Raw genomic sequence first — 67,588 nt, forward strand, 5'->3', positions numbered from 1 at the left:
TTTTTTTTGGGTACAGTTCGGTTTTGATATCATAGTTCAAAATTTCATTTTCAGTTTCTTTCTAATTTCTTTATTACTTCTGCTGCGGTTTAGTTTTTGTTTTATTATAATGCCGAAATTTTCTTATTATTTCCGTTTTTATTAAGTTTTTGTGTTATATGTATTTATATTTTCTTTAAATGTCTTTCACATAAATTTTCCACTAGCCACTGCCATAAGCCACCGCCACTGCCATGTACCATTTTTGGTAATTTCAAAAAGGATTTTTTTTTTTTTAAATGTGTTAATATTTTTTTTTTGTTGATTTTCTGATTCTAAAAATTTTTTTGTAGATTTTTCTTAGTTTTACAGATTTATGTAATGGTTTTAAATTTTGAATTTTTTTTGTATCTTCTTTAAAAAAATTTTGTAAATGTTTTTTTTTTTTTTAAATTTCTGTATTTTTTCCGTAGATTTTTAATGTTTTTAAATTTTTTGTCGATTTTAAATATAATTTTTTTTTCTATAGTGTTTTTGTAAGTTTTGTATTTTTTTGTATCTTTTTCCAAATTTTTTAAAATCTTTTTTGTAATGGTTTTTATTATTTTGTTTGTAAGAATTTTTAAATGTTTTGTATTTTTTTTTGTAAATTGTTTTTATTTTTATAACTTTTTTTTTTTGTAGATTTTTGTATATTTTGTACTTTTTTTGTAGATTTTTCAAATTTTTATATTTTTTTGTAATAGTTTTTAATGTTTTATGCTTTTTTTGTAAATTTTTTTTTGGTTTTAAACTTTTTTTTTGTGAATTTTTGATTTTGTAACTTTGGATGTATTGGTTTTTTTTTTGTTAATTATAAAAAAAATTTTTTTTTCTTATTTCAAATTTTTAATTTTAAGTGGGTTTTTCCCACACCTGTTGGGAGGCTTGCCTCCTTCCGGCCACTCGTCGCCTTTACAGGGCTTCGTCCTGTCACGGTCGCCATATAAAAGACCCATATTTGGGATCCTGCGGGAACGTTCCGCACACACACACTGCCACTAGTTTTCTTTTATTTAAAAGTTTCCTTTCTTTCCGTTTAGTTTTAATAATGAGAGGTTTATTTAATTTTTACAATATAGTTTTTATTCAACTTATAATTCTTTACACTTTGTTCTTTCTTCCCGTTAGGTCACTTAGATTTTTTTGTTTTATTTGTAAGACTAACTCGTGCAGTCAATTTGCCGGTTCACTTGAAACTGAAAACTGCCGCTAACGCCAACCTGTAGCTCGGCAGTTTTTTCTCTTCGTTGCTTAGCAACGAAATTAATGATGGCATCCAAAATAAAATCATGGCGTCGAACAACGGCAGTTTCAACCAATCAGAAACTCTCCAAATTGCTCGACTCTAACAATTTTAGTGATGCCAAGTGCATCTGATGTATGTTGCATCTTGCACATTTCTAAAGAGGGTTGCCATCTACAATTTATTTTAATGCATTTATTTTGGCACTACAGTGTAGCTGCTTGAATATCACAAAATTTACATTTAGCACCACGTTCGTTATATTTAAATTGTAAATGTTCTGGTTTCTCTACACGATGCATAAAGTTTAGATGCTTTTTCCAACAATGTGCTGAATTTAATTGAAATACATACATTGGGCATTGTCTCATGATAAATTTTCCATAAATATACTGAGCCTCTTTATGTAGGCTCTTTTCTTAACATCTAATTCTGGTCGTACCGGATATGACAGTTTTGCTTCAGGTTATAATCCACACTCATACTATTTTCAGATTCTGTTTCATAATTTTCATCATTTTCAACATTGGATTTTGCATCAACATCATTATCATCATCGTCATTTTTTGATAACTCTGTTTTAAGCTTCATATTTATCAAAGGTTCATCTTCCTTAGTATTAGAATTAGAAACATTGTCATCTTCGGTTAAGTTTTTATCAAGTTTAGCTTTTTTCCTAGGTTTAAATTCTTTACTATCCGTACTAGAATTAATACCATCATCTACATTTTTCGTGGTCTGTTTGAGTTTTTAAATTTGCCAATAGTTCGCCTTTATCAGTATTAGAATCAGAATGGCATTGGCCATCTTCACCGTGTTGCAAAGTAGGCGACATATCTTGGTGTTGATGTTTGCGCATATTGCGGATATGTTGGTTGTTCACTAGTCATTAATTGTTTAGAAGTTTCAACTTGTTGCGATTGTTGTTGTTGTTGCTGGCTGATGATGTGGTGTTAACGCTTGTTGTACAATTTATTCGGGTGATTGCACGTATTGTTGGTGTTGTTATGGTACTGGAAAACCTTCCGATATTGAAAGTCCTTGATTAGTGTAATCCCCACGTAGTGAACTACTCCTGTGAACGCGTCCGCGGTAACTATTACATCTGAAGGCGCTTAAGTTACAGGCATAGCTGACATCGCTTATATAACAGGTTGACTCTAAAGTAAAAACCAAAACAAAATATTAGAATCAGTGTTTATGAATAACATATTTAAAATAAGCTCTTACAACAACGTGATCGGTGGCTACATCCCCGTGAAAGTAGTGTGGTGTTCCTCCTTGTATAAACGTAGGTACTGGATGTGCTCAACCGTGCAGTTTTCTTCTATTTTGAGCAAATGTATGTTCTTACAGCCACAGCTGGAATATTTGGGATATTTCTATCCTCACATCGTCAAAATCAAATTACCTAGAATGAAAAAGAAACTCATATCAGTAAGAATAGATTAAACGTTTTTAATATAAGCCGAAAAGTGTTCCATAAATAGGGCTCCACACATAGCTCTTTTCCAAAGGCACAAGAGAATTTTCAGATAACTAGAATCAGGACCTGGTAAAGTAACTTCAAATGAACCTCCACCATGCCTATTCATCTTCCGTTGGCAGGGGTACCCAAAGATACTTTGCTGTTGCATTCATAGAGAACATAAAATTGTTGTTGTTGTTGTAGCAGTGCTTCGCCCCACCTAACAGACGCGACCGATCACAAACTGTCATCAATATCCTCTAACGGGAGTCCAAGGAAACTTGCTGTTTCAACAGGGGTGGACCATAGGGAAAGGGGTGTTAGAGGCGTTGGTTCCACATTACAATTAAAGAGATGGTTGGTGTCATGTGGGGACACATTGCAAGCGGGGCATACATTTTGTATGTCGGGGTTGATTCTGGATAGGTAAGAGTTTAACCTGTTACAGTATCCAGAACGAAGTTGAGCCAGAGTGACACGCGTTTCCCTGGGGAGTATGCGTTCCTCTTCCGCAAGTTTTGGGTACTTTACTTTGAGTACTGGGTTCACCGGGCAATTCCCGGCATAAAGGTCCGACGCCTGTTTGTGGAGTTCACCAAGGACCTGCTTGTGTTTTTTCGCTTCATACGGCTGTGTTCTCAGATGCCGTATTTCCTCAAAATGCTTACGGAGATGACTCCTTAAGCCCCTAGGCGGTGCTGGCTCGTCAATCAGATGTCTGTTGGGATGCCCAGGTTTCTGGGTATTCAACAGGAACTGTTTGGTCAGCATCTCGTTTCTTTCCCTGATGGGGAGTATTCTCGCCTCGTTATGTAGATGGTGTTCTGGGGACATAAGAAGACAGCCCGTGGCAATTCTGAGAGCAGTATTTTGGCAGGCCTGTAGCTTCTTCCAGTGGGTAATTTTTAGGCTTGGCGACCATATGGGTGACGCGTAGCACGTAATCGGCTGGCTAATTGCTTTGTATGTAGTCATGAGCGTTTCTTTATCTTTTCCCCAGGTACTGCCAGCAAGGGATTTGAGGATTTTGTTACGGCTCTGAATTCTCGGAACAATTGTGGCTGCGTGCTCACCAAAATGTAGATCCTGATCAAACGTCACACCCAAGATTTTGGGGTGTAGGAAAGTCGGCAGCGTAGAGCCATCGACGTGGATGTTCAAAATGGTCGACATTTGGGACGTCCATGTTGTAAATAAGGTCGCGGAAGATTTAGTCGGTGATAATGCCAGGTTTCGCGAGGCGAAAAAACTGGAGAGATCAGGGAGGTAGCCGTTTATTTTATTGCATAGCTCATCGATCTGTGGGCCTGGGCCTGTGGCCATTACTGTGCAGTCATCGGCGTAGGAAACGATTGTGACTCCTTCCGGTGGTGAAGGTAGCTTAGATATGTAGAAATTAAACAAAAGTGGGGATAGGACACCACCCTGTGGCACCCCTTGTTTAATTCTCCTTGGCTTTGATGTTTCGTTTCTAAATAGCACCGATGCCTGCCGACCACCCAGATAATTTGCGGTCCACCTTTTAAGACATGGGGGAAGGGTAGACCCTTCCAGGTCTTGCAGTAACGAGCCATGGTTGACCGTATCAAAAGCTTTTGATAGGTCTAGCGCTACGAGTACTGTTCTATGGTGGGGGTTTTGATTTAAACCGCAATTTATCTGGGTGCTAATGGCATTTAGCGCGGAGGTAGTGCTATGGAGTTTTCTGAAGCCATGCTGATGGGAGGCTAGTTGCACATTTGCTTGGAAATTTTAACATAAAATTGTAACAAGGGACAATTGATTGATGTTACGAAGTAAATTAATTAGACGTGCTACAATGACAAATAAATACAGATGACTGTTTAATCTATTATGCGAAGTTCTTGAATGGATGTTCAAATTGAAAAGGACAAATTAATGCTAAAATTGTTTCCCCGACTAACCCGGGAACGAATTGATATGACTACGCCTATCCTTCTTTAGCAGCAGTGCCGTGCACCAGTTCTGTTTTGGACAGGAAAATAAACGTTTGGTTGTCTCCAAGTTGATCATATGATACAGAATATACTCGTTTGCTACATCTTATTTTCCCCTGAAAAGTGCATTTGTTGCACCCTGCTGTCTGGCCGCTCACCCAACAACACCAGGCACGACGGAACTTGTCTTTTTTTATTGGACGTTGTAGTAGCGCACTACCCTCAAGTGGTCAAATGAAACCAGGCTAATCACGTGTCCGCACCCCGTGGGACCGCCGTTAGGCATAACGTCACGGGGGGGAAAGGCGATTTAGTCGCCACTACTTCGTATGCGCATTTCTCTGCGCTCCCTTTCGGCATTCATCATCAATTTCGTCATTACTACAAAGGCCATCTTGCTCACAGCAATCCAACAATCTATTTGTCCGCAAATTGGTGGAACTAAATTCTTAATGGAAGGTTCCTCTCCAAAAACTCTGTTTACAGACAGTCTTTCGCCGTGAAAACGAGGGCAGTGAAATATTACATGTTCTGCGCTTTCCAATTCGGACGGACAGCTTGGACAGAAAGGATCCTCCTCTATCCCACGTTTATGTAGATATTACTTGAAGCCACCGTGCCCGCTCAATATCTGTGTGAGATGGTAATTTAGTTTGCCGTGTTTTCGCTCGTACCATTCCGCTATATTCCGGACTAGCATGAAGGTCCAGCGCTCTTTTCTCGAATCTTCCCACCGTTCTTGCCACCTAACTATTGTTCGTGACCTTGCGCTTTTCTTAGCATCTTCAGATGGTCGGCTGAATCCAATGGCATACAGATCGGCCATTTCACCTGAGAGTAGATCTACTGGGATTTTCCTGGATAAAACATCGATCGCGTCGTCGGAACAGGACATGCTATTCGTATAGCAGTAATGCGGTAGGCTGCTAGTATATCTTTTTGGTGGACCATTTTAGATCTGTTCCATACTGGTGCTGCATATAATATTATAGAGCTGGTTACGTTGGATAATAGCTGACGGGTAGCTTCGCTTGGGCCGCCAATGTTGGGCATTATTCGCGTTAGGGTTCCACTAACTCTAGAAACTTTGTCCCACACCGCCCTGAAGTGCTCCCTAAAAGTTAGTTTTGAGTCAATGATTACTCCTAGATATTTCAAGGAGGGCTTTGAATTTATTTGATAATCTCCTATGGTTAGGACCAACTCATCCACAGTCCGCTTTGAGCTCATCAGAACCACTTCTGTCTTATTGCTAACCATCTCCAGCCCCGTGTTCGTCAACCATTCCTTTATTCTTCCCACGTCGTCATTACATAATGCTTGGAGCAGATCAAGTTTCTTGGCCACTGCTCCTACGACAATATCATCTGCATAGCCGACAATTTTCGTGCCTCCGGGAAGGTCGATTTGTAGCACCCCGCCATACATCGCATTCCAAAGAGTTGGACCTAAAACAGATCCCTGAGGACACCGCCCGTGCTGTTGTGCTTTCTTAGTCCCTCATCTGTATCAAAAGGGAGTACTTTGTCGCTTAGATAGCTACAAATTATTCGGAGCAGGTACGGAACTTGTCTTGCGACACCCAAAGTGCACTCACGCTTCTCATGGCTCCAGCGGGTTAGCGGCTTCCTAGAACTTAAGCCACTTGCTGCTTCTAGATCTGACAGCTGTCAGCTGGAGTCTTAGCCCGGCAAGCGCAGAGCACGAGCACAGAACGTAATCGATCATTTCCTCCTCCAACCCACACTTCCTACATCTGCTATCACTGACCAAGCCTAATTTAAAGGCATGTGACGCCAGAAAGCAGTGTCCAGTAAGAATACCCTTCATGAGTCTAGTCTACAGTTTAATGATAATGAAAATATAAGAATCAGTGTTTATGAATAACATATTTTAATTAATCTCTTACAACAACCTGATCGGTGGCTACATCGCCATGTAGGTAGTGTGGTGTTCCACCTTGTATAAACGTAGGTACTGTATGTGCTCAACCGTGCAAATTGACATTAGCAGTAATATTATTTACATAAACATAGCTTGGTATTTGTGCAGGCCTCAATATAGCATACATTGGTTCAGTTCGGTGTGCACCAGCCACTGGTACAAACACTTTTGAGAGCATAGCTTTCATATAGGATGGATGTCCAGCAGTGCTCCGGTTGTGCCAATATGTAATGGGCTGCTCCGTCTCTTGGTACGGCTGTATAGGTATAGGCGGGTGCAATGTATTACTAGTCTGCTCAAGATCGTATGGTACATAGATGGCTCGAAGACGCCAGAGGGGATTGGAGCCAGAGTTTTCGGACCCAGAACCAAAATATCAGTAACTCTAAAAGCACATCCGAGCATTTTCGAGCGGAAGTATTCGCCATAAGTTAGTGCGCTAAGCTGAACCTTCAGCGCTGATACCCCAATGAAACAATTGCCATACTCAGTCAGGCAGTCAGGTTCCACTAAAGGCATTTGCGGCGTTCGAAATAAAGTCAGCACTGGTCCTTCAGTGCGTAGAAAAGCTGAATCAATTAGGAGCACACAACGTAACAGGTTAAACTCTTACCTATCCAGAATCAACCCCGACATACAAAACATTGTCCTGCTTGTAATGTGTCCCCACATGTCACCAACCATCTCTTTAACTGTATTGTGGAACCAACGCCTCTAACACTCCTCTCATTATGGTCCACCTCTGTTGAAACAGAAAGTTTCTTTGGACTCCCGTTAGAGGACATTGATGACAATTTGTGATCGGTCGCACCTATTGGATGGGGCGAAGCACTGCTTCTACAACAACAGCAGGCGGACAACACGGAAAGAGAGGCAGCAACTGCATGACCCATCGATCCCCAGCCGTTCCTGCCAGTTGGCCCACAGGGGCATTTATTAGCAGAAGGGAGGGAAAATAGAGAACACTGGCGCAATATGCCAGGCTTGAGTCAATCTAAGTTACTGTTAGGGGGTTACAGCACAACTCGAATTAGGGCATTAATAGGCCTCTCAAACAGATAACCTAAGAACCCTAACGGCTATTCTTACAAGACACTGTAGACTGAACAGTCATATGCAAAAGCTGGGTATAATATCGAACAACACATACCGATTTTGTGATGGATCAGCAGACGGTGGACCATATCCTTCTATATTGCGGCGCAATTTCAAGACGTAGGGCTAAGTTTATGGGCTCACCATGGCCAGAGCATTCCCACATTTAATCACTCAAGCAAAGAACACTGCTGGGGTTCATCAAGGAAGTCGGCTAGGATGAGGTGCTGTGAAGGAGATGTGCAAGTCACTGTGCAATCCTCAATAAATTATCTATCTATCTACGTTCCGGTAACAAGCACCATTGTGGTACTAGCCCCACCATCTCGGGAACTATTGATATGACTACATTAAACCTTCTAGGGATTGAATATTAATAATGCCGGCAATGCGAAAGTCTGCTAAAATGTACCATTCTCCATGGAATGCTCGATATATAACTATCCACGTTTTGAAACAGTGATGAAAAGAGCAAAATTTACAAAAATTTTAACTGGCTGTGGGTAGTAAGGTGTTGATGTCCTCTCTTAACGCAATGTCATGACAACTGCGATGCAGGGAAAATGACAAAAATCTTGCAAATCTAGTGATAATAATTAATTAATGCCTCCCCTTCTATGCAGTTCTATGCATACATACATATGTATTTTTCTCTCCAACCGCTAATTAAAAAAATTAATTGGATTTCTCATGAACTTCGAACTCTGTCGTATTTGCATTCTTCAACATGCTTCAACAAAAGCATGACAAATTATTTAATATGGTACCCAATTTACTTACCCTTTCTGGTGCGATAATTCCTGGACAATCGGGCCTGACTAGACGCGATTTTTTTTGCCTTAAGAGAGCGTGCTTAACGCGAACCATATCATGTTATGGCACACCTTTGGTGATGCAAAAAATCAAAGCCATTTCTGCTTCTAATGCTTCTGGGATAGCAGCAGCAGCTCCCGTGGCGCCACATAAATAACAGTTACATTCCGATCAGTTGCCTTTTTTGCTCCGGCTACCTATTCAATTTTAATTCACATTACATTATCTACTAATGCAATTTTTAATCACTACAAATCAATATAAATTACCGAAGCAAATACTGGCAAACCAAGATGCGTAGTTCCACCCTTTTTTAGGGAAATACATCCAACCAGTTTGGTACCGTATTCCAAAGCATGTTGCTTGTATCCTTGGCAAATGACACGTGAATCTGCATTTAGTTTTAGATTTCGGTAGTAGTGCAGTTTACGGTACCCACCCTAAAGTTGGGCCTCTCTGTCCGGAGATATTTGCAGTTGAAGTTGGCGATTTTAATGTGGATGTTGTTGTGTTTATACCCACAAAAAAAATTGTGCATCACCGTGGCGGTAGCCACGTCTATACCACACACCCGGACTTGGCATGGCGTAGCCCAGGGTTATTTCTTATAAGCGCGGCCGAAGGCCTCCAACGCAGAAAGGTGTTCTGCGCAAAAATACTATGGATCCCACCTCTGGTTTCGGAGGGACCCGGGGTCTTTTTCCTTTTTCGGATTCTTGATATAGACGTGAATACGCGTCTTCTGATACCTCACTTGAAAATTTTGGCCCAAATTTCGGTGGGTACCGTAAACTGCACTATTACCTAGATTTCCTCTGATTTTGGCATATTCTGAGCTGAATCGCAACCCGGCGGAGATGCTATATATTAGAATATAACGTTTTTTTTATTATTTAAAAATGCACATATGTACGTATGAATTAAAATCAGAAGGTAAATAATGTTGCTTTGGTTGTAGCGATAAGGACACTCCCCGGGAGCGATTTAGTATGACCACCTGAAACCTTGTAGGCCATCCCGTCGATTCTATACAACTTAATATGGTAACGATTTAAAAGACGGTGCACCACCTAATTTTTATCAAAAATTATCAAACGTGGAATCAAAAGGCGCGCCTCGATCTCCGTTTTTATTATTATTTGATATTTTTAAATTAGGTGGTGTACCGTCTTGTAAAACGTTACCCTTAATATTATTTTGGGCGAATGCCGCCAACGCAAAAAGATGGTCTCTGCAGCAAAATTTTTAATTTCCGTCACGTCACAACTAAAATTAACTTAATGTTATTTTGGGCGAAGGCCGCCAACGCAAAAAGGCGTTCTCTGGAACAAAATTTTTAATTTCCGTCACAACTAAAAGCACAAGATATTTTTCGTTGTAAACAAATATATTTTTTTTGCGGTTCAATGTTTTCCGGAATAATTAATGAACTGTCATTTCGATGACAGCATGAAACGTCGATGTGTTAGTGGAGACCCTACCCTGCAAAAACGCTCCACGTCATTTTACTAGTCATTTTACGGTCATTGTGACTTTCAGCAGCGGTTATATTCATTGTCATTTTTGCATGGGCGGATTAGGGTTTGTGACCAAATTTTCCGTTTCGTTCCTATTAATGTGATCGTGCATTCCGCTCCCACCTATAGGATGTGAGCATAGTACTGTGCTGCTCACACACGTCACAATGCTCGTCAAATGGCGGTCATTTTTCCGTCATTTCACTCTACATTTTCGAGTCATTTGACAGTCAATTTTACTGCGGTTTTACCATTTATATAACCGCCATATAATGTGAATTTTACCTGCAGATTTACTTTACCTGGAGCAGCCAGATGAATAAAATAAACCAAAAAAAATTAATTTTCAATATTTATTATTTTCAATATTATTATATATATACATGAAATTGGAACTTATATTAATCCAGTTCATATAAAACAGAAGAACTTTAATAATAAGTAAACTCGCTTAATTGGTTTTTGTTTTCCAATTGAAATCTCTTCTAAGCGAGCAAAAAAATAATATTAAGTTTTAGAAAAAACTCCAATTATTTGAATAATCTACAACTTAAAGCTTAGTAGAATTTCAGATCAAGAATATTCAAAGGTGTTGTGGATCCGATTGCTGTCGTAATTGAAGAACTTAAAAATGTACGACTATTGAGTCAGACTTATTATTGTTCTAAATCTAATCATTCAAGCAATAATTGTGCAACCCTTAGCAGGAGTATTGGTTGGTTTCAAATCTAATTCCGACAGCAATCGTATCACGACATCCCTTATTATATATGCACATGAAATTGTAACATAAATTAATACAGTTCATATAAAGAAAAGTAAGTATTTTAATAATAAACAAACTCGCTTAATTGGTTTTCGTTTTCCAATTGAAATCTTTTCCAAGCGAACAGAAAATAATTTTAAGCTTTAGAAAAAACTCCAATTATTTGAATCAATTTAAATCTACAACTTAAAGCTAATTAGAAATTCAGATTAGATTTACTCTTTTTTTTTTCAAATCAAGAATATTCAAAGGTGTCGTGGAATCCCATTGCTGTCGTAATTGATGAACTTAAAAATGTACGACTAGTAATTGAGTCAGACTTATTATTGTTCTAAATCGAATCATTCAAGCAATAATTCTGCAACCCATAGCAGGAGTATTGATTGGTTTCAAATCTAATTCCAACAGCAATCGTATCACGAAATCCCTTATTATATATGCACATGAAATTGTAACTTAAATTAATACAGTTCATATAAAGAAAAGTAAGTATTTTAATAATAAATAAACTCGCTTAATTGGTTTTCGTTTTCCAATTGAAATCTTTTCTAAGCGAGCAGAAAATAATTTTAAGCTTTAGAAAAAACTCCAATTATTTGAATAATCTACAACTTAAAGCTTAGTAGAAATTCAGATTAGGTTTACTCTTTTTTCAGATCAAGAATATTCAAAGGTGTCGTGGAATCCGATTGCTGTCGTAATTGATGAACTTAAAAATGTACGACTTGTAATTGCTATTGAAGAAACGCTCGACCAAGATAATATGTGAGATTTACACGCATAGATTTCTTCCACCTTTTCACAGTTATGGATGGAGAAAATGCGAAAGCCATATTTACCATCCAATACCGAAATAGAACTGTAGAGGAAGAAACATTTTATAAAATTTAATAAAATCAAAAAATGATAGTTGTGCTAAAATGGGGTAACGTATTGTATGTTAAAGTATAGCGAAGTCTCAGCGGCTTTGTCCTGGTGAAAACTGAGTTTGAATAGGTTTTATTCTTCACTCTTAGAAACATGTACGAAGGTACCTGGTAAGATATTAAAAATCCTCAACGCTTTTTTGCTATAACTTAAAAAAACTCATATTCAAACTTCTGCTTAACTTCTACATATCAATAGCTACCTTTACCACCAGGAGTCACTATTGCTTCTACGCCTATGCTATTGTTTCCTACATCGATGAGCTTTGTAATAAAATAAACAGCTATTTCCCCAATCTCTCCAGTTTTGTCGCCTCGCGAAACCTGATATTTTCACCAACCAAATCATCGGTGACCTTATTTAAAACATGACCGCGCCAAATGTCGACCATATGGCATTACCCTACCGACTGTCTTACACCCTAAAATTTTGGGTGTGACTTTCGATCAGGATCTGCATCTTGGAGAGCATGCACTAGCAATTGTAACGAAAATCGTCGTTGGTGTGAGGGCTTAGCCGATCTCCATAGCGCCCGACTATGAGGAGGAGCTGTTTAGGACTGGCATCTACGCCGTTTCACCTCATAGGAGGGCGGCGGGATGTCGGTGACCAAGAACTGCCAACCCCCTAATCCAGGGTGTTTTGCGGACCGTGCCTGTTGGACGATTTGTAGCCAGGGGATAATTCGGCTGTATTCGAACGGAGCCTTCCCGATACCGGACCACCTCGGGAAGTATTGATGGCCTTACCACAGTAAGGGGCGCTGCTGTGGCTGACGGTTCTTTCCCCGTATATAATACTGGACCGCTGAGCCCGCCTTGTCGGGCTGGTGGTCGTACGACCAAGGTGAACGACTCATTACCTAATTTTCATAAGGACGATGATAAGAAGAGGACTGAGCCGCAAGCCAAGGACGACAAATACGCATTAAGCGATGCGTCGGACTCGGGGAGCGAGAGTAGTGCTAATTCAATGAACTCCCTGTTGGGGAAGCACACAAATGAAAAAGGAGTAGAAGAGTGGAGAAGGGTACGGAGCAAAGAGCTCTCTCGAAGTACCGTTCAGTACTAAGAATTGTACAACGCTTGGGAGCAGTGGTGGACCCAACAGACGAGGAGATCGAGCGCTTGGCATGGGCTCATGAGGCGGTAGAAGTAGTTCGAAGGCAGTTCAAAAGGTTTTCTGCGAGAAACCCTCGGTTCTGCAATCGGTATGAGGAGGAAGAAGCGTCGAATGGCAGAATGAAAAGGCAACGTTCGGCGGAAGGCGACAAGCCTGCTTTCAAGAGGCAGAAAGGGCCCAGTCCCAGAGCCGCGACGCAGGGCAGTCCCATAGACAAGACAAGTAGGCCCAAAGCTGTAAGACAGATGGGCCCCAATAGCGAGGTAGCAACTACCTCGAAGGCTGCGAGTCAGAGGGAAGTTCCAACTATGGAAGTGGAGATAAGCCAAAGGGAGATAACGCTAAGAATCCGACTTTCTCGGAGGTGTTAGAGGGAGCTAAGACTCCGGCTTTTTCGGAGGTGCCAAAGGGAAATAACACTAAGACGCCGGCTTTTCCCGAGAAGATGAGTGATGTGGCAAAGCAGTCACTGACTGTGGCGCTGTTTGATCGTAGCAGTCCTTTCGAACAGATGACTAGTGAAAGGCGGAGATCTGTAGAAAAGGAGCTTATTAGCTTAATGCTTAAGATGATGCGGGAATAACCAAGTAAGCTCCTTCCAACCTTTGATTCGGGGGATGGTATAATGGTATGAAGATGATAGCGTGCGATAACATCGCGAGCTTGCGGTGGCTGGGGGAAGTGGTTTCAAACCTCTAAAGGCAGGGCATGAACGCGCGTTTTGAGATGGTGGATAAATCGCAAATCCGCAAGGTACCAAAAGTTAAGGTATGGATACCATGCGTGATGAAGTCGGAGGATACACTGCAATTTTTGCAGAATCAGAATCCGAACATACCGACACAGGATTGGAAGGTACTTACTGTATCTCGGCCTACGGAGGAAGGTCAGTTATACATCTTCCAAATAAACAAGCAGGTGGAGGATGTATTGTACGCGCAGCTTGGAAAAATGTCCTTAGGTACAGGCAAAATTTATATGCGACTCAGGAAAAGAAGTCGCGGGTATTAAAGTCCTAACACGCTGGACGTGGGCGAAGTCGAAAAGGACCTCATAAGCCAAAGGGAAAAAATACAGGTGGAGGTAGCCCACGTCACCCCGAATGTGTTAGAAGGGGACCAACAGCCAGATGGTGCTGTGAGTCTTACAGAGGAACACCCCGCATAACAGGTACAAGAGGCTGAAGGGGGCTTCGAACACTCTAAACCAAAAGGGCTAGGGGAGGACGACGACGTCACGATGAAGGTGCTGGAGGGGGACAAGCAGCCCATTGGTGCTGCGAGTCCTACAGATAAACCTCCAACACAGTAAAGTGGCGTCGAGCGAACTCCTCCTCCTAACGCGCTGATCCAGGTGCCGTGGCTTCCATCGGGAGGAAAGATTTCTGGACTTAGCGCGCGCGGATTTGGCGTTTACTATGCGCAAACGGAAGGACGGGTACGAGCTGTAGTAATGGTAAGGAAACAGCTGCATTCATATATGCTGCCTAATTACCCTACTGAGGATCTCGTAGTGGTGGTGAAATCGCCGGGCTCAGATGGTACATGTCCGGCCATGCTACAAGTTTCAAGTAGGGCGGTCGTGGGATGGCTTAAAATAATATTCGATGGGTGCATAAACTGAATCATGTACCGCACTCTTGGAGAACTGCTCGTGTAGCTTTCCTACCAAAGGCGGGGAAGATCGGTCACGTGTATCCCAAAGATTATAGACCCAATAGCTTAACATCATTTCTGTTCAAAACCTTTGAGAGGCTGATAGATGTGTACATAAAGTCCAACGTGGATGAAAAGCTGCTCTCCACAACACAACAGGCGTACACCAAAGGCAAGTCAGTAGACACCGCATTGCATAGGGTGGTAATAAGCATAGAAAAAGCCCTGGAATATAAGGAATATGCTCTAGAAGTCTTCTTAAGCATTGTCGGGGCTTTCTAAATGGGCGATTATTGATGGTCTTAATTACGTTAAAGTACATCCAGCCTTACCCAGATGGATCGACTGCATGTTAAACTGCAGTAAGATTACATCGCAATGGGGATTGTACGCGGCTACGAAATTAGTGGACAGGGGCACTCCGCAGGGAGGGGTGCTATCACCTCTGCTGTGGACGCTGGTCATTATCCAACTGCTTAGGAGATCCTACGAGGGACCAGAAAAACTTACGGTTTACGCAGATGACGTTGCATATGGTCTTGTTTACAAAGAGGTACAAGGTCCCTAATTGGACCAGGCCTAAGTTAGGAGGGGCGACTCTACGGGAGAAACCTTGCACAAAATATCTAGGAATGATCCTAGACAGTAAGCTGTCATGGCAGCTCAACGTGGAGGATAGGGTGAGGAAGGCTTCAACGGCACTTTATGCATGTAAAAGAATGCAAAAGAACCGCCATATACGATCAGAAGGAACTCGATGACGATGCCTCAAAACTAACAACCAAAAGCAATAATTATCATTTCACTGACACAAATTTTATAGTTTTTTTTCGGGATTTGGACACAATGTTGTTGTTGTTTTTGTAGAGATAAGATTGCTCCCCGAAGACTTTGGGGAGTGTTATCGATGTGATGGTCCTTTAGCCGGATACAGATCTGGTACGCTCCGGTAACACAGCACCATTAAAGTGCCAGCCCGTCCATCTCGGGAACGATTTATGTGGCCAGTGGAGTTCGGGGTAAAACTTGGTATCAAATGAAAGAGGGAGTTCTCCCGATCACAAATATATATATTTTAAAGTGCGCAAACTTATAATTTAAAAGTTATTTGTTGTTAAAATTTGCAAATTTAGCAAATTTCTATAGCACTTTAAATTACAATTTACACATCTTTCAAAACCTTAATCCACATACATTTCTATATAAATTGGCAACGATAAACTTAAATTGCATTTTTGTATATTTCACATTTCATTTTTGCATTGTTTTCACTTTTTATACCTTTCATGAAAATGAAATGGTATATTAATTTCGTCACGAAACCGAAAATTGTAAGTCCTTAAAGGAAAATAGATAGACCCACCATTAAGTATACCGAAATAATCAGGTTGAAGAGCTGAGTTGTTTTAGCCATGTCCGTCTGTCCGTCTGTCTGTTTGTATGCAAACTAGTCCCTCAATTTTTGAGATATCTTGATAAAATTTGGTGAGCAGGTGTATTTGGGTGTCCGATTAGACATTTGTCGGAACCGACCGGATCGGACCACTATAGCATATATCCTCCATACAACCGATTTTTCAGAAAAAGAGGATTTTTGTAATATCTTACCCAATTTAACAGATTGAAGCTTCAAACTTCACCATATACTTTCGTATATTGAACATATTGTTGCCTGAAAAAATTTGTGAGATCGGTCGTATATATAGTATATATCCCCCACAACCGATTGTTCAGATAAGGAACTTTTCGTAATTACTGCCCTATTTTAAGAGCTAGAGGCTTCAAATTTCAGCGAATGCTTACGTATATAGCATATATTGTTGTCTGAAAAAATCATAAAGATCGGTGGTATATATAGTATATATATGGTGGTATATATAGTATATATATATAGTATATGTATATATATTTTCGCAAATTTTAGCCCCATTTTAACAGCTAGAAGCTTCAAATTTCACCGAATATTTACTTATATAGCATATATTGTTGTCTGAAAAAATCATAGAGATCGGTTGTATATATAGTATATATCTCATACAACCGATTGTTCAGATAAGAAACTTTTCGCAATTTCTACCCCATTTTAACAGCTATAAGCTTCAAATTTCACTGATTGCTTACGTATATAGCATATATTGTTGTCTGAAAAAATCATAGAGATCGGTTCTATATATAGTATATATCTCATACAACCGATTGTTCAGATAAGAAACTTTTCGCAATTTCTACCCCATTTTAACAGCTAGAAGCTTCAAATTTCACCAACTGCTTACGTGTATAGCATATATTGATGTCTGAAAAAATCATTGAGATCGGTGATATACATAGTATATATCTCATACAACCGATTGTTCAGATAAGAAACTTTGCGCAATTTCTGCCCCGTTTTAACAGTTAGAAGCTTCAAATTTCACAAAATGCTTTCGTATATAGCATATATTGTTGTCTGAAAAAATCATAGAGATCGGTGGTATATATATTATATACTTCATATAAACTGTCATATTGACCCCTTTTTTACGGCTAGAAGCTTCAAGATTCATCAAATTTCATCAAATAGTTACGTTTGCGTCATATATTTTTGAAATACGTGATTCGTAGCCATAGTTTTTACATGCAGACCACAAAAAACGTGAAGCTTTGCATCCTCACACAGATTACCTACCTATTTTTTATTTTTTATTTATTTAAAAAATCGTTTAGATATGTTCAAATTTCACCAAATGCTTACGTGTATAGCATATATTGTTGTCTGAGAAAATCATAGATACCGGTGGTATATATAGTATATATCCCATACAACCGATTGTTCAGATAAGAAACTTTGCGCAATTTCTTCCCCATTTTAACAGTTATAAGCTTCAAATTTCACCGATTGCTTACGTATATAGTATGTATTGTTGTGTCAAAAAATCATAGAGATCGGTGATATATATAATATATATATGATGGTATATATAGTATATATATATAGTATATATATATTTTTTTACGATTTCGGCCCCATTTTAACAGCTAGAAGCTTCAAATTTCACCAACTGTTTACGTGTATAGCATATATTGATGTCTGAAAAAATCATTGAGATCGGTGGTACACATAGTATATATCTCATACAACCGATTGTTCAGATAAGAAACTTTGCGCAATTTCTGCCCCGTTTTAACAGTTAGAAGCTTCAAATTTCACAAAATGCTTACGTATATAGCATATATTGTTGTCTGAAAAAATCATAGAGATCGGTCGTATATATATTATATACTTCATATAAACTGTCATTTTGACCCCTTTTTTACGGCTAGAATCTTCAAAATTCATCAAATTTCATCAAATAGTTACGTTTTCTTCATATATTTTTGAAATACGTGATTCGTAGTCATAGTTTTTACACGCAGACCACAAAAAACCTGAAACTTTGCATCCTCACACAAAGTACCTACCTGTTTTTATACCTTTCATGAAAATGAAATGGTATATTAATTTCGTCACGAAACCGAAAATTGTAAGTCCTTAAAGAAAAATAGATAGACCCACCATTAAGTATACCGAAATAATCAGGTTGAAGAGCTGAGTTGTTTTAGCCATGTCCGTCTGTCTGTTTGTATGCAAACTAGTCCCACAATTTTTGAGATATCTTGATAAAATTTGGCGAGCAGGTGTATTTGGGTGTCCGATTAGACATTTGTCGGAACCGACCGGATCGGACCACTATAGCATATATCCTCCATACAACCGATTTTTCAGAAAAAGAGGATTTTTGTAATATCTTACCCAATTTAACAGATTGAAGCTTCAAACTTCACCATATACTTTCGTATATTGAACATATTGTTGCCTGAAAAAATTTATGAGATCGGTCGTATATATAGTATATATCCCCACAACCGATTGTTCAGATAAGGAACTTTTCGTAATTACTGCCCTATTTTAAGAGCTAGAGGCTTCAAATTTCAGCGAATGCTTACGTATATAGCATATATTGTTGTCTGAAAAAATCATAAAGATCGGTGGTATATATAGTATATATATGGTGGTATATATAGTATATATATATAGTATATATATATATATTTTCGCAAATTTTAGCCCCATTTTAACAGCTAGAAGCTTCAAATTTCACCGAATATTTACTTATATAGCATATATTGTTGTCTGAAAAAATCATAGAGATCGGTTGTATATATAGTATATATCTCATACAACCGATTGTTCAGATAAGAAACTTTTCGCAATTTCTACCCCATTTTAACAGCTATAAGCTTCAAATTTCACCGATTGCTTACGTATATAGCATATATTGTTGTCTGAAAAAATCATAGAGATCGGTTGTATATATAGTATATATCTCATACAACCGATTGTTCAGATAAGAAACTTTTCGCAATTTCTACCCCATTTTAACAGCTAGAAGCTTCAAATTTCACCAACTGCTTACGTGTATAGCATATATTGATGTCTGAAAAAATCATTGAGATCGGTGATATACATAGTATATATCTCATACAACCGATTGTTCAGATAAGAAACTTTGCGCAATTTCTGCCCCGTTTTAACAGTTAGAAGCTTCAAATTTCACAAAATGCTTTCGTATATAGCATATATTGTTGTCTGAAAAAATCATAGGGATCGGTGGTATATATATTATATACTTCATATAAACTGTCATATTGACCCCTTTTTTACGGCTAGAAGCTTCAAGATTCATCAAATTTCATCAAATAGTTACGTTTACGTCATATATTTTTGAAATGCGTGATTCGTAGCCTTAGTTTTTACATGCAGACCACAAAAAACGTGAAGCTTTGCATCCTCACACAGATTACCTACCTATTTTTATACCTTTCATGAAAATGAAATGGTATATTAATTTCGTCACGAAACCGAAAATTGTAAGTCCTTAAAGGAAAATAGATAGACCCACCATTAAGTATACCGAAATAATCAGGTTGAAGAGCTGAGTTGATTTAGCCATGTCCGTCTGTCCGTCTGTCTGTTTGTATGCAAACTAGTCCCTCAATTTTTGAGATATCTTGATAAAATTTGGTGAGCGGGTGTATTTGGGTGTCCGATTAGACATTTGTCGGAACCGACCGGATCGGACCACTATAGCATATATCCTCCATACAACCGATTTTTCAGAAAAAGAGGATTTTTGTAATATCTTACCCAATTTAACAGAGTGAAGCTTCAAACTTCACCATATACTTTCGTATATTGCACATATTGTTGCCTGAAAAAATTGATGAGATCGGTCGTATATATAGTATATATCACCCACAACCGATTGTTCAGATAAGAAACTTTTCGTAATTACTGCCCCATTTTAAGAGCTAGAGGCTTCAAATTCCAACGAATGCTTAGGTATATAGCATATATTGTTGTCTGAAAAAATCATAAAGATCGGTGGTATATATAGTATATATATGGTGGTATATATAGTATATATATATAGTATATATATAGTATATATATATAGTATATATATATATATATATATTTTCGCAAATTTTGGCCCCATTTTAACAGCTAGAAGCTTCAAATTTCACCGAATACTTACGCATATAGCATATATTGTTGTCTGAAAAAATCATAGAGATCGGTTGTATATATAGTATATATCTCATACAACCGATTGTTCAGATAAGAAACTTTTCGCAATTTCTACCCCATTTTAACAGATATAAGCTTCAAATTTCACCAATTGCTTACGTATATAGCATATATTGTTGTCTGAAAAAATCATAGAGATCGGTTGTATATATAGTATATATATCATACAACCGATTGTTCAGATAAGAAACTTTTCGCAATTTCTACCCCATTTTAACAGCTATAAGCTTCAAATTTCATCGATTGCTTACGTATATAGCATATATTGTTGTCTGAAAAAATCATAGAGATCGGTTGTATATATAGTATATATCTCATACAACCGATTGTTCAGATAAGAAACTTTTCGCAATTTCTACCCCATTTTAACAGCTAGAAGCTTCAACTTTCACCAAATGCTTAAGTATATAGCATATATTGTTGTCTGAAAAAATCATAGAGATCGGTTGTATATATAGTATATATCTCATACAACCGATTGTTCAGATAAGAAACTTTGCGCAATTTCTGCCCCGTTTTAACAGCTAGAAGCTTCAAATTTCACAAAATGCTTACGTATATAGCATATATTGTTGTCTGAAAAAATCATAGAGATCGGTGGTATATATATTATATACTTCATATAAACTCTCATTTTTGCCCCTTTTTTACGGCTAGAAGCTTCAAAATTCATCAAATTTCATCAAATAGTTACGTTTACGTCATATATTTTTGAAATACGTGATTCGTAGTCATAGTTTTTACATGCAGACCACAAAAAACGTGAAGCTTTGCATCCTCACACAGATTACCTACCTATTTTTATACCTTTCATGAAAATGAAATGGTATATTAATTTCGTCACGAAACCGAAAATTTTAAGTCCTTAAAGGAAAATAGATAGACCCACCATTAAGTATACCGAAATAATCAGGTTGAAGAGCTGAGTTGATTTAGCCATGTCCGTCTGTCCGTCTGTCCGTCTGTCTGTTTGTATGCAAACTAGTCCCTCAATTTTTGAGATATCTTGATAAAATTTGGTGAGCGGGTGTATTTGGGTGTCCGATTGGACATTTGTCGGAACCGACCGGATCGGACCACTATAGCATATATCCTCCATACAACCGATTTTCAGAAAAAGAGGATTTTTGTAATATCTTACCCAATTTAACAGACTGAAGCTTCAAACTTCACCATATTCTTTCGTATATTGCACATATTGTTGCCTGAAGAAATTGATGAGATCGGTCGTATATATAGTATATATCACCGACAACCGATTGTTCAGATAAGGAACTTTTCGTAATTACTGCCCCATTTTAAGAGCTAGAGGCTTCAAATTTCAACGAATGCTTAGGTATATAGCATATATTGTTGTCTGAAAAAATCATAAAGATCGGTGGTATATATAGTATATATATGGTGGTATATATAGTATATATATATAGTATATATATATATATATATATTTTCGCAAATTTTGGCCCCATTTTAACAGCTAGAAGCTTCAAATTTCACCGAATACTTACGCATATAGCATATATTGTTGTCTGAAAAAATCATAGAGATCGGTTATATATATAGTATATATCTCATACAACCGATTCTTCAGATAAGAAACTTTTCGCAATTTCTACCCCATTTTAACAGATATAAGCTTCAAATTTCACCGATTGCTTACGTATATAGCATATATTGTTGTCTGAAAAAATTATAGAGATCGGTTGTATATATAGTATATATATCATACAACCGATTGTTCAGATAAGAAACTTTTCGCAATTTCTACCCCATTTTAACAGCTATAAGCTTCAAATTTCACCGATTGCTTACGTATATAGCATATATTGTTGTCTGAAAAAATCATAGAGATCGGTTGTATATATAGTATATATCTCATACAACCGATTGTTCAGATAAGAAACTTTTCGCAATTTCTACCCCATTTTAACAGCTAGAAGCTTCAACTTTCACCAAATGCTTAAGTATATAGCATATATTGTTGTCTGAAAAAATCATAGAGATCGGTTGTATATATAGTATATATCTCATACAACCGATTGTTCAGATAAGAAACTTTGCGCAATTTCTGCCCCGTTTTAACAGCTAGAATCTTCAAATTTCACAAAATGCTTACGTATATAGCATATATTGTTGTCTGAAAAAATCATAGAGATCGGTGGTATATATATTATATACTTGATATAAACTCTCATTTTTGTCCCTTTTTTACGGCTAGAAGCTTCAAAATTCATCAAATTTCATCAAATAGTTACGTTTACGTCATATATTTTTGAAATACGTGATTCGTAGTCATAGTTTTTACATGCAGAACACAAAAAACGTGAAGCTTTGCATCCTCACACGGATTACCTACCTATTTTTATACCTTTCATGAAAATGAAATGGTATATTAATTTCGTCACGAAACCGAAAATTGTAAGTCCTTAAAGGAAAATAGATAGACCCACCATTAAGTATACCGAAATAATCAGGTTGAAGAGCTGAGTTGTTTTAGCCATGTCCGTCTGTCCGTCTGTCCGTCTGTCTGTTTGTATGCAAACTAGTCCCTCAATTTTTGAGATATCTTGATAAAATTTGGTGAGCAGGTGTATTTGGGTGTCCGATTAGACATTTGTCGGAACCGACCGGATCGGACCACTATAGCATATATCCTCCATACAACCGATTTTTCAGAAAAAGAGGATTTTCGTAATATCTTACCCAATTTAACAGATTGAAGCTTCAAACTTCACCATATACTTTCGTATATTGAACATATTGTTGCCTGAAAAAATTTGTGAGATCGGTCGTATATATAGTATATATCCCCCACAACCGATTGTTCAGATAAGGAACTTTTCGTAATTACTGACCTATTTTAAGAGCTAGAGGCTTCAAATTTCAGCGAATGCTTACGTATATAGCATATATTGTTGTCTGAAAAAATCATAAAGATCGGTGGTATATATAGTATATATATGGTGGTATATATAGTATATATATATAGTATATATATATATATTTTCGCAAATTTTAGCCCCATTTTAACAGCTAGAAGCTTCAAATTTCACCGAATATTTACTTATACAGCATATATTGTTGTCTGAAAAAATCATAGAGATCGGTTGTATATATAGTATATATCTCATAAAACCGATTGTTCAGATAAGAAACTTTTCGCAATTTCTACCCCATTTTAACAGCTATAAGCTTCAAATTTCACCGATTGCTTACGTATATAGCATATATTGTTGTCTGAAAAAATCATAGAGATCGGTTGTATATATAGTATATATCTCATACAACCGATTGTTCAGATAAGAAACTTTTCGCAATTTCTACCCCATTTTAACAGCTATAAGCTTCAAATTTCACTGATTGCTTACGTATATAGCATATATTGTTGTCTGAAAAAATCATAGAGATCGGTTCTATATATAGTATATATCTCATACAACCGATTGTTCAGATAAGAAACTTTTCGCAATTTCTACCCCATTTTAACAGCTAGAAGCTTCACATTTCACCAACTGCTTATGTGTATAGCATATATTGATGTCTGAAAAAATCATTGAGATCGCTGATATACATAGTATATATCTCATACAACCGATTGTTCAGATAAGAAACTTTGCGCAATTTCTGCCCCGTTTTAACAGTTAGAAGCTTCAAATTTCACAAAATGCTTTCGTATATAGCATATATTGTTGTCTGAAAAAATCATAGAGATCGGTGGTATATATATTATATACTTCATATAAACTGTCATATTGACCCCTTTTTTACGGCTAGAAGCTTCAAGATTCATCAAATTTCATCAAATAGTTACGTTTACGTCATATATTTTTGAAATACGTGATTCGTAGCCATAGTTTTTACATGCAGACCACAAAAAACGTGAAGCTTTGCATCCTCACACAGATTACCTACCTATTTTTTATTTTTTATTTATTTAAAAAATCGTTTAGATATGTTCAAATTTCACCAAATGCTTACGTGTATAGCATATATTGTTGTCTGAGAAAATCATAGATACCGGTGTTATATATAGTATATATCCCATACAACCGATTGTTCAGATAAGAAACTTTGCGCAATTTCTTCCCCATTTTAACAGTTATAAGCTTCAAATTTCACCGATTGCTTACGTATATAGTATGTATTGTTGTGTCAAAAAATCATAGAGATCGGTGATATATATAATATATATATGATGGTATATATAGTATATATATATAGTATATATATTTTTTTTTACGATTTCGGCCCCATTTTAACAGCTAGAAGCTTCAAATTTTACCAACTGTTTACGTGTATAGCATATATTGATGTCTGAAAAAATCATTGAGATCGGTGGTACACATAGTATATATCTCATACAACCGATTGTTCAGATAAGAAACTTTGCGCAATTTCTGCCCCGTTTTAACAGTTAGAAGCTTCAAATTTCACAAAATGCTTACGTATATAGCATATATTGTTGTCTGAAAAAATCATAGAGATCGGTCGTATATATATTATATACTTCATATAAACTGTCATTTTGACCCCTTTTTTACGGCTAGAATCTTCAAAATTCATCAAGTTTCATCAAATAGTTACGTTTTCGTCATATATTTTTGAAATACGTGATTCGTAGTCATAGTTTTTACACGCAGACCACAAAAAACCTGAAACTTTGCATCCTCACACAAAGTACCTACCTGTTTTTTATACCTTTCATGAAAATGAAATGGTATATTAATTTCGTTACGAAACCGAAAATTGTAAGTCCTTAAAGGAAAATAGATAGACCCACCATTAAGTATACCGAAATAATCAGGTTGAGGAGCTGAGTTGTTTTAGCCATGTCCGTCTGTCTGTTTGTATGCAAACTAGTCCCTCAATTTTTGAGATATCTTGATAAAATTTGGTGAGCAGGTGTATTTGGGTGTCCGATTAGACATTTGTCGGAACCGACCGGATCGGACCACTATAGCATATATCCTCCATACAACCGATTTTTCAGAAAAAGAGGATTTTTGTAATATCTTACCCAATTTAACAGATTGAAGCTTCAAACTTCACCATATACTTTCGTATATTGAACATATTGTTGCCTGAAAAAATTTATGAGATCGGTCGTATATATAGTATATATCCCCCACAACCGATTGTTCAGATAAGGAACTTTTCGTAATTACTGCCCTATTTTAAGAGCTAGAGGCTTCAAATTTCAGCGAATGCTTACGTATATAGCATATATTGTTGTCTGAAAAAATCATTAAGATCGGTGGTATATATAGTATATATATGGTGGTATATATAGTATATATATATATATTTTCGCAAATTTTAGCCCCATTTTAACAGCTAGAAGCTTCAAATTTCACCGAATATTTACTTATATAGCATATATTGTTGTCTGAAAAAATCATAGAGATCGGTTGTATATATAGTATATATCTCATACAACCGATTGTTCAGATAAGAAACTTTTCGCAATTTCTACCCCATTTTAACAGCTATAAGCTTCAAATTTCACCGATTGCTTACGTATATAGCATATATTGTTGTCTGAAAAAATCATAGAGATCGGTTGTATATATAGTATATATCTCATACAACCGATTGTTCAGATAAGAAACTTTTCGCAATTTCTACCCCATTTTAACAGCTAGAAGCTTCAAATTTCACCAACTGCTTACGTGTATAGCATATATTGATGTCTGAAAAAATCATTGAGATCGGTGATATACATAGTATATATCTCATACAACCGATTGTTCAGATAAGAAACTTTGCGCAATTTCTGCCCCGTTTTAACAGTTAGAAGCTTCAAATTTCACAAAATGCTTTCGTATATAGCATATATTGTTGTCTGAAAAAATCATAGGGATCGGTGGTATATATATTATATACTTCATATAAACTGTCATATTGACCCCTTTTTTACGGCTAGAAGCTTCAAGATTCATCATATTTCATCAAATAGTTACGTTTACGTCATATATTTTTGAAATACGTGATTCGTAGCCTTAGTTTTTACATGCAGACCACAAAAAACGTGAAGCTTTGCATCCTCACACAGATTACCTACCTATTTTTATACCTTTCATGAAAATGAAATGGTATATTAATTTCGTCACGAAACCGAAAATTGTAAGTCCTTAAAGGAAAATAGATAGACCCACCATTAAGTATACCGAAATAATCAGGTTGAAGAGCTGAGTTGATTTAGCCATGTCCGTCTGTCCGTCTGTCCGTCTGTCTGTTTGTATGCAAACTAGTCCCTCAATTTTTGAGATATCTTGATAAAATTTGGTGAGCGGGTGTATTTGAGTGTCCGATTAGACATTTGTCGGAACCGACCGGATCGGACCACTATAGCATATATCCTCCATACAACCGATTTTCAGAAAAAGAGGATTTTTGTAATATCTTACCCAATTTAACAGACTGAAGCTTCAAACTTCACCATATTCTTTCGTATATTGCACATATTGTTGCCTGAAGAAATTGATGATATCGGTCGTATATATAGTATATATCACCCACAACCGATTGTTCAGATAAGGAACTTTTCGTAATTACTGCCCCATTTTAAGAGATAGAGGCTTCAAATTTCAACGAATGCTTAGGTATATAGCATATATTGTTGTCTGAAAAAATCATAAAGATCGGTGGTATATATAGTATATATATGGTGGTATATATAGTATATATATATATATATATATTTTCGCAAATTTTGGCCCCATTTTAACAGCTAGAAGCTTCAAATTTCACCGAATACTTACGCATATAGCATATATTGTTGTCTGAAAAAATCATAGAGATCGGTTGTATATATAGTATATATCTCATACAACCGATTGTTCAGATAAGAAACTTTTCGCAATTTCTACCCCATTTTAACAGCTATAAGCTTCAAAGTTCACCGATTGCTTACGTATATAGCATATATTGTTGTCTGAAAAAATCATAGAGATCGGTTGTATATATAGTATATATATCATACAACCGATTGTTCAGATAAGAAACTTTTCGCATTTCTACCCCATTTTAACAGCTATAAGCTTCAAATTTCACCGATTGCTTACGTATATAGCATATATTGTTGTCTGAAAAAATCATAGAGATCGGTTGTATATATAGTATATATCTCATACAACCGGTTGTTCAGATAAGAAACTTTTCGCAATTTCTACCCCATTTTAACAGCTAGAAGCTTCAACTTTCACCAAATGCTTAAGTATATAGCATATATTGTTGTCTGAAAAAATCATAGAGATCGGTTGTATATATAGTATATATCTCATACAACCGATTGTTCAGATAAGAAACTTTGCGCAATTTCTGCCCCGTTTTAACAGCTAGAAGCTTCAAATTTCACAAAATGCTTACGTATATAGCATATATTGTTGTCTGAAAAAATCATAGAGATCGGTGGTATATATATTATATACTTCATATAAACTCTCATTTTTGCCCCTTTTTTACGGCTAGAAGCTTCAAAATTCATCAAATTTCATCAAATAGTTACGTTTACGTCATATATTTTTGAAATACGTGATTCGTAGTCATAGTTTTTACATGCAGACCACAAAAAACGTGAAGCTTTGCATCCTCACACAGATTACCTACCTATTTTTATACCTTTCATGAAAATGAAATGGTATATTAATTTCGTCACGAAACCGAAAATTGTAAGTCCTTAAAGGAAAATAGATAGACCCACCATTAAGTATACCGAAATAATCAGGTTGAAGAGCTGAGTTGATTTAGCCATGTCCGTCTGTCCGTCTGTCTGTTTGTATGCAAACTAGTCCCTCAATTTTTGAGATATCTTGATAAAATTTGGTGAGCGGGTGTATTTGGGTGTCCGATTAGGCATTTTTCGGAACCGACCGGATCGGACCACTATAGCATATATCCTCCATACAACCGATTTTTCAGAAAAAGAGGATTTTTGTAATATCTTACCCAATTTAACAGACTGAAGCTTCAAACTTCACCATATACTTTCGTATATTGCACATATTGTTGCCTGAAAAAATTGATGAGATCGGTCGTATATATAGTATATATCACCCACAACCGATTGTTCAGATAAGGAACTTTTCGTAATTACTGCCCCATTTTAAGAGCTAGAGGATTCAAATTTCAACGAATGCTTAGGTATATAGCATATATTGTTGTCTGAAAAAATCATAAAGATCGGTGGTATATATAGTATATATATGGTGGTATATATAGTATATATATATAGTATATATATATATATATATATTTTCGCAAATTTTGGCCCCATTTTAACAGCTAGAAGCTTCAAATTTCACCGAATACTTACGCATATAGCATATATTGTTGTCTGAAAAAATCATAGAGATCGGTTATATATATAGTATATATCTCATACAACCGATTGTTCAGATAAGAAACTTTTCGCAATTTCTACCCCATTTTAACAGATATAAGCTTCAAATTTCACCGATTGCTTACGTATATAGCATATATTGTTGTCTGAAAAAATCATAGAGATCGGTTGTATATATAGTATATATATCATACAACCGATTGTTCAGATAAGAAACTTTTCGCAATTTCTACCCCATTTTAACAGCTATAAGCTTCAAATTTCACCGATTGCTTACGTATATAGCATATATTGTTGTCTGAAAAAATCATAGAGATCGGTTGTATATATAGTATATATCTCATACAACCGATTGTTCAGATAAGAAACTTTTCGCAATTTCTACGCCATTTTAACAGCTAGAAGCTTCAACTTTCACCAAATGCTTAAGTATATAGCATATATTGTTGTCTGAAAAAATCATAGAGATCGGTTGTATATATAGTATATATCTCATACAACCGATTGTTCAGATAAGAAACTTTGCGCAATTTCTGCCCCGTTTTAACAGCTAGAATCTTCAAATTTCACAAAATGCTTACGTATATAGCATATATTGTTGTCTGAAAAAATCATAGAGATCGGTGGTATATATATTATATACTTCATATAAACTCTCATTTTTGCCCCTTTTTTACGGCTAGAAGCTTCAAAATTCATCAAATAGTTACGTTTACGTCATATATTTTTGAAATACGTGATTCGTAGTCATAGTTTTTACATGCAGAACACAAAAAACGTGAAGCTTTGCATCCTCACACAGATTACCTACCTATTTTTATACCTTTCATGAAAATGAAATGGTATATTAATTTCGTCACGAAACCGAAAATTGTAAGTCCTTAAAGGAAAATAGATAGACCCACCATTAAGTATACCGAAATAATCAGGTTGAAGAGCTGAGTTGTTTTAGCCATGTCCGTCTGTCCGTCTGTCCGTCTGTCTGTTTGTATGCAAACTAGTCCCTCAATTTTTGATATCTTGATAAAATTTGGTGAGCAGGTGTATTTGGGTGTCCGATTAGACATTTGTCGGAACCGACCGGATCGGACCACTATAGCATATATCCTCCATACAACCGATTTTTCAGAAAAAGAGGATTTTTGTAATATCTTACCCAATTTAACAGATTGAAGCTTCAAACTTCACCATATACTTTCGTATATTGAACATATTGTTGCCTGAAAAAATTTGTGAGATCGGTCGTATATATAGTATATATCCCCCACAACCGATTGTTCAGATAAGGAACTTTTCGTAATTACTGCCCTATTTTAAGAGCTAGAGGCTTCAAATTTCAGCGAATGCTTACGTATATAGCATATATTGTTGTCTGAAAAAATCATAAAGATCGGTGGTATATATAGTATATATATGGTGGTATATATAGTATATATATATATATTTTCGCAAATTTTAGCCCCATTTTAACAGCTAGAAGCTTCAAATTTCACCGAATATTTACTTATACAGCATATATTGTTGTCTGAAAAAATCATAGAGATCGGTTGTATATATAGTATATATCTCATACAACCGATTGTTCAGATAAGAAACTTTTCGCAATTTCTACCCCATTTTAACAGCTATAAGCTTCAAATTTCACCGATTGCTTACGTATATAGCATATATTGTTGTCTGAAAAAATCATAGAGATCGGTTGTATATATAGTATATATCTCATACAACCGATTGTTCAGATAAGAAACTTTTCGCAATTTCTACCCCATTTTAACAGCTATAAGCTTCAAATTTCACTGATTGCTTACGTATATAGCATATATTGTTGTCTGAAAAAATCATAGAGATCGGTTCTATATATAGTATATATCTCATACAACCGATTGTTCAGATAAGAAACTTTTCGCAATTTCTACCCCATTTTAACAGCTAGAAGCTTCAAATTTCACCAACTGCTTACGTGTATAGCATATATTGATGTCTGAAAAAATCATTGATATCGGTGATATACATAGTATATATCTCATACAACCGATTGTTCAGATAAGAAACTTTGCGCAATTTCTGCCCCGTTTTAACAGTTAGAAGCTTCAAATTTCACAAAATGCTTTCGTATATAGCATATATTGTTGTCTGAAAAAATCATAGAGATCGGTGGTATATATATTATATACTTCATATAAACTGTCATATTGACCCCTTTTTTACGGCTAGAAGCTTCAAGATTCATCAAATTTCATCGAATAGTTACGTTTACGTCATATATTTTTGAAATACGTGATTCGTAGCCATAGTTTTTACATGCAGACCACAAAAAACGTGAAGCTTTGCATCCTCACACAGATTACCTACCTATTTTTTATTTTTTTAAGAGGATTTTTGTAATATCTTACCCAATTTAACAGAGTGAAGCTTCAAACTTCACCATATACTTTCGTATATTGCACATATTGTTGCCTGAAAAAATTGATGAGATCGGTCGTATATATAGTATATATCACCCACAACCGATTGTTCAGATAAGGAACTTTTCGTAATTACTGCCCCATTTTAAGAGCTAGAGGCTTCAAATTTCAACGAATGCTTAGGTATATAGCATATATTGTTGTCTGAAAAAATCATAAAGATCGGTGGTACATATAGTATATATATGGTGGTATATATAGTATATATATATATATATATATTCGCAAATTTTGGCCCCATTTTAACAGCTAGAAGCTTCAAATTTCACCGAATACTTACGCATATAGCATATATTGTTGTCTGAAAAAATCATAGAGATCGGTTGTATATATAGTATATATCTCATACAACCGATTGTTCAGATAAGAAACTTTTCGCAATTTCTACCCCATTTTAACAGCTATAAGCTTCAAAGTTCACCGATTGCTTACGTATATAGCATATATTGTTGTCTGAAAAAATCATAGAGATCGGTTGTATATATAGTATATATATCATACAACCGATTGTTCAGATAAGAAACTTTTCGCAATTTCTACCCCATTTTAACAGCTATAAGCTTCAAATTTCACCGATTGCTTACGTATATAGCATATATTGTTGTCTGAAAAAATCATAGAGATCGGTTGTATATATAGTATATATCTCATACAACCGATTGTTCAGATAAGAAACTTTTCGCAATTTCTACCCCATTTTAGCAGCTAGAAGCTTCAACTTTCACCAAATGCTTAAGTATATAGCATATATTGTTGTCTGAAAAAATCATAGAGATCGGTTGTATATATAGTATATATCTCATACAACCGATTGTTCAGATAAGAAACTTTGCGCAATTTCTGCCCCGTTTTAACAGCTAGAAGCTTCAAATTTCACAAAATGCTTACGTATATAGCATATATTGTTGTCTGAAAAAATCATAGAGATCGGTGGTATATATATTATATACTTCATATAAACTCTCATTTTTGCCCCTTTTTTACGGCTAGAAGCTTCAAAATTCATCAAATTTCATCAAATAGTTACGTTTACGTCATATATTTTTGAAATACGTGATTCGTAGCCATAGTTTTTACATGCAGACCACAAAAAACGTGAAGCATTGCATCCTCACACAGATTACCTACCTATTTTTTATTTTATATTTATCTTAAAAATCGTTTAGATATGTTCAAATTTCACCAAATGCTTACGTGTATAGCATATATTGTTGTCTGAGAAAATCATAGATACCGGTGGTATATATAGTATATATCCCATACAACCGATTGTTCAGATAAGAAACTTTGCGCAATTTCTTCCCCATTTTAACAGTTATAAGCTTCAAATTTCACCGATTGCTTACGTATATAGTATGTATTGTTGTGTCAAAAAATCATAGAGATCGGTGATATATATAATATATATATGATGGTATATATAGTATATATATAGTATATATATATTTTTTTTACGATTTCGGCCCCATTTTAACAGCTAGAAGCTTCAAATTTCACCAACTGCTTACGTGTATAGCATATATTGATGTCTGAAAAAATCATTGAGATCGGTGGTACACATAGTATATATCTCATACAACCGATTGTTCAGATAAGAAACTTTGCGCAATTTCTGCCCCGTTTTAACAGTTAGAAGCTTCAAATTTCACAAAATGCTTACGTATATAGCATATATTGTTGTCTGAAAAAATCATAGAGATCGGTCGTATATATATTATATACTTCATATAAACTGTCATTTTGACCCCTTTTTTACGGCTAGAATCTTCAAAATTCATCAAATTTCATCAAATAGTTACGTTTTCGTCATATATTTTTGAAATACGTGATTCGTAGTCATAGTTTTTACACGCAGACCACAAAAAACCTGAAACTTTGCATCCTCACACAAAGTACCTACCTGTTTTTTATTTTATATTTATCTTAAAAATCGTTAAGGTATGTAGATCTGTTCACTATATATTTCTTATCTTATACATCCGATTATTCGGAGATTACGAACGGGATAAGATTATTGTTCAGCCCCATTCATGAAAGGTATGAAGTCTTCGGCACAGCCGAAGACAGTCCCGTTCTTACTTGTTATAAATGTTTTTATTAAATCAATCGCGCTTTTGTAGCAACATGCACATATATATATATATACATATATTTTATTGATGCCATTACAAAGCTGTGCTGCCACATATATATACGTATACACATATAAAATTTGTATAGAAATTTGCAAACTTTAACACCAAATAACTTTTAAATTATAAGTTTGCGCACTTTAAAATATATATATATATGTGATCTGGAGAACTCCCTCTTAATTTTAAATCTTTCCGGATATATTCCATTTAAAACTCTCAAAATTGCAAAAAATTTTCGACCACCAAATGTTTTGTTGTCTCTGCTGAATTAGAAATGGCGGATTTTTTTGCACGCAAAAATGACGTATTTTGCTATCCCCATAAAAATAATAGGTGCGAGAGAGCACGATACATTATGTGAAAGCTAAATTTGTCAACGTGCTATTTCATTTGGAGAATTTTTCATTCCAAATCGTCACCCCTGTCAAAAATTCGTGTGTCTGTGTGCGTTTTTGGTCACACGATTTTTGCAGGGTACAAGACGCGTGAGCAGAACGCTGATGTGTTCACCAACACATTCACACAAAAGTATTGCGATTACTAATACATACAAACTTGGTGTTGTTAATTTTTTTTTCATGTTTGCCCGAAACTGTGCGTACCTGTCCATAAATAACTCAATTTGTGTTCCCTTGCATTATTTTCGGTCAGTTTTGCGAACACTAGGACGATATTTGGAGAATATCAGAACAAAGCTATTATTTTCTAAAACGCAAAAGACTTAAAATTTTCAGAGCGCGACGGGATTTTTAAATTAATTAATTAATTAATAAAATAAAGGTTAATATAATAAAAAAAAATATGAAAAGAAGGCATTTTGCTAAATGCTTATCGAAAGAGAAAAAGCTCTTTGACGATAACGTTAAAATGTTTAAAGAACTTGAGAAGTCCTCTCAAGATAAAGTGCAAAGTGTTGCTAATTCTTTGGAAAGTGTTGCTAATCCTTTGGAAAGTGAGGCTAATCCTTTGAGTAGTGAGATTTTGCAAAGTCAGTGTTTGCCAGTTGATAGTGTTCGAAGTAATTGTGATGAAAGCGTAGAAGAGTGTTTAGGTGCCCAAAGTTATTATGTAGAAGAGGGTGCAGGTACGGATCTGAACGACTTGCTAAGAAGTTGGGCCATAGATTTTAAAGTTGCTCATAATATTATAGACGGACTTCTTCAGGCACTCCAAAAGGGTGGGATAAAGAATGTACCCTTGTGTGCCAAAACTCTTTTAGACACCTTTCGAGAAAAAGTCATTGTAGAATCTATGTCAAATGGTGAATTTTTGTACTTTGGTATACAAGACCAACTAGTTTCTAAACAATTTTTGGAGGCACAAGAAGAGGTTTTAATTGATGTGGGAGTAGATGGTCTCAAACGTTTTAACAGTTCAAGTCGAGTTTTATAGCCTATTCTTGGAGCACTAGTACATTTTCCTAGTGTTGATCCTTTTGTTATAGCTAGCTTCTTAGGTTTTAAAAAGCCTGAAAATATTAATGATTTTATGGCTAAGTTCGCTTCAGAGGCAAAATCCCTGCGAGAAAACGGTATTGCTGTCGGTCCCAATAAAGTGTTGTTAAGATTTGATGTGCGTGTGTTCATTTGCGACTCCCCAGCTAGGGCGTTTGTTAGTGGTGTTATGTCATTTAATGCCAAACATGGATGCCCCAGGTGTCATATAGGGGGTGACTGGGATGGGAAAGTATATTTACCCACAACGTCTGGTATACCCAGGACGGATATAAGTTTTGAGAAAAGAGATCATGTGTCTCACCACAGTCCTCAATTCAGGCAACAGAAAACCGTTTTAGAAGATGCCGGCTTTAAAATGGTTTCTCAGTTTCCACTAGACTGTATGCATTTGGTAGATTTAGGTGTCGTAAAAAGGTTTTTAAAAAGTTTGAATAGCGATGCAAATATCCGAAAGATAAATGAAAATATTAAATTTATTTCGAATTACTTTCCGTCTGAATTCTGTCGTACTGCGAGAAGTTTAGATGAAGTTAGTCGGTGGAAAGCAACGGAATTCAGACAGTTCCTGCTATACACAGGCATTTTTGTTTTAAAATACTGCATAAGTAGTGAGTTGTACTTCCTTTTCCTACTACTACATACCGGCATTCGACTTCTTTCAAGTGAAAGGTCGTTTAGGTCTGAGGCTGATGTTGCCCAAGATATATTAGAGCATTTCGTCACGCAGTTCAGTATAATGTTTGGGAAGGAAAGCGTTACTTTCAACATTCATGGTTTATTACACTTGTCAGAATGTGTCAAAGACCTTGGTCCTTTAGATTCCTTTTCTGCTTACAGGTTTGAAAATTTTATGCAATTTTTAAAAAAGATAGTAAGAAAACCAAATCAAATATTGCAACAGCTGTTTTTAAGGTTGAAAGAAAGGCAGGATGTAAGTTCATCGATTCACAAACCTTCCAAGCTATGCTCTTTCGATATTGATTTAAAGAAAGATAAAGACTGTTTTTGTTATAGCAAAAAAGTCGGCCCTATAAAGGTAGTAGAACTTGTAGGGTCAGGAGAATTGGAAATAGTGCAATGTACTGTTTTTCGGAAAACGCAAAATTTTTTCGATGTACCTGTTAGCTCCTCCGATAGTTTAGGTATTGTTGTTGCAAGTGAGCTAAGCTTAAATTTGGTTGATTTAAAGAGAGAAGATCTTGATTACAAGTACTTCTGTATCCCTCAGGAAAGCAAATTTTTGCTTATACCCCTTCTTCACCACCTATTCCATGAGTTTTCCAATTAAGCCACTTTTTCCTAACCCTTGTTTCATAAACTTTCAATAAAGTAACACTTTCGAATAAATAAATCTTAAAAATATAATTAAAACGTATCCTTTAGCTTTTGATTCTAAAGTTTTTGAAGAGTCCAGTTACAAGAAGTGCAGTTATGGAATCTACAAATAATGGTAAGAAAATCTCTTGTACATGATTTGTACATAAGTTAACTTTCAATAATTTTCAGCGAATTCTTTCAATAAAGTGTTTGCAACGAATATACGTTTTAATGAGGCTACATCTGAAGCCGAAGGTGCTGCCATTTCCTCAGCAGGAATGGTAGTCGATCAGGCTGAAGGACTGCTACAAGGAGATCAGGCTGAAGATGTTGGAACCAACCAAATTGAAGTCAACCTGGCAGGACCTAATGGAGGTAAATTTTTTAAATTTTCATTTGGTTGTTTTAAACCCCCCTTCTAGAGTACTACCTTTCGTTTATACACAAATCATTTGCCCACATATAGTTAAAAATCAAATATCCCCATGTTATTTGTATGTGAAAACAAAAATCGTGATAAACACCACTTAACTTTAAAATTAAAAGCTTAAATGTTGATAGACCATCTCTTTGAATGTCCTTAACCATATTTTCACTATACCAAAAGAGAAAGCTTTATATTTATTCAGTCCGCCCTAATACATTTGCACATCGATTGCTGCCCTATCGCAGAATGGGATTGCACACCGACCTATTTCAGACTTATTTTTTAGAAAACAGATAATCCAGATGTAATGTTTCTATATTTTTCCATTGTCCAAGCAAAGAAATGATTGCCAAGATGAAAGCTCCATGTAATATCATGCCAGAAGTTACATTTACAAGTATAGATGCACCCTTTAATAAAAAGACGGGTATAATATCCAGGTGTAACATGATAATTAAATTTAATAGCGCAGGATTGAATAAAGGGCCCTCTGGTTTAGCAAAAGAATTCCCACATTGCAACAAGTCATAACTGGAAACATTCCCCGAAATAACGTCGCTGCACTTTCCACCACTATTAAAGCAGAACCAGATATAGTAATCACAAAGAAATTTGCTATGTAGAGCACCCCATTGCGGTAATTCTTTACTTTAGCTCACAACTGCTACAACTCGACCGCGTTTTGATCCCAGGACCATGAATCCGAAAGGGGAAATTCAAAATTTTATTTCTGTCAAAAGATATTTCCAAAAAACCAAAAAATGGCCCCGAAGCACTGCGAAACCGGGGGTGGGATCCATATTTTGGTTGTAGTGCAGTTTACGGTACCCACCCTAAAGTTGGGCTAAGATTTTCGAGTGAGGTATTAATCTCGAGAACAATAATCCGAAGGCGGAAAAGAAAAATTTTATCTCTGTCCGGAGATATTTGCAGTTGAAGTTGGCGATTTTAATGTGGTAGTTGTTGTGTTTATACCCACAAAAAAAATCGTGCATCACCGTGGCGGTAGCCACGGTTATACCACACACCCGGACTTGGCATGGCGTAGCCCAGGGTTATTTATTAAAAGCGCGGCCGAAGGCTGCCAACGCAGAAATGTGTTCTGCGTAAAAATACTATGGATCCCACCCCCGGTTTCGGAGGGGCCCGGGGTCTTTTTTTGGTTTTTCGTTAATATCTTTTGAATGGACAAAAAAAAGTTAACTTCCGCTTTCAGATTCTTGATCTAGACGTGAATACGCGTCTTTTGATACCTCACTCGAAAATTTTGGCCCAAATTTCGGTGGGTACCGTAAACTACACTATTACCCATATTTTTTGCGCAGAACACCTTTCTGCATTGGCGGCCTTTGGCCGCGCTTTTAAAAAACTACTCTGGGTGGGTCCAACACCGGTTTGGAGACCACAACTATATCCGCGCAAAACACTTTTACCCACAGTTTTTCTTGTGGGTACCACAAAATCATCAAAACAACAATCACATGAAAATGGTAATAGTCTAGTTGAGGGGTCGACTGCTAATACGCTACCAAAAATATCGAGTGAGGTGTCAAAAGACGCGTATTAATCTTTAGAACAATAATCCGAAGGCGGAAAAAAAAAATTTTATCTCTGTCCGGAGATATTTGCAGTTGAAGTTGGCGATTTCCATGTGGTTGTTGTTGTGTTAGTACCCACAAAAAAATTTGTGCATCACCGTGGCGGTAGCCACGGTTATACCACACACCCGGACTTGGCATGGCGTAGCCCAAGGTTATTTTTTATAAGCGCGGCCGAAGGCCGCCAACGCAGAAAGGTGTTCTGCGCAAAAATTCTATGGATCCGACCCCCGGTTTCGGAGGTACCCGCGGGTCTTTTTTCGGTTTTTTGTTAATATCTTTTGAACGCGTTAAAATTTTCCGCCTTCGGATTATTAATACTGATATCAAGACGCGTCGTTTGACACCTCTCTCGATATTTTTGGTAGTGTATTAGCAGTCGACCCCTCAACTAGACTATTACCATCCTGGATCCAAAGCGCGTCTTTTAACTCCTCTCCTGATATTTTTGGACGAGTTTTAGCAGTTGTGAGCTAAAGTAAAGAATTACCGCCCTTGCTATCAATTCACTGCACTATTTATTTATTTTGCATTATAACAAAAGTTTTTTGGGCTTGAGAACTGTCTCACATCCAGTTTGATATGAGTTAGAGTTATTTAGTTACTCTATACACCAAGTTAATCACCAGTAAAGTTTTTTTCATTCCTAAGTGTCTTTTAAACCTGCACGAATATTTTAGCCAAAGGTAGATATGTGCAACAAAATTAGCTTGATCAGCTGACTTCTATCGTTTTCAATGCCCCAACAAGAAAGCTATCAGTTAGGTAGCTGTGATGTATATTACATATTGCGGTACATAAAGTTAGTTGAAGCTTTTTCGACAGATAGCCACCCTGCAAAAACGCTCGCGTCAATCCACGTCATTTGACTAGTCATTTTACAGCCACAGGTTATATTCATAGTCACATTTGCATGGGCGTGGGTAAGTTTTGTGACCAATTTTTTTGTAGGGCAATAGAAAATTATGTCAAAAAGCTGTAACTAACTTTTAGTTCTTAACTAAGTTTGACTATGAATACACCCCATTGTTTTGTATAAGATATTAAACATATATTATTCTTTTTATAGATGTGCTGAGAGTTTTGATGGAGATTATTTATAAGATGGATCAAATTGAACAGAATGTAAGAAGTAGGGTAATAGGAGACGGAGGAAAAATAGCATTAAAATTCAGAATGATTTTGTATTTAACTAGATATTTGTATTTTAAAATATTCATGCAAAGTACTTTTTGTATTCTTTAAACTTAGCAACGTACACTCAGCTATAATCAAAGCGTACTAATGAAAATGGTGGAGGAAATAAAGCAAGATGTAAGTATTGTTTTTATTCAATTAATTTTATTTTCGCTTCAATTATTCTCTAATGGCTTAGGCTTTTTTGTGTATATACAAATCTTTGCTATGCAGAATATTAGTTTCATTCGCCTAACGATAGATTACTTACTTCCTACTTAATTGGCGCTTAACCGTCTAAACGGTTATGGCCGTCCAACAACGATAGATTATTATTTTAAATATACAGCCCAATTCTGAATCCTTTTCCCGGGGAGATTTCTCCCGTTCTCCGTACAAAAATTTGCCATTCTCAACCATTTTTGTATGGAGAACGGGCAAAATCTCTCCGGGAAAACATTGAGAATTGGGCTGATAACGAAAAAAGGTACCGACCATATCTCAACCGAACTACTTTGTTGCTAAAGCTCACATCTGAGCATATAATATTTTGTAACACCGATTTTCAACTCGTTTCTTGTTAATATATATACTTCAACAATAAACCTTCATTTTAAACAGGCGGTACCGAAGAGTGAAGTTTTGGCGCAACAGCACTTAATGCGAGAGTGCAAGTTGACGCTGAAGAAGGTGGAAAGCTCTGTGTGCAAAATTACTGGGGAAGTCAGAGACAAGTACATGGATGAAGTTGCCAGCGCATTGCCTCTCCAGAATGTATTAGAGGTTCTAAGGGTAGAAGAAAGATTGAAGGTAGAGGAGTATGCTGTAGCAATGGTAATTTGACCCAAAAAGTTATCTTTTATCATAATTTAATTTCGCTTTCATACTTTAGAAGGCTCATATGTTCAAAATTAAGGGCATTTCAGAGGACATACCCCGAGTAGTTAAAGAAATTTTTAGTGACACGTTGATGGAAGAGTACAACTGGGCGGGAGCAGCTGGAAAGAAAAGTCTCCAAAAGCTTTCCTTGTTCGAGACATTTCTTCGCGGTAAGATGTTATAAAGAGAGATGTATTATAGATTGTATTCCTATATTGATTTTTGGTACGTTTTTAGATGTATTCATACACCAAGGACATGCATTGTATAAAAAAGGAATGAGAAAGGCGGTTGAACTCAGCCACCACAGGATGGCACAAAGGAAATTCGGCAAAAAGCAAAAATTAGTTACTGCACAGACAAGCCCACCAGCGCAATGAATTGTTTCCTCTTTTCTTTTTCATTTAAGTTGGAGCTTTTGAATTTTCGGTTTTTTATATGTTTTTGAATTTTTTTAGTTTGCGGAATATAATTTAAGTTAGAATAATGTGATATTTAAATGAAGTTTTTTAAGTTTTCGAAATATTTTTTAATTTAGTCCCAATATTTAATTGAATTTTTTATATAGCTTTTATCATAACTACCTGAGACAAAAAGGACAATTAACTAATAAATAAAAGCCTTTTTGACAAAACATGTTGTGAACAAAATTTAAAAGAAATGAAATTTTAATTAATAATGAACACATAAAGAAAAGCAATCTGATATAAAAATGCAATTTATGTTTTTTTTAAAGAAATTACATTTTTATGAATACTGAATCCTTAAAAAAAGTAATGATCTACACATTTAAATAAGTAAAAGTTATAATAAATAATGCAATAAATATATTTTTTATAGTTTTTTATCATAAGTACCTGAGAATGAAAAGACAAACAATTATTAGCTTTTTAAAGAAATGAAATTTTAATGAATACATAAAGAAAAGCAATGTGATATATACGTAAATAGGTAAAAATAAAAAAAAATAATGTAAATATACTTTATTTCAAGAAACGAAATTTTAATGAACAATGAAAACATTAAAACAAGTAATCAGATATATAAGTAAATAAGTAAAACTAAGTGAGAATAAATAATGTGACATATATATTTAATTGGACGTTTTGAGATATTTTTATAGTCTTTTATCATAACTACTATATAAAAATGCACATATATTGAATAATAAACGAATTTTTATATACATCTATCTGTATATGTTTTATTTATTATGATGCATCCTCTGTGATTGATTTGCACATCCGGTTTGATGGATCCGCCCTGACTAATGTTTACATCATGTTTGATGGTTCCGCCCTGTCTAATGTTTACATCAGGCATGATGCCTCCGCCCTGACAATTGTTTACATCCGGCATGATGCCTCCGCTCTTACAATTGTTTACATCCGGCATGATGCCTCCGCTCTGACGAATGTTTACATCCGGCATGATGCCTCCGCTCTGACAAATGTTTACATCCGGCATGATGCCTCCGCCATGACAAATGTTTACATCATGTCTGAAGTCACACGTATACAGCCAAACCCATCAGGTTTATCATACTGCTAGAGCAAACCTAATGGGATATTCGTACTGCGCCCTGATGTGACTTTCCTACAGCACTTCCTGACAGATGATCAATCATCTGATTGTCAGCTGTCTAGTAGGGGAGCGAAAAAAGCTTTGAATGTGTGAGTGAACTGGTTACCTCCGTCCCTACAAGACAGGTACCCGTTCCCTAATCGATTACTTAATCGTCATCAATAACTTGCTCACCAATTATCCTCTTAATGACTTTTACATTGCTGTCGTGAAAAAGGTAACGCATGCGCTCTCTCAAGATAGTGTACGTGTGACTCGCTTTCTCGCTCTTACCTATTGTGTTTTCGACATTCCTTCTCGCTCGATGTTATTTACATTTTTAAGTTACTTCATCAGTTATGTTTTCGTTATCGCTAACCAAAACATGTGCAACAACAACAACACGGGTAACTGGCCTATCGGTTACCTTCTGTCAAATCGCTTTTTCTATGAATGAAACGCGTCCTTTATGTTCACATAATATTTAATTATAAATTATTCATATATACAATGTTTTTTTACAATTTAAATTATTGCCTTATTACTCTAGCGAACTTTACATATGTGAATTTTTATATTTATAAACTATATAAATACATTAACGTCTATTCATAGTCGTGCCCTTTCCGAAACCTTGTTTTGAAGTTCTTATTTTTCCTGCGCTGGTAGTGTTGCTCATCAGTTTGCAGTCATATTAGTTTGGTAGGTATAGTAACATCAGACGTAGGGAAATTGGGAAGCATGTCAGGAATATCACCAGAATCCAAAGAAGCATGGTGATTCATTTCGTCACCTCCGTTTTCTTCCATATCCGGATTCATTCCATACTAGTCATTATAAATAGCTTGTAGATGCCACATAGGTGTAACCATACCCTCAAGATATTTCCGTTCAAATCTTGTGGTGTACACGTAAGCTTGTATTTGTTCTAAATTATTCACCACATTCTAAACATAGAAAAGATGTATTAAGTGTTTGCGTAAATACCATTGTGATTACAATATGGACAAACATTTAATTCTAAACTTTTCGTTGTTACATCAATTGTTTCAGCGTATTGTACACGTAAATGAAAATTCATACTTGAATGTATTTTCGTCTTCCAATCGCATAATTTACATTTTAAATAATGACTATTAGGCATATGAGAAATCTCATGGTCCAATAATTTGTTGAAGCTTGGTGTAGCTGCTTGAATATCACAAAATTTACATTTTGCACCACGTTCGTTATATTTAAATTGTAAATGTTCTGGTTTCTCTACACGATGCATAAAGTTTAGATGCTTTTTCCAACAATGTGCTGAATTTAATTGAAATACATACATTGGGCATTGTCCCATGATAAATTTTCCATAAATATACTGAGCCTCTTTATGTAGGCTCTTTTCTTAACATCTAATTCTGGTCGTACCGGATATGACAGTTTTGCTTCAGGTTATAATCCACACTCATACTATTTTCAGATTCTGTTTCATAATTTTCGTCATTTTCAACATTGGACTTTGCATCAACATCATTATCATCATCGTCATTTTTTGATAACTCTGTTTTAAGCTTCATATTTATCAAATGTTCATCTTCCTTAGTATTAGAATTAGAAACATTGTCATCTTCGGTTAAGTTTTTATCAAGTTTAGCTTTTTTCCTAGGTTTAAATTCTTTACTATCCGTACTAGAATTAATACCATCATCAACATTTTTCGTGGTCTGTTTGAGTTTTTAAATTTGCCAATGGTTCGCCTTTATCAGTATTAGAATCAGAATGGCCTTGGCCATCTTCACCGTGTAGCAAAGTAGGCGACACATGTTGGTGTTGGTGTTTGCGCATATTGCGGATATGTTGGTGGTTCACTAGTCATTAATTGTTTAGAAGTTTCAACTTGTTGCGTTTGTTGTTGTTGTTGCTGGCTGATGATGTGGTGTTAACGTTTGTTGTACAATTTATTCGGGTGATTGCACATATTGTTGGTGTGTTATAGTGCTGGAAAACCTTCCGATATTGAAAGTCCTTGATTAGTGTAATCCCCACGTAGTGAACTGCTCCTGTGACCGCGTCCGCGGTAACTATTACATCTGAAGGCGCTTAAGTTACAGGCATAGCTGACATCGCTTATATAACAGGTTGACTCTAAAGTAAAAACCAAAACAAAATATTAGAATCAGTGTTTATGAATAACATATTTAAAATAAACTCTTACAACAACGTGATCGGTGGCTACATCCCCGTGAACGTAGTGTGGTGTTCCTCCTTGTATAAACGTAGATACTGGATGTGCTCAACCGTGCAATTTTCTTCTAATTTGAGCAAATGTATGTTCTTACAGCCACAGCTGGAATATTTGGGATATTTCTATCCTCACATCGTCAAAATCAAATTACCTAGAATGAAAAAGAAACTCATATCAGTAAAAATAGATTAAAAGTTTTTAATATAAGCCGAAAAGTGTTCCATAAATAGGGCTCCACACATAGCTCTTTTCCAAAGGCACAAGAGAAATTTCAGATAACTAGAATCAGGACCTGGTAAAGTAACTATAAAGGCGATTTAGTCGCCACTACTTCGTATGCGCATTTCTCTACGCTCCCTTTCGGCATGCATCATCAATTTCGTCATTACTATAAAGGCCATCTTGCTCACAGCAATCCAACAATCTATTTGTCCGCAAATTCGTGGAACTAAATTCCTAATGGAAGGTTCCTCTCCAAAAACTCTGTTTACAGACAGTCTTTCGCCGTGAAAACGAGGGCAGTGAAATATTACATGTTCTGCGCTTTCCAATTCGGACGGACAGCTTGGACAGAAAGGATCCTCCGCTATCCCACGCTTATGTAGATATTCCTTCAAGCAACCGTGCCCGCTCAATATCTGTGTGAGATGGTAATTTAGTTTGCCGTGTTTTCGCTCGTACCATTCCGCTATATTCCGGACTAGCATGAAGGTTCAGCGCTCTTTTCTCGAATCTTCCCACCGTTCTTGCCACCTAACTATTGTTCGTGACCTTGCGCTTTTCTTAGCATCTTCAAATGGTCGGCTGAATCCAATGCCATACAGATCGGCCATTTCACCTGTGAGTAGATCTACTGGGATTTTCCTGGATAAAACATGGATCGCGTCGTCGGAACAGCACATGCTATTCGTATAGCAGTAATGCGGTAGGCGGCTAGTATATCTTTTTGGTGGACCATTTTAGATCTGTGCCATACTGGTGCTGCATATAATATTATAGAGCTGGTTACGTTGGATAATCGCTGACGGGTAGCTTCGCTTGGGCCGCCGATGTTGGGCATTATTCGCGTTAGGGTTCCACTAACTCTAGAAACTTTGTCCCCCACCGCCCTGAAGTGCTCCCTAAAAGTTAGTTTTGAGTGAATGATTACTCCTAGATATTTCAAGGAGGGCTTTGAATTTATTTGAAAATCTCCTATGGTTAGGACCAATTCATCCACAGTCCGCTTTGAGCTTATCAGAACCACGTCTGTCTTATTGCTAGCCATCTCCAGCCCCGTGTTCGTCAACCATTCCGTTATTCTTCCCATGGCGTCATTACATAATGCTTGGAGCAGATCAAGTTTCTTGGCCACTGCTACTACGACAATATCATCTGCATAGCCGACAATTTCCGTGCCTCCGGGAAGGTCGATTTGTAGCACCCCGCCATACACCGCATTCCAAAGAGTTGGACCTAGAACAGATCCCTAACTAATATATCTATCTATCAAATTATTCGGAGCAGGTACGGAACTTGTCTTGGGACACCCAAAGTGCACCCACGCTTCTCATGGCTCCAGCGGATTAGCGGCTTCCTAGAACTTAAGCCACTTGCTGCTTCTAGATCTGACATCTGTCAGCTGGAGTCTTAGCCCGGCAAGCGCAGGGCACGAGCACAGAATGAAATCGATCGTTTCCTCCTCCAACTCGCACTTCCTACATCTGCTATCACTGACCAAGCCTAATTTAAAGGCATGTGACGCCAGAAGGCAGTGTCCAGTAAGAATACCCGTCATGAGTCTAGTCTACAGTTTAATGAATAACATATTTTAATTAATCTCTTACAACAACCTGATCGGTGGCTACATCGCCATGTAGGTAGTGTGGTGTTCCACCTTGTATAAACGTAGGTACTGTATGTGCTCAACCGTGCAAATTGACATTAGCAGTAACATTATTTACATAAACATAGCTTGGTATTTGTGCAGGCCTCAATATAGCATACATTGGTCCAGTTCGGTGTGAACCAGCCACTGGTACAAACACTTTTGAATGCATAGCTTTCATATAGGATGGATGTCCAGCAGTGCTCCGGTTGTGCCAATATGTAATGGGCTGCTCCGTCTCTTGGTACGGCTGTATAGGTATAGGCGGGTGCAATGTATTACTAGGCTCAAGATCGGAAGGTACATAGATGGCTCGAAGACGCCAGAGGGGATTGGAGCCAGAGTTTTCGGACCCAGAACCAAAATATCAGTAACTCTAAAAGCACATCCGAGCATTTTCGGGCGGAAGTATTCGCCATAAGTTAGTGCGCTAAGCTGAACCTTCAGCGCTGATACCCCAATGAAACAATTGCCATACTCAGTCAGGCAGTCAGGTTCCACTAAAGGCACTTGCGGCGTTCGAAATAAAGTCAGCACTTGCCCTTCAGTGCGTAGAAAAGCTGAATCAATTAGGAGCACACAACGTAGTACTGTTGGCCTGGGTCCTAGGCCACAGGGGAGTGGAGGGCAATGAGCAGGCGGACTCCATGTTTAATTTGTTGCGTCTCTCCCACAAATTGTCAACCCCCCAGCAGATCCTTGCAGCGGGTCTGCGCCATACTCTCCTCTTCCGGGAAGGTATCGACCCCAATCCGGGTCCTTCTCCTAACCCCAGTACTGAGAAATGGGTTTGCTGCGTTTGCCGGAAAAGAATATTTTTAGGACGGTCATATTATATATAAGGGCCTGAAATATTTCAATGAAGTTCCTAATCACATAAAAAGTAGTAATAACTTCAATACTTTTAAAAAAAGTTTATTGGAGCATTGTAAAACCCTTCCAATAAGATAGTTTTTTTTTCTTTTATTTTTTTACATGATATACCGATACTGGAGCGCGAAAAGGGAATGGTAATAATGGTAGCAGCAAAATACAATGCATCCGGCCCTAAGGAAAAGAAAATCGGTCGCCACCTGTAACTCCAGACAGTTCCAACAACTAATTTCGCTGGAATTCGGTATTTCCAGCTGGTATTTACTGTTGCTGATCGGAATCATTCGCATTCCGACAGCATAAATATAACAATAAAATTATATAATGTGTAACAAAAATAACGAAAATAAGGCCAAATAAAAGTTGGAGCAAGGGGGATTGGAAACACGTCCTTTTCAACCTCCCATTATATGTTGAGCTGTGCTAATCGGAATCTTCATGCTTTCCGACAGCGTCTTTACTAAACAAAGTTGAGGGGTGATTGGATACACTTATTTTCAATTTCCAACATCCAAAGACATGTTTAGCTGCATTGATCAGAGACTAATACATTCGGAAAGCTTAAAATACACATATAATTGAAAAATATAAGTTCCAAATTGTGTTGCCTTAAGCTGGGAGCACTGGAGGATTGGAAACGCGTCCTTTCCAACCTTCCTTTAATGAGTGGCTCCCAGACTCGTCCCTCTGTCACGCTAGTAAATATGCTGATCGGAATCACATGGCATTCCAACAGCATATTCAATAGAAATAAGTGATTATAACAATGAATTGTACTTAGTAGTTTAAGTTTTGGGCCTAAACAGCCGTAATAATAAATAAATTAAATGAAAAAAATTAATACTCTTGTCAGTGTTTCACGTGCAAGGGATGGTTGCATCGGACAGGTTGATCTGGGCTAGATTCCAAAATCCAGCGTCCTCGTAACTTTTATAAATCTTTTGTGGCTCTTGTTGTTCACGGCCGCATTACATTATGAGGAAATACGGCACCTGAGAACACAGCCGTATCAAGCTAAAAAACACAAGCATGTCTTCAGTGAACTCCACAAACAGGCGTCGGACCTCTATGCCGGTGATTCCTGTACTCAAAGAACAAAACTAGCAGAGGAGGAACGCACTCTCCCTAGGGAAACGAGAGTAGTCACTCTAGCTCAACTTCGAGCTGGATAACGTAACAGGTTAAACTCTCACCTATCCAGAATCAACCCCGATATACAAAACATTGTCCTGCTTGTAATGTGTCCCCACATGTCAGCAACCATCTCTTTAACTGTATTGTGCAACCAACGCCTCTAACACTCCTCTCATTATGGCCCACCCCTGTTGAAACAGAAAGTTTCTTTGGACTCCCGTTAGAGGACATTGATGACAATTTGTGATCGGTCGCACCTATTGGATGGGACGAAGCACTGCTACTACAACAACAGCAGGCGGACAACACGGAAAGAGAGGCAGCAACTGCATGACCCATCGATCCCGAGCCGTTCCTGCCAGTTGGCCCACAGGGGCATTTATTAGCAGAAGGGAGGGAAAAGAGAGAACACTGGCGCAATATGCCAGGCCTGAGTCAATCTAAGTTACTGTTAGGGGGTTACAGCACAACTCGATATAGGGCATTAATAGGCCTCTCACACTGGCGCAATATGCCAGGCCTGAGTCAATCTAAGTTACTGTTAGGGGGTTACAGCACAACTCGATATAGGGCATTAATAGGCCTCTCAAAAAGATAACCTAAGAACCCCAACGGCTATTCTTACAAGACACTGTAGACTGAACAGTCACATGCAAAACCTGGTATAGTATCGAACAACACAGACCGATTTTGTGATGGATCAGCAGACGGTGGACCATATCCTTCTAGATTGCGGTGCAATTTCAAGACGTTGGGCTAAGTTTATGGGCTCACCATGGCCAGAGCATTCCCACATTTAATCCCTCAAGCAAAGAACACTGCTGGGGTTCATCAAGGAAGTCGGCTAGGATGAGGTGCTGTGAAGGAGATGTGCAAGTCACTGTGCAATCCTCAATAAATGATCTATCTATCTACGTTCCGGTAACAAGCACCATTGTGGTACTAGCCCAACCATCTCGGGAACTATTGATATGACTACATTAAACCTTCTAGGGATTGAATATTAATAATGCCGGCAATGCGAAAGTCTGCTAAAATGCACCATTCTCCATGGAATGCTCGATATATAACTTTCCACGTTTTGAAACAGTGATGAAAAGAGCAAAATTTACAATAATTTTAACTGGCTGTGGGTAGAAAGGTGTTGATGTGCTCTCTTAACGCAATGTAATGACAACTGCGATGCAGGGAAAATGACAAAAATCTTGCAAATCTACTGATAATAATTAATTTTTCCTCCCCTTCTATGCAGTTCTATGCATACATACATATGTATTTTTCTCTCCAAGTGCTAATTAAAAAAATTAATTGGTTTTCACATGAACTTCGAACTCTGTCGTATTTGCATTCTTCAGTTGATTATCAACAAAAGCATGACAAATTATCACTAAAAAATTCATACATGTTGCTTATATATTTAATATGGTAGCCAATTTACTTACCCTTTCTGGTGCGATGATTCCTGGACAATCGGGCCTGACTAGACGCGATTTTTTTTTGCCTTAAGAGAGCGTGCTTAACGCGAACCCTATCATGTTATGGCACAACTTTGGTGATGCAAAAAATCAAAGACATTTCTGCTTCTAAAGCTTCTAGGATAGCAGCAGCAGCTCCCGGTGGCACCACATAAACAGTTGCATGCCGATCAGTTGCCTTTTTTGCTCCGGCTACCTATTCAATTTTAATTCACATTACATTATCTACTATTGCAATTTTTAATCACTACAAATCAATATAAATTACCGAATCAAATACTGGCAAACCAAGATGCGTAGTTCCACCCTTTTTTAGGGAAATACATCCAACCAGTTTGGTACCGTATTCCAAAGCATGTTGCTTGTAAAGTACCTTGTTTTTGTAGATTTCCTCTGATTTTGGCATATTTTGAGCTGAAGTGCAACCCGGCGAGATGCTATCTATTAGAATAATATAACATTTTTTTTATTTTTTAAAAATGCACAACGTATGAATGAAAATCAGAAAGTAAATAATGTTGTTGTTGTTGTAGCGATAAGGACATTCCCTGTTATCGACTTTGGTGGTCCTTTGCCGGATGCAGATCGGGTACGTTCCGGGAACCATTAAGGTACTAGCCCGACCATATCGGGAGCGATTTAGTTGACATAAAACCTTGTAGGCCATCCCGTCGATTCTATACAACTTAATATGGTAACGATTTAAAAGACGGTGCACCACCCAATTTTTATCAAAAATTAACAAACGTGGAATCAAAAGGCGCGCCTCGAGCTCCGTTTTTATTATTATTTGATATTTTTAAATTAGGTGGTGTACCATCTTGTAAAACTTTACCCTTAATATTATTTTGGGCGAAGGCCGCCAACGCAAAAAGATGGTCTCTGCAGCAATATTCTTAATTTCCGTCACATGTCACAACTCAAATTAACTTAATGTTATTTTGGGCGAAGGTCGCGAACGCAAAAAGGTGTTCTCTGCAACAAAATTTTTAATTTCCGTCACATGTCACAACTTAAAGCACAAGATCATTGTAAATTTTACCAAGTAGCGCAACTAACAGCTGATCGGTGAAAATTCGCACATTCACACGCACAGTTCTCGACTCAGTTTCAAAACAAAACTTTAGATTATTTAATTCAAATTTTAAAGTGAGATAATCCTTACAAATTTATGTATACAGAATATATATGGCGTTTTTGTTGTTATTAAAACAATAGTTTTATTTATATTAAAGCTTTTATCATTTTTTTTTTTAACTTTGAAAAATCTCCGAACACCATTCCTTCATTATATGACATTCGACTGCCTAGTCCACTGCCTTCCACTCTATTCGCAACATAACCTCTACTTAAACTGCCAAACTATATAGTAAACAATGCACAAGATATTTTTCGTTGTAAACAATTTATATTTTTTTTGCGTTTCAATGTTTTCCGAAATAATTAATGAACTGTCATTTCGATGACAGCATGAAACGTCGATGTTTAGTGGAGAGCGAAAAAAGTTTTGAATGTGTGGGTGAACTGGTTACGTCCGTCTTGTAGGGGTCTTGTACCCAGCAAAAATCTAGTGACCAAAGATGGCGACCAACAACAAAATATCCCACATTGTTCCACAATTATTAGTATGGCAGAATGAGATGGCCTAATTGAAATGCCCGATACATATATGCTTGCCTTTTCTTACATGCTATGTACCCTCAAATACGTCACAAAAATTTTATGCGAATCCACCATTTGTTATTTTCAGCTTGAAACGCAACAGCAGAGTAAGAAAAATTTATTTACAAATAATTTAGGATATAATAAAAACTAAATTTAAATTAAGTGTTGTGTGCGCTACGGTATTTGCATTTATATTTTCCACAAAGGAACCAAAATCAAGTGATTTTTAATGGATGTAGGTTATTGCATTTTTGGTAGCATCTGCGTACAGTGAATAATTCAATTCGTGCATATAAAAAACGTTTATACATAAATTAATATGAGCTATGGAATTTTCAATGAAACTAGGTGCCGTACTATTGGTGTCCTGTGAAAATTATAGATGTAAATGGTGAAGAAAAAGAATTTCCATTGACAAAAAGTGATCTATCAACATATGTTCCCAATCGCTTAGCGCTGAGTTTTGAAGCAGAAGAGGTACGTCATTGCATTTTAGAGCACAAAACACAAAGTGATTTACTTGATCATAAAGAAAGTTTGGCATTGTAATATATTGAGGATCAAATTCGTAGACAATTGGGCGTTACTTACGCAGAGGATAAAACAAATTTGTGCAAATTGTTCGAATAAGAAATTCACATCGGAATTTTAAAACAATTGTTTTTTTTTTTTTAATTAAATTAATATATGTAACATGTAACTAACAAAAATATTTACGAGCTTTTCAATGCTTTTTATACCCGCGTACTAGCTGCATATCCTCATCTTCGTATTCAGCATCCTGTTTTCGTTTCAATTCCCGTGCGTACAAGTCTTTAAATGCTTCAAATTCAGCAAGTGTAACATGGCACACCTTAGTTGCAAATGCATTGTCCGATTTATTGGTTATTTGATATAAAAGTGGATTCTTAGTTGGCTCATCTGGATCTACTTTAAGTGGTCTTGGTTTGAATAGACCCAGTCTTTCAAGAAAGACATGGCGGCAACGTATCTCCTCTAATGGCTTAGATAACGCTTCTGATTTTATTTTCTCAGGTATTTCCGCACGCATTACCTCTTTCAAGTACGTCACCTTTTCTTCGGCACGTCGCTCCGACTGTTCAAGTAAATCCGGACAATTCATTAACAATTTCCAAACATTTTTGCTAGTGCCAGCAAATGATTTCGAATAACCAATATGTTTACGTAAACGCATGTTTTCGTTCACGTCTAAAAGTTCTGGATATTTTGTTAGCAGTAAAAACATTAGCTTCTCGGTGAATTGAAAGCTGCGCCAAAATTCCATTGCATCAACTAGACGTTGTGTCGGACGTGCAAACACCTCCCGATTACCGGTTGCAATGCGCAGGAAATTGCTCGTATTGAGACCGTGATTCATGAGTGTTTCATGTGCATTACGCCATTGTGCCGGGACACTCTAGCCAACAAAGGATTCACTCTCACAGCTTCGTCTATGTGCGCTTGATCCAATGGTGTTTCATCATCGAGCACTGTGCTCACCGTACTTGGTGTTGATAGCTGTTGGTCATGTATGAACTAAATTAAAAATATTCATTAACTCATTAATTTTAATCTTACTTGCTGTCTTCTGTGAAGCAACGGCACATATTTATTGGAATTTGTTAAAAATTTCCGCAATATTACGAAAGCTATAGGAACCTCGGTTCAAAACAAATAGAACAGCAGATTGCGGTGATGTGATGCCGTACTGTAAATGGCCTCTTCAAAATGGCTGCGTCACAATCGGCGCTTTCAGGAAACTTGTGTTGAGCAACAATGCAAAGAGGATAAATAAAATAAGAGCCACCAGTCTGCTACGAGTGGCGAGTAACTCCCAGAAATCAAAAAATATATGCCGAATTTTTTCAAAGAGGGACATTTTTGAATTGTCTCGCATTTATTCCTACAGTGTAGATACTTTATTCAACTGTGATTTTTGGAAAGAGAATTAATTAGTTAATTAAATACAGGCGGAAAAATAAACGCAAGTACCCCACGAAAATGGTTAGAAGACATTTTATGCACATCTCGCCCAAAAAAACAGCGACTTCCTCTTAGAAAACATTGAGCATACGTCTCTTCATAATTTATCCTCTTTGCTTTGGCTTTTTACGTTTATCGCGTCACTAAAGCTGCAGACATTGGTGCTTTATCGGTAACCTTATAACAGCTGATTCGACCAACCTTATAAGAATCAATGCAATCAATTATTGGTGCCGCTAAGATCGTAAACATATCGTAGCCAACCAATTGGTTTTTGGTTTACCGTCGTAACAATAAACAGCTGATTACGTTAGGGATACGACTACATCATCGATGTAGCACAACACAGCGCGTCCTTTCACTCCTCCTTAATACAACGAGTACCGTTTTGAATAATGCGGCTACTTCCTTAACCAACGAAGGAACATTCCCTACAACAAACGAAAATATAATGGCGATACTACAAACAATATTACAGAAGCATATCGACCTGGAATTTAGATTGACTAAGATTGAAGAAAAGGTGCATAGTGAAATATTGAACTGTTATTTGTGAAACCCTAGTAATTGTAGCCGCAATAAGCTATAATTCAGCTTCCAGAATTGGCAGAAGTCATGGCTCAACATTGGAAGAAAATGCACAAAATAGTATGCCGTATCAGCGGAGAAATGGAAAATGATACTCACACCGAGCTCTCTATCGTTATGCCACTAACATCGTTGGATTCAGTTTATGACATTGAGAAAAAGTTGGACTCAGATGATTATCAAGAATCAATGGTATTTTTGAATATTTTTAATTGTATTTCATAACTTAAATTGGTGGTTTTCATTTAGAAATCATATATCTTTATGCTGAAAGATGCATCATCAGACATTATTGGAGTAATGAGAAAACTTTTCTCTGACAACGTTCTTTTCAATTTTAACTGGGACGGAGTACATGGCAAACGATCTTTATCTAAACTGAAACTCGTGAACAGCGTACTTTTTGGTAGTGTAATTTAAATTGTTTTAAAATGTCATTATTTTCATTGTCCATTCCTATTAATTTAGACGTTTTCAAACTGCAAGGCAGGATCGACTTCGAAGACAGCATGAGACGGTGTTTAACGCTGAGCCACAACCGGCATAAACAAAGGCGGTATCTGAGCAATAAATCCAGCTCTGCAACAGCATAAGCCTACATACAACAAACGAACAAGACACACTGAAATAATCTTGATTAACTATATAAGAACCTAATAATTCTAAGTTTTTTCCTACGTTCCTATTCTAAGGATTTTATGCCTAATTAAAATAATATTCAACAATCGCCCAAAGTTTGCAGAGAATTTTAAAGCAATTTAATTGCAACGAATTTGTCAATAATTTTTAACCAAAAATTTATAAACTAGATGTATAAGAAATAAGTATTTTGAATATACATATTTGTGATGAACTTAACTGAAATAATTCTAAGTTTTTTCCTACGTTACTAATCTAAGCTTTTTATGCTCTAATTAAAATAATATTCAACAATCGCACAAAATTTGCAAAGATCTTTAAAGCAATCTAATTGCAACGAATTTGTCAATAATTTTTAACCAAAATTTATAAAATAGATGTATAACAAAAAATATTTTGAATATAAATGATTGCTGATGAATTTAACTGACAGTACCAATACCATCAACTAAATAGTCCTTATAAATATTGTAATCACATAATTCAAAACAAAAAATTACTATGAGTACCTACGTTTATTATTGCAAAATCACGAAAAAAAAAAATTGCATGAAGTACATTCAATCTAAAATTATTCCACTGAATGCATATATCGCATTTTAAACTAAAAAATGTGAAAACTTAAAAAAAATTCAGATCGGTACTTAAGTGTAAATCGATCCATGAAAGCATCGTGAAATAACTTTTTTTTGGTATTTAACGTTATCGTTTAGCCTGGTTTTGTTACCCATTTTGTTATTTTCGTGGTATAGATCAACATTCAACACAAAGTTACTCTGATTATGAATTGAATTACTTTAAGGGTTAGGTTGCGATATGTAAAATTACATATTTTTGTACACAGTTCTAAAATGTAAAGGAAAAAATGTATATTTGTGTATTAATTAAATTATTCAAAAGATATTGTTATATTAATGATATAGAGAAGCGCCAACACGAATGCAAGTAGTTTCAAACCACTGGTAGGCAATTCACCACTTTAACTGTCAGAAAAAATTTTAAATTGTTTATTTTATGTAAAAAAAATTTGAAAGTTGCAATTGAAGTTCTGAAAGCTCAGGAATTTCAATTTAAGTTCAAAAAATTACAATTGAAGTTCACAATTTTCAATAGAAGTTCAGTAAATTATAATTGAAGCTCAGGAATTTCAACTGCAGTTCAGCAAATTACAACTGAAGTTCAGAAAATTACAATTTAAGTTCAAATATAATTTTCTGAACTACAAACAGAAATTCTGAACTTCCATTTTAATTTTCTGAACTACAAATAGAAATTTTGAGTTTGAATTTAAATTTTCTGAACTTGAATTGAAATTTTGAACTTAAATTGTAACTTTCGAACCTCAATTGCAGCTTTCTGAACTAAAATAAAAAAGGTATAGCATTAAAATTGGCGAATTACAAGTCAACTTACTCAAATTGTGAATTGCCTACTCGCGATTTGATGGTTTACTGCAACCAATAGTTTTATTAGTTCTTCTCTTTTGTTTTCTATATCATTAATTAATTTATTTAAATTTCCCTTAACTTTGTTTGCATACAATCGCATACAATAAAATTTGTATTTATGGGTCACCAACAAGACTGAAAAACTATTCCTTAAGACTTATAGTTAATAATTTACAACTATTATAAATAATGTAATATATTGTAAAAATGTTTAATAAAAGAAATGTTAATAGATTTGAATTAAAGAAATATTTTATTTATATAGCAGTATAATCCAAGTAAAAAAACGGTCATAACACTAGTAAAAAGACGGTCATATTAACGTAAAAATACTCGTAAAGTTACAGGTATATAACTCAAAAAATGATTGCCAGAACGTGAATGTAAGAACAGTACAGCACTATAGTTTGTTTACTTTTCGATAACCTAAAACCGTATATGTGTGAGCAGTATGAACAATCACATAAATAGGTACGACGGAATGGCCTGGTCACAAATGTTACTGCTGCCCTGTACAAATGCTACTTAGCGATTTACGTGTTCCATCGACACAGCTGTTAGTCATTTTCCTAGTCAATTTACGGGCACATTTTTGCTGGTTAGGGATATAGGTACACAATAGGGCCGTTCCATTGGATTAACGAGCTCTGGCTCTGGCTCAATTGGCTCTCATTGGACCGATCTGGATCAACTTTATGAGAACTGGCAACACTAATATAAAACATCTGTTTTGTTGAAAATAAGAAGAAACGTACACAAAATTTTAAGATACTGATAGAATTATTAACATTTAAATAGTTTCGCACGTAAGCAAACTATTTATTTTCCTTACATCATCTTCAAGTTGTTTACTCTTTCAGTGTTTTTGCTTTTAAATATGGCGAATTCTTTTATGTATACACAAATGTACACATATTTAGTTCAGTGCTACAATGGCTCAACTATATGGTTGGCTCATCTCATCATTTCACTGTAGTAGAGATTGTCAGAAGATGGCAAACTTAAAATGAAACCAACGAATTTACAACATTTTCTTACTACATACAAATGCTGCTAAGTTTTATGATTTCATTCCATTCCATTCGTCTAACAGCAACACTCTGATTTTGGCAATGTGAACAAATGTATGTTGTTGCTGTAGAGATGAACCAACCATATAGTTGAGCCATGAAAAAATCTACTACAGAAAACGAAACGAACAGAACTGCTATACGGATCACATGGTTCAATTATGTACAGGTTGGCTCATCTCATCAGCTGATTTTATTTATGTCATTGCATGGTCGAAGGGATTGTCAAAAGGAGATGGCAAACTCAAAATGAAAGCAACACATTGGCAACATTTTACTTACACATACAAAAACTGCTAAGTTTTATGTTTCCATTCCATACCATTCGCACCAACACCAATACACAGATTTTGACACTTTGAACAGACATATTTTGTTGCTTTACAGATGAGCCAACCTGTATATACCCAGCAAAAATCTAGTGACCAAAGATGGCGACCAACAACAAAATATCCCACATTGTTCCACAATTGTTAGTATGGCAGAATGAGATGGCCTAATTGAAATGCCCGATACATATATGCTTGCCTTTTCTTACATGCTATGTACCCTCAAATACGTCACAAAAATTTTCTGCGAATCAGCCATTCCGTTTACCATAGTTGCACGCAACATCAATTGATAATCTTCCAAAAATTTTATGCATAAATTGTACAGATAATTTGCAAGCAGCATATAATTTCAAACAAGTAAATTGTACAGATAATTTGCAGGCAGCATATAATTTCGAACAAGTAGCTCGTCGTTCAGATGAAGAATTTAAGAAATTGTCGGCTACGCAGAAAGTGGAGACAAAATTAATTTATGCTTCTGCTGAGACTTCTAATGCTTTGCAGGTAAGTTTGCTAAGGAATTTCTTATAGTTAATAATTTACAACTATTATAAATAATGTAATATATTGTAAAAATGTTTAATAAAAGAAATGTTAATAGATTTGAATTAAAGAAATATTTTATTTATATAGCAGTATAATCCAAGTAAAAAAACGGTCATAACACTAGTCAAAAGACGGTCATATTAACGTAAAAATACTCGTAAAGTTACAGGTATATAACTCAAAAAATGATTGCCAGAACGTGAATGTAAGAACAGTACAGCACTATAGTTTGTTTACTTTTCGATAACCTAAAACCGTATATGTGTGAGCAGTATGAACAATCACATAAATAGGTACGACGGAATGGCCTGGTCACAAATGTTACTGCTGCCCTGTACAAATGCTACTTAGCGATTTACGTGTTCCATCGACACAGCTGTTAGTCATTTTCCTAGTCAATTTACGGGCACATTTTTGCTGGGTAGTTGAACCATGACGGATCAGAAATTGAACCAGATAAATATCAGGATCACAACGTTGTTGTTGCATTTGCATGTTAAATTTCTATCCGTATCTCGCTCGTCTCAATGGAACGTAACTAATGGTCATAACTTCAAGGCTAAGAAAATCGACCGATTCTAAAAAAATCGATTCATTGCTTAATCCAGTTCTAGTATCTATTTGTATCGCAAATTTGTAAAATGGTGCTCTTAAGGATTGCGTTATTTCGCAATGCACAGATAGCGAGGGCTATTTGTACTAAGCCATATTTACCCGTTGTAGTTATGCAATCGAGAAGTTTCAAATTGAATCGGATACATTTTGGGAGTAAAGAACAGCCTTTTGGATATATTAAGAAACAAATTCATTTGCTTTATACTTGCAAAATTTGCCAAACAAGGAATGAGAAGCTGATTTCAGAAATCTCTTACAGAAAAGGAGTTGTGATAGTGCGTTGCGATAGTTGTGCGAATAACCACATGATAGCTGATAATATAAATTGGTTCACTGACTTAAATGGAAAAAAGAACATTGAGGAGATTCTTGCTGAAAAGGGAGAGCACGTATTTAGCAATTTATCTAATGTATCAGAAATTTTGTCCCCCATTAAAAAAAAATAGTTTAAACGAATTTAAATTAGGTTTAAGAAAAAGATACCGTTCGGCTAGCGGAAAAAGTAGTGTAACAGTTTACAAGGGGCATACGTCCAAAAATATATAGAGGTGTCAATAGTATTCTTTAAGTACTTCAAAAGACAAAAAATAAATAAAGAGGTAATTCTATACGACAGCATGACATTGCTAATACGCATCCAAAAATATCGAGGGAGGTGTCAAAAAACATGTATTAACCTCGACAACAATAATCCGAAGGCGGAAAGTAAAAATTTTAGTTCGTTCAAAAAATATCATTCCCACTCATTTGTTTTGCTTTCTTGCCAGATGTGTCATGTGTCATTGCACATCAAGAGCCATTGTGGACAAATGTAAAGAGCGATTATTAACAAATATTAATAATCAAACAAAGCACTGTAAAGTCTCTATCGAATCCGTCTAGGCACAATGACAAAGTGTCCATCGCCTTTGGCGACAAAGTGCTGTCGGATGCGAAAAAATGCGCGAGCGCTTTCTGCCGACAATACATAATGCATTCTATGGTCGACAAAAATAGACGGAGGGCCAACAGACACGCACGTAAACATAAGTTCAGCGCGTTGTTGTTGTAGCAGTGCTTCGCCCCACCTAACAGCCGCGACCGATCACAAATTGTCATCAATATCCTCTAACGGGAGTCCAAGGAAACTTGCTGTTTCAACAGAGGAGGACCATAATGAAAGGGGTGTTAGAGGCGTTGGTTTCACATTACAATTAAAGAGATGTTGGTGTCATGTGGGGACACATTGCAAGCGGGCATACATTTTGTATGTCGGGGTTGATTCTGGATATGTAAGGGTTTAACCTGTTACAGTATCCAGAACGAAGTTGAGCAAGAGTGACATGCGTTTCCCTGGGGAGTATGCGTTCCTCTTCCACAAGTTTTGGGTACTTTTCATTGAGTACTGGATTCACCGGGCAATTCCTGACATAAAGGTCCGACGCCTGTTTGTGGAGTTCACCAAGGACCTTCTTGTGTTTTTTTTGCTTCATACGGCTGAGATCTCAGGTGCCGTATTTCCTCAAAATGCTTACGGAGATGACTCCTTAAGCCACTAGGCGGTGTTGGCTCATCAATCAGATGTCTGTTTGGATGCCAAGATTTCTGGGTATTCAACAGGAACTGTTTGGTTAGCATCTCATTTCTCTCCCTGATGGGGAGTATTCTCGCCTCATTATGTAGATGGTGTTCTGGGGACTTAAGAAGACAGCCCGTGGCGATTCTGAGAGCAGTATTTTGGCAGGCCTGTAGCTTCTTCCAGTGGGTAATTTTTAGGCTTGGCGACCATATGGGTGACGCATAGCACGTAAACGGCTGGCCAATTGATTTGTATGTAGTAATGAGCGTTTCTTTATCTATTCCCCAGGTACTGCCAGCCAGAGCTGGGTAGTAATGATTACTTTAGGTAATCAGTACCCGTCGATTCCCCATTACATGTACTTGAGGAAAGTAATCAATTCCTTTCCTCCACAACAAAGGAATTGATTACATTTCAATTCCTCAAAAAAAAAAAAAATACCAAAAGTAATTTCGTTTTTTGAGGCTCAAGTACAAAAAAATTTTTGTTTGTAATTGAGAAAAAAATACTTTGTTCAAATGTAATTTCTGCCCAGGTACTTTGGAAAGGAATTGGAAATGTAATTGAAAATTTTCCAATTACATTACAGGGAATGGAAAAATTACTTTCGAATTTCTCATTCCTGAAAGGAATTGCAAAAGTAATTGGAGAATTCTTAGTAAAAAAAATATTTTTGCGATTCAAGTGGTGATCTTATGAGGTCATTGTAACTTTTTGGACCATAAGAAAATGTTTTTAAAACACAAGCACTGCCTTCAGTGACTTGCAATTCATTTCTTTAGATACTCAAATATTGCATGTTCTGTGCGGAAATTTCTATATACAGAAAGAGGCGTGGCTACTGACCGATTATGACCATTTCTTTTTTTGGAAAGCTTTCCTATCATAGCAGAATGCGGTTTACCAATTTTCACTCTAATAGTTGTATTGGACCGAAATTTATTGCAAAAATCTACTGCAAGTTCACCATTTATACTACGAGATTTTCGATCTAGTTTGTTTATGATAAATTTCTAGTATTTTTAACAGAAATTTTCAAAGGCCATAAGGTTTTAAATTTTAGGAATCCAGGATAATCGATTGGTACCAAATTTTTTTAATTCGGATAAGTCGGTTCTTCGTTATCAAGCGGGACTTTTATTTCGGCCTTAAAAAATAAAAGTCTTGATTTAACTTTTATATCGGGACTTTTATTTTTAAAAGTCCGAGTTTAACTAGTTCTATCGGACTCAAAAAATAAAAACCCCAAAATAATTTTTTTCTTCATCCAAATATCTTTAAAGTCCAAAATTAATAGTTTTGCAAGGACTTATATTATAAAAGGAATAACAGTTTCAGCCCCTGGAATAATGGGGATACCATTACTTAAAAACTCAAAAATTTTGCGTAACGCCTTATTGCCAAAAGCGAGGACAACATCGTACTGTGAGGAGGTGGAAATGCAAATATCCCGACTTAAAATCAATGAGGCACAGAAGAACATCTGACCACTAAACTTTTCAAACAAGGAGGCGAAGCGATGCATCATTTCTACGCAAACTTTTAAATTTAAAATTTTAAATTTGGCATTGAGAAATTTAGTAGCACCTGGTGCCGCTATACCTTAGCTACACTTTACCTCAAATGCTTCTGAGGTTTTATACGTTTATACGGACGATTTCTCATTGTCTGCTTTAATATTATTTATTACAATATGGTTCAGAAGAGGCAACTATTGATGGATCAAAAGATCAAGAATACAAGAAAAAAGTTTTCCGGAACATTATTGGTATTTACGTTATGCCAGCTGAATGAATCAAAGAGAATTAAAAAGTATGCTGCTTACCTATAGCCACTACCCTTTGATAGCGGAGGAAGGAGAGGAGATCCCTTACCAGTTACCACTCAAAAGAAAAATCTGATGAAATAATGAAAAGTGTGACCCGAAAAGTCACCCACATCAACCCGCGTACACTTGTAGTTTTTCAATTACTTTCGCAATTCCTTTGAGGAATGGAATGGGAAATTCGAAAGTACTTTTTCAATTCCTTGTAATGTAATTGGAAAATTTTCAATTCCATTTGCAATTCCTTTCGAAAGTACTGGGGCAGAAATTACATTTGAGCAAAGTATTTTTTTTTCAATTACAAGCAAACAATTTTTTGTACTTGAGCCTCAAAAAACGAAATTACTTTTGGTATTTTTTTTTGAGGAATTGAAATGTAATCAATTCCTTTGCCGTGGAGGAAAGGAATTGATTACTTTTTCCAATTACTGAGGAATGTAATGGGTAATGTAATGGAATTGAATTTACCCAGCTCTGCTGCCAGCAAGGGATTTGAGGATTTTATTACGGCTCTGTATTTTCGGAACAATTGAGGTTGCGTGCTCACCAAAATGTAGATCACACCCAAGATTTAGGGGTGTAGGACAGTCGGTAGCGTAGTGCCATCGACGTGGATGTTCAAAATGGTCGACATTTGGGACGTCCATGTTGTAAATAAGGTCGCGGAAGATTTAGTTGGTGATAATGCCAGGTTTCGCGAGGCGAAAAAACTGGAGAGATCAGGGAGGTAGCCGTTTATTCTGTTGCAGAGCTCATCGATCTCTGGGCCTGGGCCTGGGGCCATTATTGTGCAGTCATCGGCGTATGAAACGATAGTGACTCCTTCTGGTGGTGAAGGTAGCTTAGATATGTAGAAATTAAACAAAAGTGGGGATAGGACACCACCATGTGGTACCCCTTGTTTAATTCTTCTTGGTTTTGATGTTTCGTTTCTAAATTGCACCGATGCCTGCCGACCACCCAGATAATTTGCGGTCCACCTTTTAAGACATGGGGGAAGGGTAGACCCTTCCAGGTCTTGCAGTATCGTGCCATGGTTGACCGTATCAAAAGCTTTTGATAGGTCAGCGCTACGAATACTGTTCTATGGTGGGGGTTTTGATTTAAACCGCAATTTATCTGGGTGCTGATGGTATTTAGCGCGGTGGTGGTGCTATGGAGTTTTCTGAAGCCATGCTGATGACAGGCTAGCTGCAAATTTGCTTGGAAGTAGGGGAGCAAAATGGCTTCAAGCGTCTTTGCCACTGGCGATAGGAGAGATATCGGAAGATACGACTCTCCTATGTTAGCTGGTTTCCCAGGCTTTAGTAGGGGGACCACCTTGGCCATTTTCCATTTTTTTGGTATGACAAAGGTGGAAAGCGACAGGTTGAAGACATGTGCTAAGTATTTGAAACCCTCTTTCCCTAGGCTTTTAAGCAAAGGCATGGCTATGACGTCTGGGCCCACTGCTTTGGATGGTTTAGCGTGACCAATGGCATCTTCAACCGGTGATGGTAATTGGTGACGCGCTGAATTTATGTTTATGTGCGTGTCTGTTGGCCCTCTGTCTATCTTTGTCGACCGTAGAATGCATTACGTATTGACGGCAGAAAGCGCTCGCGCATTTTTTCGAATTCGACAGCACTTTATCGCCGAAGGCGATGGAAACTTTGTCATTGTGCTTAGACGGATTCGATAGGGACTTTACGGTGGACCAAAGTTTACCCACACCGGCAGAGAGGTTACAACCTCTTAGGTGCTCCTCCCATTTCGCCCGCTTGTGTTCATCCACAAGAAATCTGATGCGTTGGTTTATATCCCTTATTTGGGGGTCGCCTGGGTCGAGCTGTCTTATAAGGTCAAGTTCTCTCGCTAAATTTGCGGCCTCCGCCGGGAAGTGGGGCCGAATTTCGGGAATTCTCCCGGCGGGAATGAAATGTGCCGAGGCGGATTCAATGACCTTGCGGAAAGCACGCTCTCCTTGGCGGGCATCAGTCGGGATAGGGAGAGCAGCAAAGAGGTTGTCTGTAAAAGATTTGCATTCGTCCCACTTTCCTTTTTTAAAGTTTATGAAAGTGCGTTTTTCCGTAACGATGAAGTCGGCGGTACGCTCGAACGAAATAGTCATCAGCATGGCTTTAGAAAACTCCATAGCACCACCACCGCGCTAAATGCGATTAGCACTCAGATAAATTGTGGTTTAAATTAGAAGCCCCACCATAGAACAGTACTCGTAGCGCTAGACCTACCAAAAGCTTTTGATACGGTCAACCATGGCACGCTATTGCAAGACTTGGATGGGTCTAACCTTCCCCCATGTCTTAAAAGGTGGACCGCAAATTATCTGGGTGGTCGGCAGGCATCGGTGCAATTCAGAAACGAAATATCAAAGCCAAGAAGAATTAAACAAGGGGTGCCACAGGGTGGTGTCCTATCCCACTTTTGTTTAATTTTTACATATCAAAACTACTTTCGCCACCGGAAGGAGTTACTATCGTTTCTTACGCCGATGACTGCACAATAATGGCCACAGGACCGGGCCCACAGATCGATGAGCTTTGCAACAGAATAAACGGGTACCTCCCTGATCTCTCCAGTTTTTTCACCTCGCGAAACCCGGCATTATCACAGACTAAATGATCCGCGACCTTATTTACAACTTGGACGTCCCAAATGCCGACCATTTTGAACATCCACGTCGATGGCACTACGCTACCGACTGTCCTACACCCCAAAATCTTGGTTGTGACGTTTGATCAGGATCTACATTTTGGTGAGCACGCAGCCGCAATTGTTCCGAAAATCCAGAGCCGTAATAAAATCCTCAAATCCCTTGCTGGCAGTACTTGGGGAAAAGACAAAGAAACGCTCATTACCACTTACAAAGCAATTGGCCAGACGATTGCATGCTACGCGTCCCCTATATGGTCGCCAAGCCTAAAAACTACCCACTGGAAGAAAATACAGGCCTGCCAAAGTACTGTGCTCAGAACCGCCACGGGCTGTCTTGTTATGTCCCCAGAACACCATCTACATAATGAGGCGAGAATACTCCCCATCAGGGAGAGAAATGAGATGCTAACCAAACAGTTCCTGTTAAATACCCAGAAACCTGGGCATCCCAACAGACATCTGATTGATAAGCATTAATACGGCACCTGAGAACTCAGCCGTATGAAGCAAAAAAGAACACAAGCAGGTCCTTGGTGAACGCCACAAACAGGCGTCGGACCTTTATGCCGGGAATTGCCCGGTGAATCCAGTACTCAGGGAACAGTACCCAAAACTTGCGGAAGAGGAACGCATACTCCCCAGGGAAACGCGAGTCACTCTGGCTCAACTTCGTTCTGGATACTGTAACAGGTTAAACTCTTACATATCCAGAATCAACCCCGACATACAAAATGTATGCCCCGCTTGGATTGTGTCCCCACATGACACCAACCATCTCTTTAATTGTAATGTGGAACCAACGCCTCTAACACCCCTTGCATTACGGTCCACCCCTGTTGTTGTTGTTGTTGTTGTAGCGATAAGGTTGCTCCCCGAAGGCTTTGGGGAGTGTTATCGATGTGATGGTCCTTTGCCGGATAAAGATCCGGTACGCTCCGGTACCACAGCACCATTAAGGTGCTAGCCCGACCATCTCGGGAACGATTTATGTGGCCGCATTAAACCTTCAGGTCATTCCCCCTCCCCACCCCCAAGTTCCATGAGGAGCTTGTGGTCGCCAGAGCCTCGTCTGTTAGTGAAACAGGATTCGCCGCGGATAGGTGAGGTTGACAATTGGGTTCGGAGAAGCTATATATTGCGCTGGCAACCTGAAGGGTTGCATTACACAACCCCTTGAATGGTCCACCCCTGTCGAAACAACAAGTTTCCTTGGACTCCCGTTAGAGGATATTGATGACAATTTGTGATCGGTCGCAGCTATTAGGTGGAGCGAAACATTGCTACAACAACAACAACAACTATGGGATAAGTATAACAGCTAGATAATATGTTATTTATGCCATAACGATAACGCATAGCCTTATGACATTCGTTGTTGTATAAATCATGTTATATATAATCCCATTTCGACCAATTTTGAACCCCACCCCTTTAGAATTGGCTGAAAGTTTTTCTTCTTTTTCTAGCTTACGAAAGACATTGAATTTTTTAAAATTTTTTCATCCAACTCAAAAAAAGTTATGAATTTTTAAAAAAACACCGTTTTTGTTTTCAAAATGCTATAACTTTTTCAAAAATTGACCGTTTGGGATCTTTTTTTTAATTTGTTTTCAAATGTACTTTTCGGAAAAAATACAAAAAAATTTTTAGTTTTTTTTGTAATTTTTCAGTTTTTCGAGATTTTTCGAATTTCGCCTTTTTTTCTCATAAAAAACTTCAATTAATTCTGCAATCAACCCCACTAATCCCGGAGTGGGCCGATTTTTTTTATTTTTTTTTTTATTTAATTGAAAAAACAAACTTTACATTTTTTTTTGTATTTTTTCCGAAAAGTACATTTAAAATAAATTTAAAAAAAAAAAGATCGCAAACGGTCAATTTTTGAAAAAGTTATAGAATTTAAAAAAAAACACTGTTTTTTTTTAATTCAAAACTTATTTTGAATTGGACACCGTTTTTGTTTTCAAATTCTACAACTTTTTCAAAAATTGACCGTTTAGGATCTTTTTTTTTAAATTTGTTTTTAAATGTACTTTTCGGAAAAATACAAAAAAAATTTTAAAGTTTTTTTTTTCTAATAAATAAAAAAGAAAAAAAATTAATCGGCCCACTCCGGGATTAGTGGGGATGATTGCAGAATTGATTGAAGTTTTTTATGAGAAAAAAAAAATGGCGAAATTCGAAAAACGGAAAAATTACAAAAAAAAAAATTAAAAATTTGTTTGTATTTTTTCCAAAAAGTACATTTAAAAACAAATTAAAAAAAAAAAGATCCCAAACGGTCAATTTTTGAAAAAGTTATAGCATTTTGAAAACAAAAACGGTGTTTTTTTTAAATTCATAACTTTTTTTGAGTTGGATGAAAAAATTTTAAAAAATTCTGAAAAACGTCTTCTGCTAGAAAAAGAGGAAAAACTTTCAGCCAATTCTAAAGGGGTCGGGTTCAAAATTGGTCGAAATGGGATGGAATACCCCATATACATATATGAATGGCATATTTATTTATTTATCTATTTACGGTCTTGTAGACCTAAATTAGGTACATGTATGTATGAGATCATTATCTAAATGGTAGTGCTTTGCAATATTTATATAATAATTTCTTAAATTTATTGATATTTTATTATTATTTATTTATATTACGGCGTTTTAAGCCTAAAACTTAGATTATTACAAATTATTAATACATTTTAATAATAATAGGATTTCTAGCGTTTGGGGTGTCGGAATGCCTGAGATTCCGATCAGCACGGGAGCTGGTGGTCCCAACGGGCGAGTCTTGGAGTCATATCATTGGGAGGTTGGAAGGACGTGTTCTCAATCCTGCCCTACTCCAAGACGTATGATTACACAGTTTTATTATTTATGCTGTCGGAATGCATTTGATTCCGGTCAACCCAAAAGCTAGCAGCTCAGCAGAATAAGCCACTCTTATCGGACGGTTGGAAAGGACGTGTTTCCAATCCTCCCTGTGCCAGCTTTTATGTAAACATAATTAATTATAATATATCATTGTTGTAGGAATATACGTGATTCACATGAACACTCCAACTGTTTGTCTGGGACGATATATTCAGGAATTCTTTCCTAATTTGATTGCGAGCGATATATGTATTTGACCTGATTCATAAGGTTCCTCTGTATCTATTTGGATTGCCGTGTACGCTCAAGGATCAGTAACATGAAATACAGATACAAAATATTTTATCTTATAGGAAGGGTTTTGCAATATTCTAATAAACTTTTTTTGAAGGTGTTTAAGTTTTCACAATTTTTAACATAATTAGGTAGTTCATTAAAACGTTTGAGGCCTTTGTAAAATATATTTTGCTTGTCCATTTCTGTTTTGAGAAGAGGTAATCTAAAATTATTATTTTCCCTGATTATGTAAGAATGGACTTCATTCACACAAACAAGTTTTTCACTTAGGTAGGCTGGTAATTTACCATGCTTGATATAAAATACAAATTTCATACTATGGTAAAATATCAACTGTTCAAATCTTCTTGCATTTTGCTCCTTGCTATTGAAATGTCCGTTTCATTTACTTCAAGTAGCGCATCATGTGCAAACAACCTACTATATTTCAG

At 36.7% G+C, this 67,588-nt stretch overlaps 1 protein-coding gene, 2 long non-coding RNA genes and 1 pseudogene across 5 annotated transcripts; 2 read left to right on the forward strand and 2 right to left on the reverse strand.

Annotated features, from left to right (window-relative positions):
- The first annotated feature begins 33,783 nt into the window (after positions 1-33,783).
- Positions 33,784-40,741, forward strand: LOC137249954 (uncharacterized). 3 transcript variants are annotated; one of them, XM_067782056.1, is made up of 8 exons: positions 33,784-33,858; positions 35,919-35,985; positions 36,042-36,227; positions 38,947-39,002; positions 39,129-39,191; positions 39,675-39,887; positions 39,946-40,102; positions 40,170-40,741. In XM_067782056.1, exons 2-8 carry the CDS (start codon positions 35,967-35,969, stop codon positions 40,310-40,312), a joined length of 837 nt encoding a protein of 278 aa, XP_067638157.1. In that variant the 5' UTR covers positions 33,784-33,858; positions 35,919-35,966; the 3' UTR covers positions 40,313-40,741. The 3 variants fall into 3 exon arrangements, with proteins under 3 accessions (XP_067638157.1, XP_067638156.1, XP_067638158.1); XM_067782055.1 differs by lacking the exon at positions 33,784-33,858 and having other exon boundaries at positions 34,542-35,985; XM_067782057.1 differs by lacking the exon at positions 33,784-33,858 and having other exon boundaries at positions 34,542-35,985; positions 39,949-40,102.
- A 1,237-nt stretch (positions 40,742-41,978) lies between these two features.
- LOC137247997 (uncharacterized) lies at positions 41,979-50,401 on the reverse strand. The gene is made up of 5 exons (XR_010951987.1): positions 49,910-50,401; positions 49,343-49,515; positions 49,042-49,270; positions 43,696-43,876; positions 41,979-43,625 (listed from the first exon to the last, which is right to left on the reverse strand). It is a non-coding gene; the product is annotated as an uncharacterized lncRNA (long non-coding RNA).
- Positions 50,402-51,463: 1,062 nt separating this feature from the next.
- Positions 51,464-52,346, reverse strand: LOC137248557 (transcription termination factor 4, mitochondrial-like; annotated as a pseudogene).
- A 323-nt stretch (positions 52,347-52,669) lies between these two features.
- LOC137247998 (uncharacterized) lies at positions 52,670-53,943 on the forward strand. Its single transcript, XR_010951988.1, has 4 exons — positions 52,670-53,245; positions 53,317-53,502; positions 53,560-53,716; positions 53,779-53,943. It is a non-coding gene; the product is annotated as an uncharacterized lncRNA (long non-coding RNA).
- The last annotated feature ends 13,645 nt before the right edge of the window (positions 53,944-67,588 follow it).

Source organism: Eurosta solidaginis, chromosome 4 (assembly GCF_040869045.1).
Source record: "Eurosta solidaginis isolate ZX-2024a chromosome 4, ASM4086904v1, whole genome shotgun sequence".
Taxonomy (NCBI): domain Eukaryota; kingdom Metazoa; phylum Arthropoda; class Insecta; order Diptera; family Tephritidae; genus Eurosta; species Eurosta solidaginis.

Excerpts from the sequence above, each read along its gene's own strand:
- LOC137249954 (XM_067782056.1), top strand. Across the intron at positions 36,228-38,946 it reads CCTGGCAGGACCTAATGGAG|ATGTGCTGAGAGTTTTGATG; the intron begins GTAAATTTTTTA and ends TTCTTTTTATAG. Across the intron at positions 39,192-39,674 it reads TGGAGGAAATAAAGCAAGAT|GCGGTACCGAAGAGTGAAGT; the intron begins GTAAGTATTGTT and ends CATTTTAAACAG.